The sequence below is a fragment of the Zingiber officinale genome, chromosome 2B (genome assembly GCF_018446385.1).
Source record: "Zingiber officinale cultivar Zhangliang chromosome 2B, Zo_v1.1, whole genome shotgun sequence".
NCBI lineage: Eukaryota > Viridiplantae > Streptophyta > Magnoliopsida > Zingiberales > Zingiberaceae > Zingiber > Zingiber officinale.
In genome coordinates, this window is record NC_055989.1 from 7827671 (window position 1) to 7899759 (window position 72089).

Here is a 72089-nt window from a genome sequence, read left to right on the forward strand (position 1 = left end):
TGCGGTTGCAAATCTTTTGGAAAAAAAAAAGGTAATATCGTCGTATATCCATAGTTAAAAAACGGACTGCAAATCTTGAAGCATCCAATTATAAGTTACTATAATATGATGTTATTTCTTGTAATTTTTATCCCCTCGTTCTACTTTTATTTATGTAAACATATAAATAGAAAATTATGTTTTTTTAGTAAAAAGTAAAAAAGTGATGGACAAGCCATATAACACTGCTACATTTTAGTTTTAACTTATAACTTGACTATTTTTAAGTTGCTTGTGCCGTGATAGATAAATTATTATGCGCTAATATATTTTATTTGTAGGTATTTGTTTAATGTTGATGTTAACTCATTTATATATATGCTCAATCATCTATCTATCTATCTATCTATCTATCTATATATATATATATATATATATATATATATATATATATATATATATATATATATATATATATATATATATATATATATATATATATATATATATATATATATATATATATATATATATATGATTGAGCATATTTAAAACTTGATTTTATTTTTTTTTAAAGTATAAACTAGGTCCACTTGTACACCTTATACAAATTTAACACTCATATAAATACATTAACATTTTACAAATTAAAGATCCACCCACCTCAAATATATCATTTAATAAATTTTATTTAAAATTTTAAGATAGTAATAACATTTATTAATTAATTTTTAAATGAAAAGTAATATTTTAAATGTTTAATTCAGAAAAAATTACTTTTATGTAATTTATGTATTTTTTAAATTTCAAATGAATATCTACATTGTTCATTTCATTATGTACCAACTTAGAAATAAAAATGAACTTAGAGCAAAAAAAAAATAAAACTCTAGAAGAGATAGATAATTATCAAATAGAACACTCAGAATTAGAATTAACACTACTTTTTCTCTTCCATCCATCAGGAGTACATAAATTATTTGAATTTAATGATAAATACAATCACTTGATTACAGGGCATCCTTCAATAACAACGTCCGACGCCGTGGAACATTTTGCCAACGGACAATGATCATAGTCCAACCCCCACCAATTCACTCCATATACGTCTTGAAATTGAAGAGAGACACTGAGTAGAACAACACAAAATGTAGAACCAACACCAAGTCCAGCTGATAAAACATAATTATATCTCGCCCACCATTTTTTATGTTTTTGAAAGATAAAGTAATTGAAGAATAACCCAACAGCAAACCAACCCCAATAACCTACAAGCCCGCCCAAGGGAAAAGCCGTAGCGGAACTAAATATAATTGGAAAATTGACGAGTGTAATCCATTTCTTTTCAGGATATTTGTGTGATAATAACCACAAGGGAATAGGTGCCACGAGTCCAATAAGAGCAAAGATGAAGATTGCCGAGTACATGCCATGAGGATAAAATATCTTACTTGGTCCGACAAGCCCCCATGTTACTCCACTGATGTAGGTTGCTCTCTCACTAGGACATGTCCAAGGACTTCCCTCCGGAAGCAAGTCTGGTTGACAAATATTCTTTATCGAGTGCAACATCCACCATGCTACTCCGAAATCAACAAAGCACGAACAAATTGTGCTTATAAACTGCACCGTCATCATCGTATTGAAAAACACAATTAATTAATTAAATTAATGGTGAAGACAATAATGTAACAAGTAATTAATGAGAGAAAATGAATTTGATTTTCCATGATAAAAAATATAATTTTGGGAGGAAGCTTCATGTAGTGTGACAATTTGAAGTTACCTATGACAGCTGCGGCCATTAGATGGGCCTCAGAACCGTATAATTTGAAAGCCATATTGCCTAAAGGTTTGCCTGGATTCAAGTATCCAATGATAACTTCCAATAACAAATCTAATGTAAATCCCTATATGCATGCCACACATAAAGTTACTAGTTAATTAGTCAAGATAATCAACGACAAATTGATTAAATTGATTGTATAGCTAGGTTAGTGCTCACGTACGTACCGAACCAGTAATTGCTTCGAGTGCACATTCCAATGGAAGGAAAAGAAGCACCAAAGCGCATGCCAACAGAACTTCCCAATAACGAAGTTGAATTTGACCTCCAAATCCTTCACACACCAAAATTGCCATTCCGATCATCAGAAGCGATATGGAGGAAAACCACCACTGAGGAACAGATTCATAGTTTTGCTTCATTAGCCTTGCATGCACATCTTGCTCGTCATCTTTATATGCCTTCTTAAATTGATGCCACACTGATCTGCAGGTAATCAATCCATATTATCAGTACTTGAACTTGTTGGAGATTAATTAAACTCTATTTTAATGTTGATAAAATTTGTGAAGATAGAAGGATGAGGTGGCAAGTTTGACCAAACTTTGTGATAGGATTGTTGAGTTGTTAAGATAGGATAAGAGTCTCGTAGAGATAGAATTTAAAAAAAAAAAAAAAATCTTAATTATTAGTGCTTATCCATTAAGCCTATAAATATGTACCTCTTTTCAATGAATGAAGTAAGTTGTGTGTTTTATTTTATTCTCCTCCTCTCCACATAGAGATTCTTCACCTCTTCCACATTTTTTCTTCTATAATCTTTTATTTCTTCTCCAATAATTCCTTTTTCCAACAGAACTGACTGATTGGGTGAATTGTTAAGACTACAAATTAAATAATTAATTCAGTAATTAACAAAATGAGTGCGAACCTCCCATAGAAGAGAGCGATATGAGAAATAGTTGACGTGTATAGAGCAAGACTAAACCCTACAGTATAAATCAACGATGTGCTGTAGTACACTTTTGAATAATTACTGTAGGCTTCGCTGTCAAATAAGAGAGTATTTGGATCTACAATTCTAGAGACGTTGTAGTTGTGGCCAGTAGAATCATAGATATTGGTCGAGAAGAGTGGAAATTTTCTGGCCTCGTATGCATTGCTCCAATAAGACCAGGGTAAAATGATGTAAGCGAGTATAATAAACCCGGCCAACATATTGAGTGTCACAAATGCAGGAAAAAGCAAAGGATCCCCTAAGAAGCTCGTGATCGTCAACCAATCGAATGAAAGTGATCCGATGGCGAGCCCATTAAACCCAGAGCCAATTTGCTGTGCAGTGATCGAGTCCTTCCATATCCAGCACACAACGGAGAGGCCCGTTATGGAAGGGAAGAAGTAAGAAGGAATGATGGTGTAAGCAAAAGCTGCAACGGAGACTAAAAAAAAGAATTGAAAAACTGATAATTCTCCCTTTGGCCTCTTATCCTTCTCGTGTAATGCTCTGAGAATTAAACAAGAGTAAAACAAACATTATATTTATATATATATATCAATAATTTCTTTTAATCAGGAATATAATAACAAGTTAAAATTAACCTACTTGTAAAATGAGATGCTGGGAATAACACCGGGCCACCACATGTACGGTGAATCCACTAAAAATTTTAAGAACAAACCGGCAAATCCAAACCCCAAGAACTACACGATCGAATGCATGCAAATGTTATGAAATTGTGTATATATATATTTTTAGAAATAAATTTGGCATGCACCTGAGTCCATATGACCAAGAATAAGGCTGGCCAAAATTGAATTTCTCTATGGTAGAAGATCTTGGCTATACTGATGTTTAAAAAGCCGGGACTCGAAATTGAGTTGACAAGGATGGAGGTGGTGACATGTTCTTTGATATTGAAGGGGCAAGGATTCAGCGAAAAGCTCCACCTTGTGCCCGGGATTCTCACTGATTTCTCCGGCAGAACCTTGGCTAACAGATTCCCCACTATGAGCAGGATGATGTCGATACAAACGGATGATATGCTAATCATCTGCCGCCGGAAAAGGCCAATTCGGAGCAACACCGTCTGCAGGATGCAGAGTGGCATGCCGACAAGCCATGTGCAAAAAGTTAGCACTTGCAGTGTCGGATCATCCGTCGGAGGAACTGTCAGTCGCACTTGCTCGATCGGCGAATCGTCGGCCATCTTATTATTACCTGAGAAAATAATTGATCGACATGAAAAATTAATTAGTGTATTATTACTAAGATAAAATTATTAAGATATGCGGCTTTGTTTATAGAATATTGGAAGCATAATACAAACGGGAAATAATAGGAAAGAGATTAGAGTGATTTCAATATATAAATAATACCCATAGAGTGTTTGTATATGTATATATCAAAAGTGTAGGAGAAATAGGAGGTAACGCAATGCACTGTTAATACTCATCACTCTAGGGAATTTAGAGAGATACAAGAAGATAATTTTCTAACAAGCTTAATCTCAAAATAAATCCGTCGCCCAACAATACAAAAGATGGCCTTTATAGGCCAGGCTTGGAACAACCCTCCAAGATGAGTCAAAGATGCATTAATGAGATTTATATTTTCTAAGGGCTCATTAAATGAGATTTATAGTTCTTAAGGATTTGTGAAGTACATCGAGTGACTAGTCCTAACTAAGGTTAATTAGGTAAATAAAAGTACTAGCTGGTCTAGAAAGTGAAGACCTAGTTGGAAACTAGGCAGTAGAAGTCCTAGCGGGGCTAGACAGTGAAGACCTATCTGGGAACTAGACAGTAAAAGTCCTAGCGAGGCTAGGCAATGAAAAACCTAGTTGGGCACTAGGCAATGGAAATTCTAGTGGGGCTAGGTAGTAAAGACCTAGTTGAGAATTAGAAAATGGAAGTCCTAGCGGGGCTAGGCAAGGAAAAAGTCTAAGTGGGTCAAAGGTTGACCAGACACTTGGTGATTGAAAGTCCAACAGGAAGTTGGCACAAGATGGAAAGTTCAAGTGGGTTAAGGGTTGACCGGATACTTGGTGAAGAAGCCCTAGCAGGTCAAGATTGACCATATGCTAGGCAACGAGAAGTCCCAATAAGTTAAGGTTGATCGGAGCTTGGACAAAGGAATCCTAAACTCGGATTAAGGGAGTTAGGGTTGGGAAATCAATTAGGGTAATTAATCGATCCATAGTAATCAATTAGGGTAATCGATTGAGAGCATTTTCGCGAGATAATAGAAGGTGCCGAAATCAATTGAGCAATTGATTCAGGCAATGTCAATCAATTAGGATAATCGATTAGGGTCTTTTCGTGAGAGAATAGGTAGTTTGGAAATTGATTAGGCAATTGATTATGAAGCTTTTCTCTCACGGACAGAAGCTTCGGAATTCATTGGCTTAATCGATTAGAAACTGGTAATCGATTGGTATAGCTCGCAAATCAGTTAGTCAACAAAATGAGACCTTATGTAGGATTTGAACAGTCGAGCTGACATGACAATCAATTAGAGATACACCAATCAAGTAGGAGACACTGAAGGAACCCTAGAAAAGAGGTTTCATGGACATTCGAAGACAACGATTCTTAGGAGTCTTGGAGCAAAATATTGTTGCATTTCCATCCACCTAAAGCAAGAAAAGAGCTAGTAACGTAAGGTTCCACAATGTAAACCCTAAAGTCATTCTTGATTATATTTTATGTTTGCGTTCTTGTTTTCTTGTTGTATTCTCATGGTTGAACTTGTACGAGACTTCTCTGTCTCGTGGACCCTTGGATTAGTCACTTCAAGGAGATGGATACCAAGTAAAATCAAAGGTGTTAGCGATTGAGAGTTTTGCTTCAAGTTTTCCACTATAAATTATCATCGAAGAAGCAAGCCGAGCTATTCATCCCCCTCACTCTAGCTAATACTTATAGGGTCCTATGATCAATTGTTATTAGATGCTTATTATTGTTGCTATCTTGATTTTTTTTTATTCTTAGTGACTGCAAGAGGGCTTCATTAAGGGTGTGAAAAAATATATTAAAAATTTGGTAGACCATACATATTGTATCAAAATATATTGAGTCATATCAATTTAATGGCATATCAAAAATTTTGGTATGGTATTATACCGTACCAAATTTTTCATTATGGTATTAGCATGAGATTTTAGCCGACCCCACATAGTGGGAAAAGACTTGGTTGTTGTTATTGTTGTGGTATCAGTATGAGATTTTATCAAAATTTTCAGTATACCGTACCGATACCAAAAATTTATAATAATCAATATGGAATTTATACCATATTGAAAATTCAGCATAGTATACCAAATTTTTAGTATACCAAAATTTTGGTATGGTAACCGTATGAAATTTTTTTATATCGAACTTTCTGATATAATATATATGATATGCAATTTAGAATTGGTATATCATATCGAATCACCCCTAAACTCCATAGTGTTTTCATGGAAACTGCATCTCGAGGGGATAGATGAGGATGATATTATATGTATAATATTTATCTATGCAATTTGTTTTTTTTTTAAAAAAAAATCTGTGATTATTGTGCAATGAAATAAAATTATCTTAACTAATATATATAAGGTTGACGGTCAAGAACAATAACTAAACCATTAATAATAGAAGTTGGATCGAAAAGTGTCAAAGAACAATAATGTAAGTTAAGTTTCAATATACTACAACAAGGAGTAACAATCAATAGATAAATACAAACATTAACTAGCATGTATAATTTGGTAGCAAATGAAGGAGATTTTAGATGTTTAGGAGACAAATGAGGAACAATGTGAAGTACTGTAACATACAAAAAATAAAGAAAACGAAACAACAAATTAACCTCTAATCGCTGGCTGGCTTACTGGATATTTTCTTGGTGCATCAATTTGATCCCTTCAGACAGAAAGTAGTCTTTGAACGGCTCTAAAAGTGTTGTATATATTTTTTACTTCACAATTCTTAGTCAAAATGCATCCAGCTTGAGCACCTTGGCAACCTCCTCCTCTTTAATCATCAATTAACGGCAAAATAAGGGTTATAAGCCTCAGTCCTAAACCTATACCCAGTAATCAAAGACATAGAAACCAAGGGTTGCTAACTAACTCACCAGCAAGCACGCTCGTCCAATATATATATTGAGGTAAGAATTAGAGATTGAACAGATGACAACGATGAAATATAATATTAGTAGACGACGGTGGGGAGCAGAGCTGGTCCTTGCTATTTAAAAGCCTTAATAAAATTATTAATTATTAGCCAATTTTATCCTTCTATCAACTTAAGTAATAATTATTTTAATCTATAAAATTTTGTTTCTAGAAATGAAATAAAGAACCTTTGTAGTTGTGAGATGATTTTTTATCTTAAGAGTTGCTGTTGCGGCCAACGTTAACTTTGATTTCTCAATACAACTGTTCTGATAAACTATTATTTCATATTTAATTCATGTAAATGAGATCATAACTGATAAATTCCCCAAATTACACTTTCACTGCCTATATAATAACCTGAAATTACAATTTCACTGCCTATATAATAACCTGAGATATGAAGTTAAAAATCTATAATTCACCCTCAATTATATTACATTACGAAATGGAATTATTCATTGTCGCTCCTTTATATTTTAATGGTAATCAGTTTACTTCTAATTGCTCTGTTAACAAAAGGACAAATTCTTCAATAGGTCATTGGTCATCTTGTTTGCTGTGGAGGTATAAGGCAAGACTATTATTGGAGTGTAACCAAGAACATTCAATTCTACCCCCACAATAAACAGGATGACCAATAACCTTTTAAAGAATTCTTCCTTCTATTGATGGAGTCATTAAAAGTAAATTGATAACCAGTAAAATAAAGAGAGCACTGATGAACAATTTCATTTTGTAATGTAATTGAAGGGGGCTTGTAGGTGTTTAACTTCACCTCTCCAGGTACTATATAAAGGAAGAAATCTGGGACAGAAAAACCATTGCAGCTTCCTGCTACAGATTGAAGCCCCGGACGCAATCATGATAAGGTTAGATCTCTCCTTTAACTCTGTTCCTTGATTTTTCTCCCATTTTCTTCATTGAAACAGATTTCCAGATATGATTTTACATATCATCAAAAGAAAAATCCTTGATTTTCTCTTCTCGATCCGTTTACCGTCTTATTTTCCTCAGATCTGCAAGAGAAGCCGACCAAAGATGGATATTGCTTCCGGATCCGGCAACAAGATGACATCTTTCTTCGAATCTGGCTTTCAGTTCCTTGTTTTCTACTGTTTGGCCTTTCTTTGATTCGGCGATGGGTTTTATCTACTTGGAAGCTACCCTAATGAGTATCCGGTTGGAGAGGTCCTACCAACTGCTGGTGAAGGTCAACTCACTTACCTCCATCGAGACTGAGCTTCCTTTCAGCTACTACAATCTTCCATTCTGCTGTCCTCAAGATGGAATTAAGGATAACACTGAGAATCTTGAGGAGCTCCTAATGAGAGACGGATCTAAGCAGGGCTGGACTGACAACCCTGTTCTGGATCCGTCTCTAGTTCCTTGTACGGACGATCTAACATTGCAAGTATTTGTGAGAAATAATCCTCTCCACGTCATTTTTTTTATGTTTTATTATCTTGATAATTAGTTATTACTTGGTCTAGATCCTATTTTTATGGATCTCATCTAGATCCTATTTTTATGGATCTTGTGTTCGTGCTCTTATCATTTGTGATGCTATATAAAGAGTCCTAGAGGCATGTAGAAGGCATCTCATTGTAAGGTTTCCTTTCATAAGTGAAGTTCCTATTTGTCCTATTCTTCTTGTTTCTTCTTGTGTGCTGTGTGCTTTGAGTGTGCTGTCCTATTCGATTCTAGGCCAACATCTGGTATCAGAGCATTGGTAGTATAAGACATCCAAGAATCTACAATTCCATAAAATGTCGAGCATCCCAGTAAAGGAGAACGGCGGAGTGTCATTTCCCTATCCGATGCTAAGTCCTCACAATTATACTGTGTGGGCAATAAAGACAGAGGCGATCCTTGATGCCCAGGGAGTCTGGGAGGCGGTGGAGCCAGCGGAAGGAGCCCAGGTGGATGCAAAGAAGGACAAAAAGGCACGTGCATACATCTTGCAGTGTGTCCCCGAAGACATCCTTCTCCAGATCGCAACAAAGAAGACGGCGAAGGAAGTCTGGGACAGCCTCAAGACGAGGTACCTTGGTAGTGATCGGGTGAAGAAGGCACGTGTACAAACATTGAAGAGCGAGTTCGACGCTCTCCGGATGAAAGAGACCGAAACGATTGATGAGTTTGCTGGCAAACTCAGCGCCCTAAGCAGCAAGTTCTCCACCCTTGGTGCCACGCTTGAAGATTCATCTTTGGTAAAGAAGTTACTCGATTTTGTCCCTGATAAGTTCTTCCCTATTGTTGCTGGTATTGAGCAGTTTTACGACCTTGAGACGATACCATTTGAGGAGACTATTGGGCGACTGAAGGCGTACGAGGAACGAACATTACGATTACGTGGCAACACCAACGGCACTGAAGGAGAGCTCCTACTTATTCATGTCGAATGACAAATGCGACAGAAGGGGAGCAATGTGGACACTTCGTCAGGAGGAAAGGGGCGTGGGTCCAGCAGCCCTAGTCGTGGCAAATGGCGTGGATGTGGGCGAGGGTGCGGTCGTGGTCGTGGTACGCAACGCCAAGACAGTGCAGGAGGGACTAGCGACAACAACAGTGACACTCAAGACAAGAGACATATAAAGTGTTTCAATTGCGAGAAAATGGGGCATTATGCGTCCGAATGCTACAACAAGCGGCGTGATGATGAGGCTCACCTCACTTGTGCCACCGATGAAGAGCCGACACTGATGATGACCGTGTCCCACGAGGAGTCTGACACTAGGCATGAGCGGCAGGATACCATTCTGCTCAGTGAAGATAGGTTGCTACCGGAGATGTACCGCGGCGTTAAGAAAGAAGATAAAGACGTCTGGTACCTTGACAACGGTGCCAGCAACCACATGACTGGCCATCGCGAGAAGTTTCAAGAACTAGATGAAACCATCACCAGGAGGGTGAGATTTGGCGATGCATCAACCATTGAGATCATGGGCAAGGGGACGGTTGTGTTCGAATGCAAGAATGGCGATCGGAAGGCTCTCCACGAGGTATACTACATTCCGAAACTTTGTAGTAATATCATAAGTCTCGGTCAATTGACAGAAACTGGGAACGAAGTGCACATGGAGAAAGATATCATGAAGGTGATTGATAGAAGCGGGAAGCTCTTGATGCGGGTAAAGCGAACACAAAATCGCTTGTACAAGGTAACCTTGAAGACATGCAAGCAAGTCTGTCTCCTAGCAAGCCTAGAAGACCCAACCTGGTTATGGCACACAAGGCTCGGACATGTCAATTTTCACGATTTGAAGCTGTTAGGGGAGAAGAAATTGGCAGTTGATGTACCTCCATTGCCCCAGCCGAACAAGCTTTGCGAGGTATGTGTGGTCGCTAAACATGCAAGGTCATCATTCCCGCACCAAGCAAACTTCAGAGCGACAAAGCCGTTGGAACTTCTCCATGCTGATATTTGCAGGCCAATTTCACCAAGTACACTGGCTGGTAACAAATATTTCTTTTTGATTGTTGATGATTGTACAAGATGGATGTGGGTATTTGTATTGGCAGCAAAGAAAGATGTATTCCAAGCATTCAAGAAATTCAAGTCCGTGACGGAGAACACGACTGAGTACAAGATCAAAACACTTCGGACAGACCGTGGCGGTGAGTTTCTATCCACAGAGTTCACTCGATTCTGTGAAAATGAAGGGATCGAGCGGCACTTTACGGCTCCCTACACACCCCAACAGAATGGCGTTGTAGAGCGCCGTAATCGCACTGTAATGGCCATGGCAAGATCTCTCCTCAAGGGTACACATATGCCGGCAAGGTTCTGGGGAGAGGCAGTTAGGCATGCTGTCTATCTGCTAAATCGTCTCCCAACTAAGGCGCTAGGAGACCGTACCCCATTTGAAGCCTGGATGGGGAGAAAGCCACATCTCTTCCACTTGAGAGTGTTCGGTTGTGTTGCATACGTGAAAAATACAACCCCTCACCTGAAGAAACTTGACGACAGAAGTTCACCCATGGTATACTTGGGTGTCGAGGAAGGTTGCAAAGCTCATCGTCTATTTGATCCAAGGCATGACAAGCTACAAGTAAGTAGAGATGTAGTATTTCAAGAAAATAGTGAATGGACATGGACTGCAGGTGCTAACCATGAAGAAAACTTACCGGAGTTTATGGTGGAGGATGCACTCGACACCGACGAGGTGATTGTTGTAGCAGACATTGAGGCAGGAACAGAAGATGTCGCACCACCGACAACAGCCGTGGTACCCATGACAAGAGCATCAAGTCCATTTACATCATCATCGAGCACCCATACAACTACCTCACCTGACTCTCATGAAGGGCCAGTTCGGTTTAGGTCCATTGCCGATATATATGCCAACACTGAGGAAGTGGTTGGTATTGATGAAGAAGAAAATGAGGTAATGCTGATGATGTCTGAAGAGCCGACCTGTTACCAAGAGGCTGCAACCGAGGCTTGCTGGTACGAAGCTATGGAGGAAGAACTGGAAACTATTAAGATGAACAAGACCTGGACCCTAACTGAGCTCCCATTAGGCCACAAACCTATTGGCCTAAAGTGGGTGTACAAACTGAAGAAAGATTCAGCGGGGAAAGTTGTTAAGTATAAAGCAAGATTAGTTGCTAAAGGCTATGTACAGAGACAAGGCATCGACTTTGAAGAGGTATTTGCACCGGTCGCTAGACTTGATACTATTCGAGTCATTCTTGCACTTGTAGGGAATCGAAGCTGGGAGGTACACCATCTAGATGTGAAGTCAGCATTCCTTAACGGAGAGTTAGAAGAAGAAATATACGTCTCTCAACCGGAAGGGTTTGAGGTACAAAATCAGAAACATAAGGTGTACAGGTTATTCAAGGCCCTCTATGGACTGCGGCAAGCTCCACGAGCTTGGAACATGCGGCAAGCTCCACGAGCTTGGAACATGCGGCTGAACAGGAGTCTGGTAGAGCTCGGCTTCAAAAAATGTATTCAAGAACATGCAGTATATACAAGAGGTGAAGGAGAAGCAAGTATACTTGTTGGAGTGTATGTCGACGATCTCATCGTGACAGGAGGTAGCACAGAGAAAATCAACAAGTTCAAACAACAAATGATGACAGAATTTGAGATGAGTGATTTGGGTCTTCTCTCCTACTACTTAGGGATTGAAGTGGAGCAACAGAAGAGCCGAATTTCACTTAGACAATCAGCTTATGCCAAGAAAATTCTATCTCAATTCAAGATGGCAGACTGCAATACCACAAAGCATCCAATGGAACGCAAGACACAGTTGCATAAGGACTTGGAAGGGACTCCAGTTGACGCCACGGAATACAGGCGCATTGTTGGTTGTCTGAGATATTTGCTTCACACACGGCCGGACCTGTCATATTCTGTTAGAATGGCGAGCAGATACATGGAGAGGCCTACAATCATGCATCACAGGGTGATCAAACAGATTCTCAAGTATTTAAAAGGTACAATTTATTTTGGACTTGTTTACATAAAGGGACCCTAAGAAATTGGTATATTCGGCTACTCGGACAGTGATTTAGCCGGCGATCTCGATGGAAGGAAAAGAACAAGTGGAATGACTTTCTATTTTAATGAAAGCTTGGTGTCCTGGAACTCACAGAAGCATAAGACAGTGGCGCTTTCATCTTGTGAGGCAGAGTTCATGGCAACCACAACTGCGGCCTGCCATGCTTTGTGGTTGAGGAGCCTTGCCAGTGAATTAGCAGGTGTAAAGCCAAAACCAGTAACTTTGTTTGTTGACAACAAATCCGCCATAGCTCTCATGAAGAATCCGGTATTCCATGGTCGAAGCAAGCATATAGATACAAGGTTTCATTTTATCAGAGAATGCATTGAGAAGGGACAGATTGTGGTGGAGTTCGTTAATACCGGAGAACAGTGAGCCGATGCGTTAACTAAAGCATTGCCAGGAGTGAAGTTAGCTGCCATGCGACAACTACTCGGCGTCCGTGATCTACAATCATGTCAGGATTAGGGGGAGTAATGTGAGAAATAATCCTCTCCACGTCATTTTTTTTATGTTTTATTATCTTGATAATTAGTTATTACTTGGTCTAGATCCTATTTTTATGGATCTCATCTAGATCCTATTTTTATGGATCTTGTGTTCGTGCTCTTATCATTTGTGATGCTATATAAAGAGTCCTAGAGGCATGTAGAAGGCATCTCATTGTAAGGTTTCCTTTCATAAGTGAAGTTCCTATTTGTCCTATTCTTCTTGTTTCTTCTTGTGTGTTGTGTGCTTTGAGTGTACTGTCCTATTCGATTCTAGGCCAACAGTGTTAACATTCTGCATATGGATTCTTGGTGTTCCACTGTGCATCGAATATTTTTTGTTTGATTCTAGATATTTTTTTGGTGATTTACTATGTTTACTGAAGACTAAAGTAAATCATTCAATAGGAAGGCTTAGCTAATAGAGACTTATTTATGGCTCTTGAGGACATTGACAATGGCTTCCTTCAAAGCATTGGTATTTATTTAGTGATACAACGCATCATCATAGAGGACGTCGCAGTCAGAAGTCAAGGGGATGTGGCAGTTAGAAGTCAAGAGGATGTGGTAGTCAACAGATGGGGTAGTACTGGTAGGTGGCATCAGCCATATAACGCCAGGCCTGGATTTACAGATCGGGATCTCAGGTCTGCGACATGAAGCACAATTAGGGAAAGTATTTCGCAGGACAGGACCTCCGATCGAGGCATCCATAACTGGAATGCGGGATGGGGCCCAGATAATGCCTGACCTGCTCTACCTGGTCAGGTTTTCGCAGCTCAATTATATCCAAGCCTAGTTCTTCAATTACCAATCATCTTGAACTTTGCATGTGCGTACATGGTCGGGAAGGCACTACCTGTCAGAGAATAACTGCTACATGATAGAGAATATGCCGATGGTCTGTGGTCCCCTGTCAGCAGAAGCCTCCTCTAGTCTATCAGAGAGTGTCATGCGTCATCCATCGCTAGACAGCGCCTGACACCCGACATTCCCTAGAACTTGTCAGATTTCGGAAGTACGCATTGTCATATAAAAAGGGAAGTTCTCTCCCTTACGGAGGTACGCACATCCTTTCGCACTTGTCTTTCACTTCTTTCCTGCTTCGTACATTGTTCTTCTGGGAAAAAAGTACCTGACTTGAGCGTTAGAGGGCCTGCTCCGAGGACTTTTTCCCTAGTTTCTGGCCTCTAACGTTCTGTGGGTTTGTCTGAGTGTGCACAGAATTCAAGTACCACCAGTTAGGTCATCCGCAGGAGGAGGGCCACGTGAGAGTCTGTACTTCCAGGTGAAGTCAAGAAACGCGTCCCAGTCACTCCTCCGTTAACCCCGTCAACAATTAGTCCGGTCTTCGTCTGACTCAGATTTCAGACTAGATCAATTTGGCGTCGTCTATGGGAACACATTTACCTGTTCTGGAATGTGAAAATGGAGGAGACCGGCAGAATCAACGTAACCATGACGGCAGGGGAGTACGAACTGTTTAAGGAGGCTAAGAAGCGAGCGACTTCCGAGAAACAAACCACCACTTCAAGACCCTATAACATGTCGGTCGTCTCCAAGGACCTGACCCATGCTTCTGATAGAGGGTCTAAGAGGAAGCAGCTTGAAGAATTTTCTTCAGCTTTCTTTCGAGAGCTGAGGCCAGACTATTTCCACAAGGGCCAAGGGGGATATCATAAAAAAGAGCAGCTGCAAGCTTCCATGGCGGAAAGCTCCCCGCCCAGGGAGTCGAAGAAGGGGAAGGTCATAGTCCTCAGGGAGGAACCCCGGGGAGAGTCAGATGAACGAGTGCCCTTTTCTCTAAGGGTACTTGAGGAGAAGGTGACGAAGGGGTACAAGCCCTGAGCTCAGAGAATATGATGGCAGCAAAGATCCGGAGGATCATCTTCGTAAGTTCAGGAACGCTGCTCTGTTACATCAGTATAGTGACGCCATAAAGTGCCAAGTATTCTTGAACACTCTATCTGGCTCAATACAGAAATGGTTTGATGGATTGTCGACATCACTTGTTTCCACGATTTCAAGAATGTCTTTCTATATCACTTCGCCAATAGCAGGAAGTATCAGAAGACAGACTACTGTCTTTTCGCCCTCAAGCAGGGGCCGACTGAGCCCTTGAGAAGCAATATTAAATGATTTAACCAGGTGGCTCAGGACGTCTGTTACGCTCCGCAAGTGTACGGAAATGTCGCAAGTAATATAAAAGATTATCGTATCCACAGGGACTGGAATAAGCACTAGAAATGTCTCAATGCGAATTAGCTAAACAACTATCCAATCGTTTCAAAAGCAAAGTAAAGGTAAGCAAATCTAATATTAAAGATCAACAAACAAGAGTTTAGTGTTTTGGGTTATGATAAAGGGAGATTCTAGGAGTTTCGGTTTCTTTGTAAGATTTCTTGAATGTAAATGGTTCACCAATTCTTATTCCTCAATTACCAAACATGTAGAAAGTTGTCGGTTCCCTCTTGCAATAGACAACCGGCTAAGGACTGAGAAATGTATCTAAATAGGATTAATGAGACATGAACCTACGTTGTCCTTACGCAGAAGCGCACCTATTACTATGCCTTCCTCGGATATCAACATAGAAGCCCACAACTTATTAATCTACAAAGATACAAGAAGCTAATCATAGAATCCATCCTACTCTCTTGAATATTCCTATTTCCCCTTCAAGATTATCTCTCAAACGTCCTTACACGGGCTTGCACCTGTCACATGGATCCCTCGGATGATCGAGTGAGAGTTTATCCTTACCAAGTCCATAAGAAATCCAAACAATCAATCAAGAATGAGGATTAAGCACAAACCACCATCAATCATTCAAGATCTAATTGATACAAGCAAGATAATGTCATTGAAAGAAGAAAATGGCAAATCCATAAGAGATTACATCAATCCATCTTACAAATACTCCCTTAATCCTAGAATACAAGATCTACTCCATGAATCGAGGAAGAAAATCTGAAGGAATAGAGATTACAAGCATTCTTTGAATCCCCAATCCAAGAAAACAAGAAGAGGGGGAAAAAGAAAGCTTATCTACGAAGAAGCCTTGTCTTGGGATCCAATCCTCGCTCCGGAGTCGAAATCGTCGAGATCTCCCTTAGAATCGCCCAGAAATCCTCCCAAGAATGGGAGGAAACCACCAAATCTTGCTTTCTCCCAAAGGGGGAGAGATCCCCTTCCAATTCATGAAGAAAGGTTTAAATAGAGGAGGGAATCGGGCGCCACACGGCCCCGTGACACGGCCGTGTGAGATTCACACGGCCATGTCCAGTTCCCTCTCCGCACTACTGCAGACTCCACACGCCGTAACCCTTCGCCTCGAATGCTACACGGCCGCAGTGGTGCACACGCCACACCGCTGGTCTCCTGGAATGCTACACTACTGCAGTGGTGCACACGCCACACCGCTGGTCTCTCGAAAGCCACACTACTGCGTAGATCCACACGCCATGTAAAGCTTCGCCTGTTGACTTCAATTTGACACGGCAGTGAGGTTCACACGGCCATGTCATCTTCTTCTTCTGCTGGTGCCAAACCCCACACGGCCCGAGCTCCATACCAATGCAGGGCCGTGTGAGGTACACGGCCTGGTGCTTTCTCCCTTTGTTTCCTCCAAGGCTTGCCCAAAGATATAAATTCTTCACCAAATCGACTCCTGCGTACAGTAAATGCACAAAAAGCATATCTCCGAACCAAAAGAGTAAATATGCTAAAAGGAAAGCTGGAAGTATACAAATGCATAGATCAAGCATGCTCAAAGTATGTAAATGTGCGTAAAAACATGCATAAAAGAGTATATAATCTACGCACATCAACGTCCCATCCGCTACCTTAGAAATATTGATGAGCACCTTCTCCCATGGTCTGGTAGAAGAGGAGTTCTTTCGAAACCTCATCCGAGATCCAGTAAAGAACTTCGATGAGATGCTGGGAAAGGCCGCTAGTTACATCAATGTAGAAGAGGCTCGAGGCTTGCAAAAAAACATACAAGGTGCTTACTTCTATTAATAAGACGGAGAAGAAACCATCCCAACCGCCAGCTCAGCCTCTTCCCCGCGCCCGGGATATTCGACCGCATTTCCCTCCCAGTCATGATGCAAGGCCAGCCCAACGTGTGGCCACTGTCCAAGCCCCCAGGCCTGGTCCGTGGGGTCCACGCTACTACACTTACCATCGATCTCACACTCATACCACCAACGATTGCTTCCAGTTCGCCCACGACTCCCGGTGCACAACAGAGCTAGGCCTCCCTCCGCCTGAGCTTGCTCCTCAGGTTCAGAGGCTGGTAGATGGCCAACGTGTCACAGCTGCTCAGGCAGGAAGACCCCAGCCAGACCAGGCTGGGCAAGGTATTCAGCAACATGGTCGCAGTCAGGAGCAAGGAGAAGCCCGAGAGGAGGAGAATCGGGACAACGCTGCCATCCGAGAGATTGGTTGGTATGATCTCCGAAGGACCCACCGATGGAGATTCTACTAGAGCCCGAAAATCTCATGGGCATCGATTGGAGGTGCATGCCGTAGGATGCAGCCAAGAGTAGGCTGCTGGGCCCATTATCAGTTTTGGGCCGCAAGATTTGGAAGGATTGGAGATTTCACATGATGATGCCCTCATCATTAAGGTCATTATAGCCAACAGCTACGTGGCCAGGATTTTCGTGGATACCGGAACCGCTGTCAATGTGATGTTCAGAAACGCATTCGAAAGCATACAAATTGAGGCCAGTGAGCTCCAACCTATGGCTACTTCATTGTATGTCTTTATCGGCAATGAAGTACGACCCTTGGGTCAGATCAAGCTGACCATATCTTTAAGAAACGAGCCCCTAGTAAGGACGCAGAGGAGCACCTTCATAGTGGTGGATTCGTCATCCTCATACAACATCTTCTTGGGAAGACCAGCACTATATGAGTTCAGAGCGGCATCTCTACTTTCCATCAAAAGATTAAGTTCTCTGTGGGAGACCAGGTCGGGGAAGTCAGGGGTGAGCAATTGGTCTTCCGCAGGTGTTACATAGACATGGTGAGGGTGGAGACCCGGAAAGCTTAAAGAACTCAGGATGGTGGGATACACGTCATTCAGGAGGAGCCTTTACCTACCACGGAGGAGCTCATCCCTTGGGAGGAGGTCCAACTCTATCCTGATCGACCAAAAAGCCATCAGATGGATTCAAAGGAAACCTAGAGGATCTATGTAGACGGGTCATCCACTTAGTAAGGCAGCGGGGTGGGCATCCTTTTGATATCTCCCCAAGAGGATATACTGCAACTGACCGTGCGATTGAATTTCAACGCCACAAATAATGAGACAGAATATGAAGCGCTGTTGGTGGGATTGCAGGCAGCTCGACATGTAGGTGTCGCTCGGGTAATTGTTTATTCAGACTCTCAATTGGTAGCGCAGCAGATAGCCGACAACTTCGAAGTCAACAGTGACAAGCTGCAATTATACCGGAAGGCCTATGAGAAAATGAAAGAAAGTTTCCAAGAGGTCACGGTAGCTAAAATTCCCCGGATATATAATCAAAGGGCTGATGAATTAGCCAAAATGGCTAGCTCTTTAACCACTTGGGTGCTGGATAAGTCTATAGCTCAGACCTTCCTAATATCTCAAGTAGATTTGCAGAACAATAGGGGGGAGCCGATTGATTGGAGGACACCGATGATTAGTTACCTTCGACAAGGCATCTTACCAGTTGACCCAGAAGAAGCCCGACTGGTCAAGAAGAAAGCTCATTCATATACCATGATCGGAGACCAATTGTACAAGCAAACATTCTCTAGGTCGTTGCTCAAATGTTTGGGGACGGAGGAGGTAGAGCATGCTTTACAAGAAATACATCGAGGGTGTTGTGGTAACCATGCTGGAGGAAGAACACTGGCTCGAAAAATATTGCCGACCGGGTATTTCTGGCCTACTTTGCAGAAGGATGTTCAACGACTGATAAACGTTTGCCTATCTTGCCAGAAGCATCGAAATCTGACTCACCGACCAACTGAAGCCTTAAAAACCTCCATAGTCTCATGCCCCTTCGATCAATAGGGCATGGATATTGTAGGACCCTTTCCGATGGCACCGGGTCAGAAGTGATTTTTACTCGTGGCAGTGGACTACTCCAAGTGGGTGGAAGCGGAAGCCCTGGCCAAGATTACTGAAGGGGCCGCTATTCAATTCTTGTGGAGAAATATCCTCTGTCGATTTGGAATACCACGTCGGGTAGTTTCAGATAATGGAAGGTAATTTCAAGGTCGCAGGATCTGAGCTTGGTGTCAAGGATTCAGAATAATTCGTGCCTTCACATCCGTGACATATCCTAAGAGCAATGGGCAGGCGGAGGTCACCAACAGAGAGATAGTTCGAGAGTTGAAAGTCAAACTAGATTATGTAGGAGGCGATTAAGCAGAAGAGCTTCCCAACATCCTCTGGGCTTATCGCACAACTCCTCGGGAAAGCACGGGACTTACTCCATTTCATCTGGTCTATAGAAATAAAGCAGTGGTGCCTATAGAGGTTGGGGTACCCTCCATCAGAAGGATGTTGTACGATGAAGGAAATGTCGAGCGACGACTTGTGGAGCTGGATTTTATAAGCAAAATTCATGAGCAAGCAGCGGCCAGGTTAGAGGCTTACCGGCAGAGGATGCGTCAGAACTATGATAGGCGAGTGATCTCGTGGTTCTTTGGAGAAGGGGACTTAGTATGGAAGTGGACGAAGCCTATAGGAGAGGTAACCAAACTAGCTCCTTAGTGGGACGGGCCGTATAAAATTATTAAGAAGTTAGCGTCAGGTGCCTATTACTTGCAGGATGCCCGAGGTAGGAGGCTAAATCGTCCCTGGAGTGCTAACTACCCTCGGCCTTATCGTACTTAAGGATTTGCTCCTTTGTAAGACCTGAGATTAGAAAAGCATGACTGGGTGGGCATGAACCTCCCAAATAGGAAAATTTGACCTAGAGTATTAGCAAATATTCCTGGAGACTTGATCAAACCCCGTGCTCGGAATAGGCCGCTCGGGTTCTGTTAAGATAAAATTTAGGGAGGCACAAAACCCAAATAACAGCAACCACAATAAAAATTAATATAGAACAACAGGAGGATATTCAGATACACTAATAAGGGCTATTTGAATTCGGTAAAAACATCATCGGGCATCTCCCGAAGGATCCAATGGTGATCCAAGAAGTCCTCAGGAGGAGCAGACAGTAGATACCCCTGCTCGTGCAGCTGCCTGAGTATCCCTACTGCTCCGTAGACCACTGAAGTAACGAATCGATCCCCTACCTGGGCGCCAAACTCCGGAGAATGTAAATACTCCTCCCGGCTCACCCTTAAGCGCTCACTCTCTCCGGCTTTGTAAGTCTCCAGGGTGGTAACAGCATTAGATAGAGCAGACTGAACCTGAGATAGCTTGGCCTACATAGTCCGAAGTTCTGTGGCCTGAGATTCCAAGTTTATGTTCTGGTCCATAAGAAGCAAGTCTTTGGAATGTAACTCTTGGGTCCGTTGGTCCAGCTTTTGTTTATGAAAAACCTCCAGCTTGCCTTTTACGTCGCGAAGGCGGACGATCTCCTGTTGAGCCTCCCTCAGGGATTATTCTCGGGCAGCGTTCACCTTCTTCAAAGCTAAGACCTCTGCTCTTAATTGATACCCAATCGAGGCAGGATTAGATTGTTGGGATTCCAATTCGGCCACTTTGTCCTTCAAAGCTTTGTTTTCCTGAGGAAGAAGGGAGAGTGTCTAACTCAACACCATGGACTCGGCAAAAATCTGTACGGGGAAACAAATAATTATGGGGACGAAAAAAGAAGAAGCAATAAGGGACAGTAAGGACTTACAGGGGTAGATCCTTCAGCAAACCGATCTAGCTGAGCAGTCACAGGGAGAGCCTGCATCTGCCGTAGGCTTTCCTCCCAACGAGTCGATAATTGACCTTTCAGAGTGAGGCAGCTAGTAGGGACATCTGACTGAACGCTTAAGCCCTGCTCTAATGGCTTAGTAGCCCGATAATGGCCATAAGAGGAATGCCGCCAATGGGAGGGCCCAGCAACAGCTCCGCTTGGGTCAGGAGGCTCAGAGGTAGATGGGTGCGACGAAGAAGATCCAGCCTGAGTGGTAGTAGTGCTTGGAGAAGCTGGTATAGGAGCTTGTTCGGGAGAGGAAGCTGGGTTGGTTGAAGCATTCGAGGTATTTCACTATCGGGGCCTTCCCTCATGACCATGTTCCCGAGGCCACTCGGGCAAGGGGTGGCTCTGTAATAACTTCTTCTTTTAGCATCGGGGTCTTCCATCGGGACCATGTTCCCTAGGCAGGCGGGGGTGGCTTTGTAATAACTTCTTCTTTTACCATCGGGGCCTACCCTCGCTCAACTCCAGCTCAGGCTCCAAGATTATTCGGGTCTAGTGGCTCCCGGATAGAGGAAGAAGCTGGTCGGGATGTGGAAGTAGCGGCCTGAGTCTCAGACACCAAGCCCAATCTCATGGGGGTGCGCCGGGATCTATGTGACAGGGGTTGGTCGTCAGAATCTGATTCCCCTATTGAAATCCAGGGTCGGTGGGCAGGAGTTACGGGATTATGCTAGGTAGGCTCCGGGGGCGAAGTGCACGCGAGTGGTTGAGTGTGCAGCCGACCGAGAAGCAGTTGGAGCAGGCGTTCATGACGGAAGGGAAGCAAGGTGCGCCAGGCCCCTCCTAGCTAATATTATGCGTCCTCGGCGTTGTAGTTCCATATTACTCGGGGGGAGGGGCTAGATATCGGAGGTACGAGTCAGGGTGTTGGCTGCAGAAAAAGCACCAGAATTAGAGCTAGAAAAGCAAGTCAAGGTAGGGTGAGCCTTACCTAGGGAGTGGGGCAGGATGAAAGGGAAAATGGAGACCCGCGACAATTTGTTCTTTGAAAAAGGTCACGTACCCCGCGTCACGGGGGAGGGGGGACTCAGTGAATTTCAGAAGGAATAATGATGTGCATGGACCGGGGGATTCCGTATGAGTAATGAAGATCATCCAGGTCCACGGCTGTGAAAGTTGAGACCCCTGGAGCATAGACTGGGGTAGGGGAACCCATGAGGAAGTTAGAAGCAAAGCGCAAGAGGTCGAGCACAGCGGGCAATGGAAGGGAAGAGAAGGTTGGAGAGGCGAAAAGTTCAATTGAAAGGAAAGGGGAGAGTATTTATAATCATCGATTAAAGAGGGGAGCTAGGGTGGCCTCGTTCTTAGCGCCCATCGGACGGTTCACGTTTAAGGCTGATGACATCATATATAAGCTCAAGGGCAGCGGGGATCGTTAGATGGTCCCCAAAAACTGTGCCGAGGGAAGATGTTAGAGAAAGTTACGGTGGAAGATACGAGGAGATGAGAATTTATTGCAGCCTCGGGAATAGGAGGGGCCATGGGGGTTCCCTCTGGAGATTGTCGATCAGCTTTCTGAGTGCCCTGGCTCTTGGCCAGGGGAACATCCTAAACCAAACAAAGCACCCTAAAGTATCCCGGCCAAGCAAAGGCGTTGAGCAAGTAGAAAATATGCTATGCCTGGCCGAGACATTAGCAAATTGATCATAGCCAATACCTGGTCGGGTAAAGGAGCTTGGCTGGTTACGACGGATAAACACTTAATAGCTCATTCGGGCACACTAACAAAGTAGGCAATACCTGAGAAAGCATGCTAAATAAATAGGACACATATGACATAGAAATAGTGAGACCAGGTGCTTGCTTCCCCAATATTGAGGACAGTTTACAGGCTTGGAAAAGAAGAGGGTAAGAAAAGCATAAGCTTAATCATCGAAAGAAGGGAAAGCATCATTAGGGAGCTCCTGGAGAAGGCGCGTCCAATCCAGGAAGTCCTCTGGGGGGCTGCTCGAAGAAGATCCTGCTCATGGAATTGGCGTACAGCACCCACGCCGCCACAGCAGATCATCCGGTCGATGAAGTTGCCTATCTTCCTGTCGAATGCGGGGGAAGAGACATAGGCGGCCTTATATCCTTTCAGGCGATCAGTCTCACCCGTCTGATACTCGATCAGCTCGCCCTTGGCCTTGTTTGCATCGGGCCGAACTAAGGCTAGCTCTTAATGGGCGGTAGTAGACTCTTCCTTGAACTTGGATAGGTTTGTCTGCAGCGATTTGATGGAAGCTTTGCCAACCTCCCATTGTTTTTGAAGGTCCATCTCCCGATCAGTGCTAGCGGCCAGGTCTGCTTTAATGGCTGCCAGATCCCTCTCCAGAGCCGCGTAGGACTCTTGGAGATCCTTCAGTTTCGTGGAAAGGGTGGCCACTTCTGATTCCTTCTCGTCCAGATCGGCTAGGATCTGTACACGGCGCAGCCCCTCTGACTTCAATTTAGATTCGCTTGTTTTCAGGGTAGCCTTCAGAATCTTCACCCTCCAGGACTCTGCCTAAGCCATGTCCCTAGCAGTTTGAACAGAATCCCCGATGGCTTGAAGGTAGGATTATATCAGGTCATCAAAAGCACTCGGATCCAAAATATGTCTAGGGGTCATAGGCAACTCTAGCCCTTGAAGACGTGCTCTCAAGGACTCATTTTCACGTTACAGACTGGCCACAAAGTGAGATAGGCCCAGTCCCATGGACAGGCCTGTCAAGAGTAGAAAAGGGTTAGAGTTATCTAGAGAAATCTGAACAGGAGACAGAACGGACTCACCGATAATAGATGTTGGGAAAATAAATCAATCCCCTCCAACAAGGAACCTTCCAAGATCTGATCTGCGGCCATTTGCCAAGAGCTGGTTAAGGCCCCATGAAGCTGTATCTGGCCGCATAGGGGAGGAGTGCTGGCTGATGGAGGGGAACCCAATCCTGCCATGGATGGGAGGTGGACGGAGGATGTGAAGGCGTACTTGCTCTTACAACGCTCCTTGGCACGAGAAGGAGCAGGAGCTGTAGTAGCTGCATAAGGCAGGACGGGGGGAGTTGAGGAATCCCTAGTCTGGGCTCCTGCCCGAGAACTAGACTACTCTGGAACCAAAACTGGGGCTGGAGAAGAGGCCGCAACCTCTATTGCAGGAGGAGGAGACGTCCGAGCGGGAGTCTTGGCCTTTGCTTTGGAGGAGGCTTGCACAACCGAAGGCCTAGAGAGGGATGCTTGGACTGAAGGGGTGACGCATTTTCTTTTACGCTGTAGGCGTAAACGCTTTTCGGGAGGCGGAGAAGGGTCCCTCTCATCCCCGGTTGCTGCTGCCAATGGTGATTCAGTTTCCAAGGTCCCAGGCTCCTCAGCTAGTTGAGCGGATGTTCCCGTGGACGCACTTGCTTGAGCAGCTGAAGGAACCTCCAAACTCCTCAACAGCTCTCCCCTACCTTCTTCAGAACATCACTAGGTAGCTTGGAGGAGTCAAGTGAATACGCGCGGAACATGGCGGCTTCTACAAAGCAAAAAGAAAATACCTTAGTTAGCGAAGATATGGAAAAGCAAATACGGGATCTTACCAAAAGGTGCACCTATTAACGCCTAAATGGGGTTGAGCCCAAAAATGTGTAATAGGCTTTCTCGTAATATCACCGAAAGCCGAAGCCGCACTCCCTCCAATTTTTTGAAAGTTATGAGGCAGCCCGCCTGATGTTGATGCTCTCGCAGCTCAGAAGTAGGAGGAAGAGTACAACGCGACTGGGTAGGTCAAGCCATAGACTCAGGCAACCGGACAAAGAAGAAGCGGGACTTCCATCCTCAAAATATTTATATCCTACCTAGGACTGCACCATGAAAACACCGGGTTCTGAACGCTTGAGAGCATAAAAATGAGAAAAAAGTTGGGGGGTCAAGGGGATCTGATATATGTTGGTTCAGCGGAGGCCGGCAAGAGGGGGTGAATTGCCTGCAATAAAAATAAACTTTCCTCAAGGCTTTCAACTCGAAAATAAAAATAACAAGAATAATAAAAATGAATGGCAGAAACAAACAGAAAGAATAGACTCAGCTATTTGACTTGGTTACAACCGAAACGGTTGTTAATCCAAGGCGGTTGAAAGGGCGCGATAAAAGAGTCTCCTTCTTTGAAGGCGGAGAAGCCTTTTACACTTTGAGAGCACAGAGGTTGCTTTAGAAATGAATTACACTGATGATTACATGAGTTGATTGAATGAAATGATTGTACGAACCAGTGCTATATTTATAGTACTGGTCGGGGCGCCCTGAACGGGTTCTGGGCGCCCTGGGGGATAAAATTTTATCCCCCAACGATCAGATCGCGTTTGACGCGATCTTGGTCAAAATCCGAGAAAGTCAACTGGGTTGACTTTTCGTCCAGATCTTCTGCTCCGTTTCAGCTCGTCTTGGTCCGGGTCTCTTCTGCTCCGACTCCGTTTGCTTGGGTGATTTCAGCCAACCGGAATAGGGCTCACCTGAACCCAATTCCCGGCCTTCTCCTCGAGTAGCCTTCCTTCCCGGCTTTACGTCCCTCGAATGCCGCGCACGTTTTTCACGCCCACCGGTGCACTCTTCCGTATCTTTCTCGTCCTTCGAACGCACCGAGCTCGTCAGTTCCCTTCCCGTGTCGTCCTTCTCGCTAGCTGCATCTTCCGCTCGACTTCCTGCGCTCCTAAGCTCCTGCACACTTAGACACAAGGATCAGACAAAACAGGACCTAACCTAAACTTGGTTGATCACATCAAAACAACCACGGGGTCCAACAATCTCCCCCTTTTTGATGTGCATCAACCCAAGTTTAAGTTAGGGTAAAACAAACAAATAGTAATTTACTAAACTAACATTTTTGGCACAAAAATTGCAATAATAAAATTTGCAACATAAGTTAAAAAAAAAATTTAATTATCCTAACTCCCCCTAAACTTGTTACTTAATTTTCCCCCTTTGATCACAGCAAAAACGGGGTAAAAACAGTTCTTCAAGTCATTTCAAAAATCCAAAGATTTTCTAAGTCATTTTTTTTTAAATAGTTTTAAAGATTTTTCAAGTGTAAATAAAATAATTTTTAATTTCCTGAATCGATTTTAAAAAAAAAATCCTAAGTATTTTTCAAAATTCATGTGCAAAAAAAAATATTTAAGTAACCTTTTAAAACATTGTTTTATTCTAATTTTAATGCTTTTATCAGAAAGTTAATTAAACATTTTATTTCGATATTTCGGCTTCCAGGTCGTGGCGAGGCACTAGGCCTTCTTGGTTATTGGAGCAACAACCACTTCCTTAAACAAAACTTCATAAGGAAATTCATTGTTTAATTTACTCGCTGTAAGATCTAACTTATATAGTTCTAATTTAGTAAAGATTTTGGAATACAGTATAGATTCCTTCCTACTGGGTTACTTAAAAATTTAGGGGGAACATAATTTCTGAGAACTTTCCTAAGTTGTCTCTGATGTTTTCTAATATACCAGTTTAATTTTCCATAAATTCTTAATTTTGATTTTGAAAATTTATTTATGCATGCATCATGATTTTTCAATTTCTCAATTTTAACTTTTAATTTTTCATTTTCTAATTTTAAATTATCATACATTTCTAGTGGGCATGCTTTTGCTAAGTTCAATTTCAATTCAGTATTTTCTTTTTCTAATTTAGCTAAGTCTTTAGAAAGAGCTATAATAAATTGAAATGACTGTTTAGGATTTAGTGCACGTACCTCACTTACCTTATTTGGTGAGGCCCCCCCTTCATCGTAACTTTTCTCTTCTGATGATCCTCCCCCTTCATCTATGCTCATCTCTGTGTCCGAGTCATCTTCAAAGAGATAGTTGGCCACCAGTGCTAGTCCCGAGAAAGCTTCGGCTTCCGACTCGGAGGATGAAGAATCGTCCCATGTAGCCTTCAGGCTCTTGCGTGTAGAGGACGTCGATTTTTTAGGCTTCTCCTTATTCTTTTTCTTCAGTTTGGGGCAGTCATCCTTGATGTGTCCTTCCTCATTACAATTATAACATCGAACTGTCCTTCTGTTGTATTGATGCTTCCTCGACTGCGATTTAAATTTGTTAGTTTTAAGAAATTTACTGAAACACTTTACCAATAGCGCCGCTTCGGTTTCGTTAATCAATGCTTCGGAGTCGAGATCGTCCTTTTAGATTTGTAGGGCAATGTTGAGGTTCGACTTCTCTACTGGTTTCACTGCAAGTCGAGACTCGTGAAGTTCGAAAGTTGAAAATAGATTTTCTAAACTACTTATCTCAAAGTCCTTAGAGATGTAGTACACATCTACTAAGGACGCCCATTCAGGGGTTCTAGGGAAGGCGTTGAGCGCGTATCGGATGGAATCTCGGTTTGTTACCGATTCGCCGAGATTCGTCAGTTGCGTAATTAGCTCCTTGATTCTCGCTTGGAGTTGCGCTACCTTCTCGCCAGTGTTCATCCGGAGATTCATTAGTTATGTCTGAAGGATGTCGCGCCTCGCTAGCTTTGCTTCCGAGGTACCTTCGTGGAGCTCTAAGAATTTTTCTCAAAGGTCTTTTGAGGAGTCGTAGCTTCCGATCCGGCTTACCTCCTAGGGCGGCAGAACGCTGAGCAGGTGGAATTCTGCTTTTCCGTTGGTTACGAAATCGGCCTGCTCCCTCTTCGTCCAGTTGTACTCTTCTTTGTCTTTTGGCTCTTCATATCCATATTTCATTATTAATAATATATCAAATTCAGTTTTGAAGAATACCTCCATTTTTCGCTTCCATGTAGTGAAATCTCCATCGAACTTTGGGGGATGAATATTTGCTCCGGCCATCGTTTTGATCGTCATGCTTCAGTCGGCGGTTAGTCCTTCTGAGGCTGTTGGGCTCTGATACCACTTGTTGGTTCAGCGGAGGTCGACAAGAGGGGGGTGAATTGCCTGCAATAAAAATAAACCCTCCTCAAGGCTTTCAACTCGAAAATAAAAGCAACAAGAATAATAAAAATGAATAGCAGAAACAAACAGAAAGAATAGACTCAGCTATTTGAATTGGTTACAACCGAGACGGTTGTTAATCCAAGGCGGTTGAAAGGGCGCGCTAAAAGAGTCTCCTTCTTTGAAGTCGGAGAAGCCTTTTACACTTTGAGAGCACAGAGGTTGCTTTAGAAATGAATTACACTGATGATTGCTTGAGTTGATTGAATGAAATGATTGTACGGACTAGTGCTATATTTATAGTACTGGTCGGGGCGCCCCGAAGGGGTTCCGGGCGCCCCGAAGGGATAAAATTTTATCCCCCAACGATCAGATTGCGTTTGACGCGATCTTGGTCAAAATCTGGGTCCGAGCGCCCGGAATGGTTCCGGGCGCCCGGACCAGGAAAGTCAACTGGGTTGACTTTTCGTCCAGGTCTTCTGCTCCGTTTCAGCTCGTCTCGGTCCGGGTCTCTTCTGCTCCTGCTCCGTTTGCTGGGGTGATTTCGGCCAACCGGAATAGGGCTTACCCGAACCCAATTCCCGGCCTTCTCCTCGAGCAGCCTTCCTTCCCGGCTTTACGTTCCTCGAACGCCGCGTACGTTCTTCACGCCCACCGGTGTACTCTTCCGCAGCTTTCTCGTCCTTCGGACGCACCGAGCTCGTCAGTTCTCTTCCCGTGTCATCCTTCTCGCTAGCTGCATCTTCCGCTCAACTTCCTGCGCTCCTAAGCTCCTGCACACTTAGACACAGGGATCAGACAAAACAGGACCTAACCTAAACTTGGTTGATCACATCAAAACAACCATGGGGTCCAACAATATAAGCTGCAGAGGATCACCATTCCGCACATAGTGCGGAATGCATTAGGAGCAAATTGGGAAAGCAGAATGTCGAAGTATTGACTTAGGGAGGAAAAGAAGGGGTGGATGGGAAAGCGAAAACCGCCGAGAAGCTGATTCTTAAAAAAGGTCACAAATCCGACAAGAGGCGAGGACGAGTGTTCATCGGGCTTCGGAGGTCTAAGCTCATAATCATCGGAAAGGTGTAGGCTAGCCTGGATGGATTGAAGGTCCCTTCTATCCAAGTCGGAAATAAAGTATGAATACCAGGGCCTCTCCATTTCACTAGTCATTAAAAGAAGGGAAACGAAGATGGGAGATGAAGAAGAGAAAGTACTTACAGAAGAAGGGCACAAAGAAGAGGATGAACAGGCGAAACCAAAAAGGGCAAGAAAGGTCGAAGGAAGATGAAGCGGTGAAGAGCAACGGCGGACTGCCTTTAGGATTTATAAATCAAAACCCCTAAAAAACATCGAAAAATCAGTCAGGTGTCTCGAACGGCAAAACCACGTCAGTCGTCAGATCAAGAGGAAGCTATCTAGGGACGCGTGCAAAAAGTGTGCATCAGGCATTATGAGTAAAGTTTGGAGGGCACGTGTCGCCCCCCTATGAAAGGTATTTATGATGGAAGTGATAGGAAAATCATGAGGTGATATGGGGACACTAGCACCATGCCTCAAGACCAAGAATTTCAGGCGGTACCTTGGGAAAGGAAGAAGAAGGCGGGAAGCTTAATCACTTTTTCTCGCAGCATCGTAATCAAAGTAAGATTTAAATTTGGCTAGAAAACCATATGTAAATGTACTTTTTGACTGCAGGAACATTAGGCTGAGTCTATTGGCCTTTTCCCATCTGGGCATCAAGTACTACGTCCAGTTGGCTTCCTGGGTGGGTTTTCTAGACCAGATACCAATCAAACCTCCCGAGCATTCCCTGGACAAACCTCCAAATTATCTCCTAGGCAGGTTCCCAAATTATCTCCTGAACAAATTTCCAGATTATCTCCTGGGCATATTTTTTATATTCTGGTCAGATTTCCAGATTATGCTGTGGTCAAGCCTCCAGAGCACTTCCTGAGCAGGTCCCTAAATTATATCTTGGTCGGATCTCTGGATCCTAGCCTGTCAGAAATCCAGTTAACCCCAAGCGGGATTCCAGACTCTCATCCTAGTGTGAGTTATAAGTGAGCATACTTTCATGCCCAACGACCTCTCGGTCGGGATTCCAGACTCTCGTCCTAGTACGAGTTATAAGTGAGCTTACTCTCACGCCCAACGACCTGTCGGTCGGGATTCCAGACTCTCGCCTCAGTGCGAGTTATAAGTGAGCATGCTCTCACGCTTCCAGACTCTTGCCCTAGTGAGAGAAATAAGTGAGCATTCTCAGGCTTTCAGACTCTCGCCCTAGTGTGAGTTATAAGTGAGCATTCTCAGGCTTTCAGACTCTCACCCTAGTGTGAGTTATAAGTGAGCATGCTCTCACGCTTCCAGACTTGTTAGGATGTATACTAAAAGCCTAACTTTTTGTAAACATTTATTTTGAAATAAGAATCACATTGGTCAAATATCTGTGTTTATAAATTAAATACAGTTGTCCATTTAATTTATATTGTAGATAACATGATGTGTAGTGTCACACAGAAGATCATGTTATCAAATCCTTATAAATTATAAACAGTAAGCTCACGACTAAGATGGAGAGGGGCAAACCATCGGAATGGTCGTAATGCAATTTGGTATTAGTTTATCTTGACTATAGAATTACACTAGTACACTATGAGTGTATTGAGTAGGATCATTTGAGGTAGTTTCTTTTTATACTGACTGCATAAAAGAACAAACCTCTGTTATTATGGAAATGCATACTATATAATAACAAGCACATATACTTAGTATTTATCTCTTTAATTTATCAATGAGTAAGATTTAGTTCGATAAATCAATAGGCTCGATAAGTTGGGAGTTAATACCATTTATATGGTGTGTTGTTGATTATAGAAGGAAACTGTGTCCTAGTGATCTAGGTTGATGATGTTCCCAAGAGGAGCTCATAAGGATTGTTATGTAAACCCTGCAGGTGGACTTAGTCCGACATGACAATAAGGTTGAGTGGTAGTACTCTTGGAGCTAGATATTAATTAAGTGAGTTGTAAATAACTCATTTTATTAGTGGGCATTCGATATCTTAAACACAGGGAGAATAATGCACTCATAATAAGAAGGAGCCCATAATGTAATATCAGATTGGTGCGGTAGTTCAATAGTAGCTTTTTAGTAGTATGAGTTATTATTGATGAACTTGAATTGGGTGTTCGGGGCGAACACGGGAAGCTCAAGTTCATCAGGAGACTAAAATCAATTCCTCCTCTCGATCCCTATTGTAGCCTCTTATATAAAGTCTTATATCCACCCAAAGCCTAGCTTCTTAAGCCTAAGACTAGGGCCAGCCAAGCCTTGCTTGGTGCCCAGCAAGGGGTCGGCCAAGCTCTCTTAAAGCCCAAGTAAGAGGGCCGGCCAAACCATGCTTGGTGACCAAGCATGGGGCCGACCTTAATAAAAGGAAAAGATAAATTTTATTTAAAATAAAATTTTGGTAAAATCTTTCCTTATTTGTTGTCATCCTTAAGGTTTTAAAAGATAGTTTTAAATTTAAAATTTTTCCTTTTATAAAGTTTCTACAAAGGATTAAAAGAGATATTTGAAATCTTTCCTTATTTGTAGTTATCTATATTGTGAAAGAAAGATTTTAATTTTGGATAAAACTTTTCTTTTTTGTAATCATGATTTAAAAGAGAAGTTTTATTTTTAAAATCTTATCTTTTATAGATATCCATAAAAGGATTTAAAAGAGAGAGAGATTTTAATTTATAAAACATATCTTTTATAGCTATTCATAAAAGGGATTTTAAAAGAGAATATTTTAATTTTTTAATTGAAATATTTCCTTGATTGGTGCTTGATGGGGTGGCCGACCATATCATGAATAAAAGGGAATTTTATTAAACTTTCCCTTTAGCCATGATTAGAGAAATAAAAGGAAGTTTTATTTTATAAAACTTTCTTTTTTTAGATTCACCAAGGATTATAAAAGAGAGGTAGAGGGTGCCTTCATGAGACACACAACCTAATCTCTTGTTCCTCTCTTCCATCCTTGATGGCCGGCCCTTTCTTCCCTTTTTCTTCTTCTTTGTGGCCGGCGGCATCAAATCTCTTGGAGCTTTTGGTGGTCGGTTGCTTGGAGGTGAAGAAGTAAAGAAAGGAGGCATTGTTTTCTAGCAACCCTTAGAGCTTAGTGGTGGTGGCCAAAACTTGGAAGTTAAGGAAGGCTTTGGTGGATTTCTTCTTGGTAGATCGTCGCACACACGACGTCCAAGAGAAGGAGAGGAATACGATAAAAGATCAAGAGGTTGTTAAACTACAAATAAAGGTATAACTAGTTGTTTGTTTCCGCATCATAACTAGTGCATATTCTTTGTATAGATTTTGAAATACCAAACACAAGAGACTATCATTTTAGGAAATCGTTTTTAGTTTTCAATTTTGTGTTCTTTTGCTTTTCTATCTTGTGATTCGATTGTTCTTAGTGGTTAAACCTAATGTTACTATGGGGAGATTAAATATTGAATTTCTTTAGAAGACTTTGTCTAGGAAGTGGTGGATGATCCCATACCCAAGAAGGCATAGTGTCTCGCCATGTTTAACCTGGAAGCCAATTTTAGAAATAAATATTTAATCAACTTTGTAACATGGGTCGAACTTGGATTAATAGTGTTAAGTTCCGCTTGCAATCCAAGTCTAACCTCTAAGAACAGATAAGTTGAACTTGGAATTAATAATGTTAAGTTCCGTTTGCGATTCCAAGTTTAACTTCTAAAGAACACATGGGTAGCTAGGAAGGTTTAGTACTTGTATAAATTTTTGTACAGGGGAACTAGTACGGTATTCCAAGTAGCAACCAACAAGACTCTCGTCCGAGTGCGAGTTATAAGTAAGCATGCTCTCACGCTTCCAGACTCTCGCCCTAGTGCGAGTTATAAGTGAGCATACTCTCACGCTTCCAAACTCTCACCCCAGTGCGAATTATAAGTGAGCTTGCTCTCACACCCAACGACCTCTCGATCGGGATTCCAGACTCTCGCCCCAGTACGAATTATAAGCAAGCAAGCTCTCGCAATCAATGACCTTCCGATTGGGATATCATATTCTTACCAGCTCCAACACACTCTCACATCTAACAACTCATCTGTAAGGAAGGTCTAAGGATAAAGGAAACAAGAAGCATGAATAGAGACCGGAACCCAACTAGATTTGCATTATTCGACAGGATACAAATCGCCCCTTTTACAATAAAAACACTTGAGTAAGTCAAAGAGCTCTCCCAATATCAGCAGCTTGGACACACCTCGGGCAGAAGTGCTCCGTCTGACCTGCTTGTCCTAAGTTGGCTTGTGCCTAAGTTAGTTTCGCTTAGGTTAGTTGAATAATGCGACATTGCTGAGCAATGGTTCTGTCCTTAATCTGGTTTTCTTCTTGAAGAAGGGTTACAGAAGCAACATGTTTATCCTTTAAATAGATCAGGAATTGGGCTTGGCTCTCCAAATCTGAGTAAGCCTTTTGTTTTAACGTTACTTCAGCTCAAACTCGGGATTTGGCAGTTAACCAAAGTTCTTCGATTTCCCGACGAAGGGAAATCTGAAGGTCCCGATCTTGCGTCATCTCGGTTAAAACAGTATCCTTCTAGGCAAGTAAGCGAGTTAGATGGGTCAGTCATTGGCGTACAAGTAGTACCTCATCAGCCCCGAGCTAGAATCCATAGTCAGAAGAAGTCAGTAAGGAAAGTGTAGAGGCATAAGGGGAGTCAACCCCCCTTTTATAATGGAAGAATGCGAAGGGTCGGTCGCGGTGGAGGGAATATGATGCCCTTCCACCAAGGTTGATTGAGTGATTAAATGGGTTACGCAACTGAGGAGCTAGGAAAAGAGAGCAGCATTTAAGGATATAGAGGCAGCATGGCTGAATAAATGAAACCTGAGCCTAAGTCTAGTTAGTCGGACTTGGGCCTCCTTCGACTAGACTTGGGAGGGAGGCTTGTGATATGGGGCATCATGGTAGAGGATGTGACAATCAGAAATCAAGGGGGCGTGGCAGTCAGAAGTCAAGAGGACGTGGCAGTCAGAAGTCAAGAGAAAGTGACAGTCAAAAGTCAAGGAGATGTGTCAGTTAGAAGTCAAGAGGGCGTGACAGTCAGGGTAGTACTGCTGGGTGGCATCAGTCATATAACGCCAGGTCAGGATTTACAGATCGAGATCTCAGGTCTACAGCATGAAGCACAATTAGGGAAAGTATTTCACAGGACAAGACCTCCAATCAAGGCACCCATAACTGGAACGCGGGATGGAGCCCAGATAACGCCTGACCTGCTCTACCTGGTCGGGTTTTCGCAGCTCAACTATATCCAAGCCTAGTTCTTCAATTGCCGATCATCTTGAACTTTGCATGTACGTACACGGTCGGGAAGGCGCTACACGATAATAAGACTAAGGAATCTTAACCACCTGTCAGAGAATAACTGCTGCATAATAGAGAATATGCCGATAGTTTGTGGTCCCCTGTCAGCAGAAGCCTCCTCTAGTCTATCAGAGAGTGCCACGCGTCATCCATCGTCAAACAGCGCCTGACACCCGACATTCCCTAGCACTCGTCAGATTCCGGAAGTACGCACTGTCATATAAAAAGGGAAGTTCTCTCCTTTACAAAGGTACGCGCACTCATCCTTTTGCACTTGTCTGTTATTTCTTTCCTGCTTCATACACTGTTCTTCTGGGGAAAAAGTATCGGACTTAAGCGTCGGAGGGCCTGCTCCGGGGACTTTTTCCCTGGTTTCTGGCCTCTAACGTTCTGTGGGTTTGTCTGAATGTGCGCAGAGTTCAAGTACCACCAGTTAGGTCATCCACAGGAAGAGGGCCACGTGAGAGTTCGTACTTCCAGGTGAAGTCAAGAAAGGCGTCCCAGTCACCCCTCCGTCAACCCCATCAACAATTAGTCCGACTTTCGTCTTACTCAGATTCCGGACAGGATCATTTAGTACGACGAAGAATGTTTCAATTACATTGGTTTGGTTTAAACAGGTTTCTTCTGTTGTCTTCACCGAAGACCTTAAAAGAATATATATGTAACCATGAAAGAATTAAGGCTTTCCTCTAGAGTATATTGTAAGTCAGGCTGAATGCTTTCTTAATCTTAATGCATAATTAGATGATGTAACCAGTACTTTATTATTATATGTTTGGCAGCCAAATTTATTCTCAGTGAATATTTATTTTGGGTAGGTTGATATTCCACTTGATTCATACTTTGTCTCAGAGCATCTCTAGCTCGGGTGTCGAAGTTGTTCTCCATCAAAAGCAACAAAGCTATTATTTCTTCATAGTAGTTTTTGCATTACTACCAGGGTTACTTATTTTGTATCTTATTAGAGAATCTGTTTTGCTTTGGCATGTTACAAATAAAGGATTTCTACATAAGAAGTATAACCAACATATTGACAGGAATATGCAGAAAACTTCATACTGGTGAGCTTTTTGATTATATGTTAGATCTTCACTTATAGTCTTTTTAACTATAATGTTGTTTCTCAAATGGTCATCTAGTAATTCTCATGCACATATAATAGCCAGTAGTAAATTTCACGATACCAGATCAATGTACAAAGAAGTCGTTTTAGGTGGTGATGTTTGGGATCTTTTTAGACGAGATAATGATTTACATGAACAATCCAATGGAATATTATGAAAAACTAGTTGCATTTGTTCAGGTAATCTATGTATAATACACTCTTTTGTCTATTATGAATTTAAGTTTTTCTTGCACATTTTACATAATGATTTGTTAGTTTTGTGATTCTAATATTTCAAAATATGTGCTTGCTTAGTGTATACATTTTTCAGGATCTCCTAGGGCTGGTAAAACACTTTTTGCAAGAACCCTCTCAAAAGAGCGTGTAATGTCTTTTGTATTTGCCTCTGATGTTGAATTAACTGATACCCCTTTGCAAGGTAGGAAATCACCTCGAATATTATATACTGATCCTAGAATTAATTGAGATACAGATCTTAAGCTGTGCAAACGCACAAAGGAAATTTTTAAAAAGCAAATTGCATAGATCAATATTATAACACACTGTCATCCTCATACATTTCATCAAGACTCATACATGCCAAATAAAAATAAAAGGAACAGTACACATAGTTAATAGATAAAGATAAACATGTTAATAGATAATCCAAGTAAACTTTCTAAAGTTTACGATAACTACCACCTACTTTAATTGATAATTAAAATAAGGATGTAGAATGACATCATATTACCTTGGTTTGTTCATAGTTTGAAACCAAAAACATAACAACATCTTTTAATCCTAATGTTGCAACAGTGAGGATCACTAAGCAGCTCACTTGCGCCTGCGGATTGAGTTGCTGCCAAAAACCACAGGAGAAAAGTGAAAAGTGTCAATAGTAGCATCTTCATATTTATCGTGCAAGTTGGATAGTGTGTTTTCCGATCAATACAAATAAACTGGTTATATAGAGTCATACATAGTTATATAAATTAATTTTTTATTTACTTTTTTAAGTCCATCTAAGGACTGACATCCTTTAATTAATTGCCTTGGTTTGTTCCTAGTTTGAAACCATGAACATCTTTTAATTCTGATGTTGCAACAGTGAGGATCACTAAGCAGCTCTCTTACGTCTGCGGATTGAGTTGCTGCCAAAAACTACGGAGAAAAGTGAAAAGCATCAATAGTAGTATCTTCATCTTTATCGTGCAAGTTGGATGGTGCGTTTTCCGATCAATGTAAATAAACTGGTTATATAGAGTCACACATAGTTATATACAATTTTAATTAATTAATTAATTATTTTTTTTAAGTCCATCTAAGGACTAACATCCTTTAATTAATTGTTTGTTACTTCATCTAACGAATGACACAATTCAACTACATTTAATTGAATTCGACAAAAGCGTATTAATTATATTAACCATGTTATTTTTGTTCTAAATTAGTTTTTAATTAATTAATTTTTTAATAATCTAAATTTTATCTATTAAATATTTTATTTTTGTAAAAATAAGTTTAAAAAAAAATTATTAAACTAATTTCATCTACAGCATATCATAGCTCTCTCTATATAATCATCATACCTGCTTGACCAATTCCAAGCGCCTCGAGTACTTGTAGTGTACAAGCACGGACAAAAAGTTGGCACGGACACAAAGTTGCACAGGTATGATGATTATATATAGAGAGAGCGCGCTATGATCTGCTTATGAATTAGTTTAATAAATATTTTTTAAAGTTATTTTTATAAAAATAAAATATTTAATAGATAAAATTTAGATTATTAAAAAAATTAATTATTTAAAAACTACTTCAGAAAAAAATAACATAGTTGATATAATTAATAAGCTTTGGTTGGATTCAACTAAATGCAATTAAATTATGTCATTCCTTAGATGGAGTAAGGAACAATTAATTAAAGGATGTTAGTCTTTAGATGAACATAAAAAAAAGTAAATAAAAAATTAATTAAAATTTTATACAACTATGTATGACTATATAACAAGTTTATTTACATTGATCGGAAAGCACACCATCGAACTTGCACGATGAAGATGCTACTGTTGATGCTTTTCACTTTTCTCATGTAATTTTTGACAACAACTCAATCCGCAAACGCAAGAGAGCTGCTTAGTGATCCTCGCTGTTGCAACATCAAGATTAAAAGATGTTATGTTCATGGTTTCAAACGATGAACAAACTAAGGTAATATGATGTCATTCTACATCCTTATTTTAATTATCAATTAAAGTAGGTAATAGCTATGGTAAACTTTAGAAAGTTTACTTGGATTATCTATTAACATGCTTATCTTTATCTATTAACCGTGTGTACTGTTCCTTTTGTTTTTATTTGGCATGTATTAGTCATGATGAGATGTATGAGGATGACAGTATGTTATAATATTGATCTATGCAATTTGCTTTTTAAAAATTTCCTTTGTGCGTTTGCACAGCTCAAGATCCGCATCTCAATTAATTCTGGGATCAGTATATAATATTCAAGGTGATTTCCTACCTTGCAAACGGGGTATCAGTGAATTCGACACAAGAGGCAAATACAAAAAGGTATTGCACTCTCCTTTAAGAGGGTTCTTACAAAAAATGTTTTACCCGTCCTAGGAGGTCCTGAAAAATGTATACCCTACGCAAACACATATTATGAAGTATTAGAATCACAAGTAGAAATCACAAAACTAACAAATCATTATGTAAAATGTGTAAGAAAAATTTAAATTCATAATAGACAAAAGAGTGTATTCTACATAACTTACCCGAACAAATGCAACTTGTTTTTTATAATATTCCATTGGATTGTTCATGTAAACCCAGAGGGAAACCAATAACGAGTTGACACATCAGTGATAACAAATCGACATAGACACATTCAGATTTGACTCAAATAAATCAATTTAGTAATTTCCTATTTTATCCCAAATTCAATAATATTAATGTGCAGTCTGACACATACTTCTTTGGCTACATGACACGGCAACTCATATCCTAACCATGGTCTGCATAAACTGAGCCCACATAACTCACAATCTAAATTTAAAATTTTTAATTTTTTATTTTTTTTATGAACTCGTCAGTTGGCCCGCCTATCCAATCTTGGGATGGATTGGATTGAGGATTTGCCAGTCAGTCAGGATGGCAGGTCGTCTCGTCTCGGCCCACTAAATGATGAGTTTTTAATGGACCAACCCACCATGGACCGTCTAACAACTCTAAATCCACCCCTATCAGAGATGCAAAATCAAATTCACATGCAATAATATGCTTAGTGCACAAGTTATTATAATGTAAAAATTTGTGCACATTTTTACTTCATTTAGAGGGGCGACCATCGTGGACGCCCCTCAGAATGAAAATGATTCGGGCGAAGTGATCTGGTGGGTGCCTTAGCTTGTGAGGGTCGTGCGCACTAACAAGCCTCTATATACATATATAGTAAATACAATGCTAATAGATTGTTGTCCTTAAATTAATAATATGCTAATAGATGGGGTTGCTAAAAGCTTAAAGAATCAACGAGTTACTATAATCTATGAAATCTAGAATATTGATGGGGTTGCAAACTGGAAGCTTAACATATTAATAAGGAGTTGCTAGAATCTAGCAAAATCTGAAACTTGAGACATGAAGGAGTTGTGTGTTGGATTCTTGAATCTTGATCTAGTTATTGAAATCATGATGGAGTTGTTGGATGAAGACAAGACATCAAAGACGACGATAAAGGAATATTTTGGTATTAATTTGTAAATTGAACCCCTCCTAGTTATTTTGTCAACGGATTGTAGTCATTTTTCCTTCTTTTTGATATAGGAGTTGAAAAATACTAATCTTTTGCTAGCCTTTATGACATCAATAAAAATCTAGCATGAATACATGGTAAATGGAGTACATTATCATCCCTGCATAGCATAATTTTATTCTATATGTTTGCCACAAGAATAGAAGGGAGAAATCTACTAAAACATAATTAATTGTAATGATATAATGATAAGAAGACAAAAAACATAACTAGTAAAAAAATGAGAAAAGTCGGAAGTGAATTGGGTGTACTATGGCAGAGACAAGCAGGGAGGGGAGCTTGGTGCCGCAGCCCTGAGGGGTGGAAGATTGGCTAGTGAGCATGACAAGATCTAGTCATACACTCAATACCATGCCAGCTTTTGGTGCTGACACTCAATGCTACCTACTGAATAGATCTAGTCATACAAGAAAACTTAATTGTTTGAAACTTTAGTGAGCATGAAGGGAGCCATCGTAGTTAAATTTTAGCATCAAATTTGTAATCTAGAGAGAACTGCAAATCATGCGATACCAAGAAACTGCACAACCAGCTTTCAGAAATGAGCATAAAGTGACATCTTTGAACAAGTACCTACCAATAGCACTAATATATGGAAAAAATTGATCATAATATTAGACTACGGCAATCTCACGGTAAATAATTGGCTGAATCAAATCATACATTATAAGATCTTATGCAACATTGAAAGAATGGTATAAATTGTGAAATCCAATGGCTCAAACCTGCATGCAGCAATATGGCTGCTAAGCAGCCATTTGTTGTGGCAGCAAACAGTTGTAGTGCTTCAACCAGTTTGTTTTTTGGAAAATCACAAAATTATTTGGTGTGACCTCCTATAATATTGATATTCAGAATCCAAAATTTCCCATAAAATCAAGAACTGTCAAGGATAGAGGAGATGCTCAGACCTGGAAACATATGAAATTAGGTGCATATTGTTCGATGAGATTACCAAGAGCTTTCATTCGCCCATGGAGTTCCAAATCCTCATGGAACCAGACATAGTAGCTTGATATTTTGATCAAGCTCCTACTTGTGTTCATAGTGATATTTCCCGTAGTAAGAGCATTAGCAGTATCCGACTCAAATAATCATAGCTATTGAAAACAAAGTGACTAAGAATGAAGAACTTAGTAGCGAGAGTGATGATCTGAAGACATTTGTCTCCTAGGTAAAAAATTGAACACATGCTACTAAGGTAGATTCTAAAAATATACTTTAAAAACTCACTGCATATTTTAGGAAACCTAAGCAACTTTAAAAATTTAATTTAATCCTTAAAGTCTTCTTCCCACACAATCTACCCAATCTCCAAATTACAAAATCACAAGCATCCACCAAAAAATTCACTTAGAAAGAAAACACAATATTCATTGTGAATATTATTGACTATGATTCGGAAGATATCTTCGTCTGAATCCTTCTTTCTACTCCAACTAGAAACATGCCAAGAACATAAATAACAACTTATCCAACTTACGAGGTCGACGTTGCACAAAAAAGATGCGGAGTACCCAAATAATTCAATCGACTACGCACCGACTAGACCGAAGCAAAAATCAAGACTTTCCAAGAATAAAGAAAAACAAACCTAAGGATAGGGTCACGGTTTGCTGTTCTTGCTGATCTCCGACCACTCTAGGTAGCTTCTGTATGCAGCATCGGAGTAGATTTGGACAGAGCCAGGCGAGGCAGGGCGCTGGGTGTCGCAGCACCGGAGGGGGCGGAAGATGCAGTCAATGGCGGGATCGGCGATCCCGCTGTAGGGTTCGGGCTACAACTAAGCGAGGCAAGGCGAGAAGCCCTGGAAGAGGGCAAGATGTAGGATCTTGAATCAGTTGTAGGCAAATGCGTACTGTGCTGCTAAGCGAGGGTCATCCACCGGTACAAGTATTTAGCCCCGGTGACTCTGGACTGGGCCGAGTTCTTCCTCCTCCGCCTCTTGCCGGAGATCTGCTTCCTCAACTCGGTGGAGCAGAGCTTGAGGGTCAGCCACTAGAACGAAGCGCTACGGACTTAGCTCCCTTCTCCCTCGTGCGCCATCCAGTTCACCGAGTGGCGGTCGAACATCGTCAGTAGTTTCTTGTAGGAGCGGAACGGGTAGGTTTGGACGAGCAGTCTGAAGGCGGAGCCTCGGTTGAAGGTGAACACCAGATCGTCTTCGTTGTCGGGGATGTTGAGGTAGCCGATGATCTTGGTCTTGATGTCGTACACTGCCGTGCCTTTCTCGGCGCCGCCGCTCCGTACAGAGTATGGTTGCTCAGGTTGGCGGTGATCTCGGAGAGGTTGAATGCGGAGCGCTCTCACGCCTGGAAGATCTGGAGGTGGTAGGAGAACAAGGCAAAGCTGCAGTGCCAGTAGGCGAGGCAGATCCGGGCTCCGGCGTCGGAAAGAGAGTCGTTGCAAGCTCAAAATGAAGAAGATTAATTGACTTTTTGACCGTGCAGTGAACGTTAGAGTTCTACTGTGTCATTAATATGCCGTTGGTAATCTACGGACGAGGCCATCTAATATCTTTAAGAAGATATTGAATATGATGATTAACGCTACCTAACAACATTAAAACTATTGTTTCAAAAAAAAAACTCATTTATTTCATTTAATTAGTCATTAAAATATTTTAACATTACAAATAATATATGATTCTATATATTAATTTTATTTTTTTTAAGTTGACATCCTATATCCAATGATCCGATTTGAAAATTACAAAAAATGACATGCTTGATACGGTAACTTGGTGATTGATTGGTAGAAGACTTTTTACTCTACGGAAAAATTTTCTTTCGATTATGTACATACGAAGATAAGTCAACAAAATGTTAGCACCTATAAACTAGGGCGAGTCCTTAGCGAAAACTCTTTGATGTTTAAATTAGTACAAATCCGGACGGGTGCATGAAAAACAGTAAAGAACATGCGTGTAAGAATATATTACAGATATTCAGAGAATGTACCTTCACCATAGAGAGGACTCCCCCTTTATATATCACCTCATATAACCTTCACAATCATGAGGTGGCAAAGTGTGTCAAAGTTTGTTAGGTAAAGGAAAATGTACAACTTAGGTAATGTACAATAATTATTCGAAAAACCTTCCCTTTACCTACATATATATCTCTTTTATCTTTTATAATGTATGCTCTTGCTGAGGTTGTTGAGAGAATATGTTATTATAAATGGTTTGTTGATGAGAGATAAGATGGTTTCTAAAGAAGGTTTCATAATAATATTCTTCCACACATAATTGTTATTCTGACAGGTCATTAGGATTCTCTACTCCTACTGTCAGCTGAGTATATACCGGCCGGCTTATAAGGCCGGACATCTTTATGCATGTCCTCACATTAATCTACTTTGTTATATATTTAGGCATTCATTCGGGAAGTAATGTGATGCCCCGAGTATATTGGAAATCCATCTGAGAAGCAGTATGATAACCTATGTGTTCTAGAAATCCATCTGATAACCTGTGCGTGTTATCAATCCGTCCGGTAGCAATATGAAGATAAGCGTCTTAGGTTCGGTCGGTCTTTTGTCCGTTCAGGCATATAATGGGCTTTTGGAGAAATGAAATTGTATTCTGAAAGGTTCAGTCAATATTTTGAGCCAAAGTGCTTTAGGCCGAGTCAACCCTTTGTTTGACCAAGCGTATAATAACTTGTAGGTAAAGTGCACTTGGAATTCCAACTGGATCTATAAAGCTATCTTATATTTATACATATAAGAGACGGATACGGAGCCATATAAACCTATTTGGTTCTATTATGGAACGAGTCTTGGAGTAAGAGTCACCGAAGGCTCCTAACCAAGTAAAATCGATCACGTCTTTTGGTGTTCTTTTCAGTTTTTCTTTCCGCTGTAATTTTATTTCAAGTTTTAAAAAATTGCTCTGGTTTAAAAAACTCATGATTCACCCCTCCTCCTCCTCCTCCTCTCACGATCCAACATGAACAACCTCTGAACTTTTTAAAATATGTCTGATTTTATCAATTATTCGAACATTAGTCGATTGATGTAACGACTGTTCGACTAATGCCATTAGTCGAATCGAATCAAACGAATCCAAATTGCTTTTATTCAATTTCTTATGTCATCAATTGATTGATATCAACCATCAATCGATTGATATCATCGGTTGAGTCGAATAATCAAATCAAACTTTCTTTCAACTGATTCCATTAGTTGAGTCTAACAATCTAATTGACTTACTTTTGTTCAGTTTCTAAAGCCATTAGTTGACTGATATCTAAGTTTTATAAATATAGATCTCTGAACAAGCTCCATTTCACAATGAAAATTGCCTCATTCTGATATCCAAGTAAAAAAGTTACAACCTTCAGAAATTTACTCTATCGGGACTTCAGGACTCATCACTAAGTATCGGGTCACTCATGACCCACTTAGACCTTTCGTCTCATGCCTAGTGTCGGGTTCTCCATGACCCACTAAAATTTTCCTCTTGTCAACTCCCCGTTAAACTTTCGATCACCAAATATCCGATCAACCTTAACCCATATGGACTTTCCTTTTGTCAACTTTCCATTAGACTTTCGATTATCAAATATTAGATCAACCTAATCCACTTGGACTTTTCTCTTGCCAACATCTTATTAGATTTCCGATCACCATGTATCCAAGTGTCTAATCAATCTTAACCCACTTAGATTTTTCTTCTTCTCTTGCCAACTCTCTATTGGACTTCTAACATCATGAATTACCCAATCAATTTTGACATACTTGACATCTTACTAATATATAGACTAAAAATCGAAACTCAAACTCAAGTCAACCCGAGCTTAGTTAACATGGTCAACGTGATCAACCTTAATTTGAGATTGCTTGCACCACAATTTATTACTTTTTGCATATTGTTATAGGTTTTAATGATTTTGCATTTATTGCTCTATGCATATTTAAGTCTATGGAGAAGGAAGAAGTTCTTGGTAGAAGCTGCGAGTGAGGAGTGAGTTCTTGAATTGATCATCACAAGAAGGTTGATATTAAGTAAAATTAAAATATAGTGTACGTGGAGAGCCTTATATAGTACTTGAGTTCCTATAGCTGATCATCAGTTGTCTAAAAATGATGTATTTAGGATCGTTTATATCTTTTTGACTTGTATGTGTTTTTCGATGATTTATTTATTTATTCACTAAAAAAAAAAAAGATACCGTGTACGTGGAGTTAAAGATGAATCAAGGCATATGCATTCACGATAATGATGAGATGAAAAGAAGTGATTGTCACTATTCACATCTCTCCTCCACTAACTCATATGAGTTCTAACAAGATTATCATAAAATGGAAAAATATAATTATAAACAAATAAAGTTAATAGAGAAACCTAAAATCTCAACTAAATTCTAGTAAAAATTAAGAGTTGAAATCAATTTATAAATTTATAATGCCACAACGGTAGGAATCGCAGAAGGATATCATGTGGTCCCTACCATTGTCGTATTAATATTTTTAATTAAAAAACATTAGGATAAATGGATGCGCTCCCCGTTTAGAAATTAAAGACGAATGATTGTAATAATGTAGTGACTAAAGCTGCTGTTCTCTAGCTAAAAAAATAAATATATATTTATTTTAAGTATTAGTTATTATTATAAAAATTAATAATGATCTGTAATTTATCTTCTTCGTATTGATCTTGTGATGAATTGACGAAAGTACTTGGTGAATGTATTCATCTTTTGACTATAAAAATAAATATATATCGCTAAATCTGAACCTCATGCCTTAGGATAAGGTGTCATAATTAGATCTATTAGGATTGTGAAATTATAAATATAATTTTATATTAAAAATATATGAGAAAGATTATTAATTTATATGAAAAAAATATTTTTATTGGTATAAAATCTTTTAGGTAGACTCTAAAAATAAAATTATGAAGATTTAGATTTAAAGTAGATAATATTCATCATGAGAATGGGCCTCCATACATTTTTCTTATAAAAAATATAGGAGGATGTAAAATATTTATCTATGAATTATTTCTTTAAATCCATAAATTTATTATGCCCGTAAATAAAATGTGTCTTAATGAAAAAAATAATATATAAATTAAGATCACTGAAATGAAAATTTTATGGAAATACTTGCTCTAAAGGAAACAAAAGCGACGACAATTATCAAATTAATACCAAAGTAATAAAATTTAAAATATATCCCTCTTATTCAATCTTCCCATAAGCACATTGAAATATTTGAATTTAATAACAAAGATGAACATCTTCTGGGACAACCTTCAACAATAAAATTTAAGGCTTTTTGAACCCAATTGACTGCTTTTTCAACCTCATTGACTCTTATTTGATTTATCTCAAGCCATGTTAGTTCATTCCTGACTCAGATAGATCGTGATAATTATTTTATATGATTTTTAATTTCTCTATTGTTGATTTCCCTAGCAGCGTCAGAGGTATGGAGGCTGATACACATGTGGTGAAATTGAAGGGTGACCAAGGGAACCATTCTATTTGCTGCTATAGTTTTTTTTAATCAACTGCTCAATAAATTTGGATCTATTTAATGTTATAAAAAATTATCAATTTATAATTAAGTAAAAATTTTAGAAATAAATAAAAGTATAATTTATATTTATAGTATAATTAGTTTAATTACATCATAAATATGTATATAAAGTTAATTAGTTAAATTAAATATTTTTAAAAATAAAGTGGCATTTGTTTTATTAAACCATTTTTGTAAGTAAGAACAGAATATGACATATGAAGTGTTTACCAGTTATTAATACATAAATATTTATTATTTTTCTATCTTTCATAATTATTTCACGACGTTAATGTATCTATTAATTAGCATTACTTATTCTTTGGCTCTCAATAATTTATTAGCATTATTACTTTTTATTATTATTTTCACTTTAATTATTTCTTATAGTCAAATAGAAATATATATATATATATATATAATTATAAACAAATAAAATCAATTGAGAAATGATATTTTCCTAAAATCTTAAGTTAGTTCTAGTAGCAATTAAGTGTTGAAATCAATTTATGAATTTGTAATGTATCTTAATACACAAGTTAGATTATCCTCATCCAAAACAGTGGGAATTATATGGTCCCTACCACTGCCCCATCAAAATTTTTAATTTAAAAAATACCGTTGCGAGAAATTTAGAGCAGCCCCAATTTAGAAATTAAGGCAAAATTTTTTATAAATAAAGAATACAAAATTTTTAAAAAAATGATTGGTAAATATTATTATTATTATTTTAATATAATTAATTATAAACATTATATAATTTTTTAATTTATTGGAGTCATTTATTACTTTTGCAATATTGTTGTAGGTTTTATTAATGGTTGATATTTATTGTTCTATACATATTGCAAACTCTAAGTTATTGTAGTTATTTTATTTTATTTTTAAATTTTATATATATATATATTAATTCAAATAAGATCATCCAATTAAGTTGGTACAAAACTTGATGTACGCAAGATCTATGATTCATAATTACTAATAAAAATAAGCTAAATAAAATAACATAGAAAAAGATAATCCGTTTTATCCCTTATTCAGATTTTATGATACCACAAAGTTAACTGTTATCTTATCTTTAATTTTTTATAAAAAAATATTTATAATTAATATATATTATAAATTAATTTTAATTTTAATTAATTGATATCATCTTAAACAAAATTGAAAATATCTATAGATAAAATTAATTTTAAATTTAATTTATTCACATGTAGACCATGAGTATAGATAGTCAAAGTCAGTTCGACACCTAGTATAGTGCACTAGGGGCACAGTTTACATGCGGACCCTCCCTGCATGGTATCACCATTAATTTCACCAATGATGTATTAAAAAAAATAAAAAGGTCAGGGCAAAGAGGCAGAAGAGTGAGTAATTAGTTATACTTTCTGGGAGAGCTGAAGCTAAAATTAAAAAAAAATAATAATAAAAAAAAATTATCATTTACTTTATTAAAATTTTAAAAGGAAAAAGAAACGTGATCTATCATTAGATAGTTTTGAAGTCAAAATTAATCATATCAAAATCAAACGGATAGAAAAAAAATGACATATGTACGTCTTTTCATTCATAAAATTATACCATATATCCCAAAATTGACGCATGTATTCTTTTTAATTCACAAAATTACGCTATATACTCAAAAAATGATACATGTATCCTTTTTCAGTTATAAAAATTACACTGCATATACCCACCTTCTTCAATCAAGGTAAACAAACATGCAAAATAAGAAATTTCTTTCTCTTTCCATTCTCTTCTCATGCCCCTAGATTTGTTTCATCCATCCATCGTCTACTCCTTTAGGTAGGACTGTAAATGAACTAAGCATTCATGAACAAGCATGATGTTCGACTTGATAAGAGCTTGTTATGTTCGTTCAATATACACAAGATCAATTAAATAAACAAGTTTAAACAGCTTATTAAACTAAACAAACAAATGTAGATCCGCTACATTAACGGCCCCCTAGTACTGACCCTATGGATATGGAGGAAGGTACATGCAGGTACACATGCATCAGCCACATGGTGGGGTAAACCCAGGTAGTCAGTTACTGAGAATCGACCCCTGACCATTACGCAGACATGTTTATGCACCCCACCGTCCGTGCTACACCCTGGGTGCATGTGTTCAACTCGTTAACATTCATAAATAATGTTTATGAATCATATTCATTAATAAAACTCTTATCAATATGCTAAATAAATAATAAAATAAAATAAACAAATAAGTTTGAATTATCAAACTCAATAACTAATCAAACAACTAAAAGTTTCAAACAATCAAATAAGTTTGAATTGAGAGCTTGATAACATCTAAACAAATTAAGCTCGAACCAAGCTCAAGCTAAGTTTGAATTGAAAGTTCGATAACATCTAAAGGAATCAAACTTCAAACAAACTCAAACTCATAAAAATAAACTAAGCCAAGTTTGAACAATCATTTCAAAGGCTTGGTTCATTTTAAGTTTGGCTCAGCTTAGATTAGTTACCTTATCAAACAAACTTCAAAACTCTAAAACTTGATTCGACTCGGCTCATTACAACCATACCTTTAGGTAAATAGTGTTAGTATCCCAAGGTAGTTTTGATATGATCAACTAAGTCAAGTTAGGTCCTGTTGGTGTTTAACCCCTGTGTCTAAGCGTGTAGGAACTTAGGAGCACAAGAAGTCGAGCAAAAGACATGGCTATCGAGAAGGACGGCACGGGAGAGAGCCGACGGGCTCGGTGCATCCTAGGGACGAGGTGTTGCGGAAGAGTACGCGGGCGGATGAGAAGGAGGCGCATGACATTTCCGAGGGACGAGAAGTTGGAGCGGAAGGTTGCTCGAGAAGGCCGAAAATTGGGTTCAGGTGAGCCCTTTTCCAGATGGTCAAAATCACCCAAGCGAGTGGAACTGGAGTGGAAGACCCGAACTAAAAAATCAACTTCCGGGCACTTGGACCAGAATTTTTATCCAAATGCAATGCAGCGGGATTCTTTGCGACCAGGATAAAAATCTATCCACCTCTAGGCGCCTCAGCGCCTGGAACCCCTCCAGACACCCCGTTCAGGGTTATAAATACAGTCTTGATCCCAGAAGCTAAAAACAACACTTATAATCATTTCTAATTCAGTTTAGCTTTGTAGTTGTGAGATTTGACTATTATAAGAGGCTTCTCCGTTTAGAGAAGGTTTTAGTGAGCTTTTAACTTCCTTGGATTAATAATTCCCTGATTGTAAACCAAGTAACTCTTATTGTGCCTCGTCTTTTTGTAATTAGCTTTCTAATTCTTTTATGCAAGTGTTAGTTTAATCAAACTGTAAATATCAAGAAAGGTGTTTTATTTTTATAGGGCTATTCACCCCCCTCTAGCCGACCGCCAAGGGACCAACAAGTGGTATCAGAGCCCAACTGCTTCAGGAGGACTAACCGCCGAATGAAGCACAAGAGATTGCTGGACTGAGCATCTACTTATCGAAGTTCGATGGGGAATTCACGAGCTGGAAGAAAAAGATGGAGGTATTCTTTAAGATATATTTCAATTTATTACTAATCATGAAGTTTGGTTTTGTAGCACCAGAGGACAAAGAAAAATACCAATGGACGAAAAAAGAGTAAGCCAACTTCGTGGCAAATGGAAAAGTAGAGTTTCATCTATTTAGCGTTTTACCACCTCAAGAAGTCAACTGGATTAGAGCCTACGAGTCAGCTAAGGTCTAAGGAGCTCTGGGAAAAATTTCTGGAACTATGCGAAGGGACCTCGGAGGCAAAACTCGTGAGACGAGATCTGCTCCGGAACCAGAACAACAACCTCAAATTAGAAGAAGGCAAAACCATTGCACACCTTCACTCAAGGATCAAGGAACTTATCACCGGACTCATGAATTTCAGAGAAAAGGTAACCAATCGAAATTCGCTAAGGTACGCACTTAACATATTTCCTAGGACTACTGAATGGGCATCATTGGTATATGCTTATTATATCTCCAAGGATTTAGAAGTAAGTACTTTAGAAGAGTTGTTTTCAACTTTTGAAGTTCATGAAATGAGATGTGCAGATCTGAAGAAGGAGCCCAAGCACAACATTGCCTTAAAGGTAAAAGTGGACGAACTAGATTCTGAAACCTCTCTCAATGATGATGAAACAACGTTCATGGTAAAGAAATTTAAAAAGTTATTTAAAACTAACAAATTCAATCAAGTGTAGGGTAAAAGAAGGAAAAGAAAGGTAAGATGCTACCACTGTAATAAAGAAGGACACGTGAAAGATAACTGTCCAAAATTGAAGAGCAAGAACAGGGACAATGAGAAGAATAAGAAGCTAGCCTAGACCAAGTATAGAAATCTAAAGGCGACATAGGATGAAACGTCGTCCGAATTAGAGATCGAAGCCCTCGCCGGACTTGTGCTAGTGGCAAGTCACTAAGAAGATAAAAATCAAACAAGCTCGCCCGAAATAAGCATCGAGAGCATCGATGAAAGGAGAGCAGCAACATTATAAAAAAGCAGCACTTCAGGAGGAGTTTCAGATTATGAGATCAACAATGTAAGTCAGGTACGGTCTCTACCTCCTGATAAATTATGTCAATTTATAAAAATATTGTCAAAAAATTCCTGTAGGTTAGAAAAGGAAAATGATGAATTGGAAGGAATTCTATCAATATCTTTTCCGTTAGAAGATTTTGACAAGATGAAAATAGAAAACGAAAAATTAAAAGTAGAAATAGAAGAGTTAAAAAAATTATACATACTCACATATTCAACAAGTTAGAAGATATAATGAAAAAAATTAGTATTTTAAATACCATAAGGACCAAATTAGAAAAATATCATAGAAATATGTTTCTAAAATTTTTTTAATTAATCATATAGGAAGGAATCTATTTTGAATTCTAAAATCATATTTAGGTTTTTTTTTTTTTTTTTTTTTGCATGCCTTGTGTTTTTTTTGAAAGTTAGACATAAGACTTTCAAAGAAAATTAAATCTTTGATTTCTTTAAAAGGTTTTGTTTAGAAGTGATTGTTGTTCCAATAACCAAGAAGGCCTAGTGTCTCACCACAACTTGGAAGCTAATTACCAAAATGAATATTAACTGTTAAGTATTTAATTAAAAATTATCTAATACTTTCAAACAAATTGTTTATCAAAATTTTTATTAGAAATTATTTGAAAGTTAATTTTTTTATAAAGAAAATTTCACTTAGTTGTATAAAAATTTAAAAATGTTGTCTATTAAATTTTTATTTTTTTACAAAGTTGTTTTTAAACTTTATTTTTCTGTGAAAATTTATCATTTTTCTATAAAAGGTATTCTTTGTGAAAATTTTATATCTATTCAACCCTTATTTAAATTTTAGATTTATTTATCAAATTAAATATTTTTCAAAATTAGTTATAAGAATCCAGTTTTTTCAAAAAAAAATCCATAATTGTTTGAAAAATAGTATTTTCCCTTAGACTTTATTTTAAATTTTTTTAAAAATTATTTTAAAGTACCTATTTTTAATGTGGTTAAAGAAAAAGAAGTGACGATTAAGTCTAGGGAGAGTGCATCATTAATTTTTGTACATTATTATTTGTGAAATTTATCTTGTTATTATTGGTTTATGTTTTTTTCTCTAACCTAACGTGGGTTGTTCATATCAAAAAGGGAGAGATTGTTAATACTCAAAGGTAGTTTTGATGTGATCAACTAAGTCAAGTTAGGCTCTATTGGTATTTAATCTCTGTGTTTAAGTGTGCAGAAACTTAGGAGCACAGGAAGTCGAGCGAAAGACGCAGCTATCAAGAAGGACGACACGGGAGAGAGTCGACGAGCTCGGTGCGTCCAAGGGACAAGGTGTTGCGGAAGAGTACACTAGCGGACGTGAAGGAGGCGCGTGACATTTCCGAGGGACGAAAAGCCAGAGCAGAAAGTTGCTCGAGAAGGTTGGAAAATGAGTTTGGGTGAGCCCTATTTCGGATGATCGAAATCACTCAAGCGAGCGGAATCGGAGTGGAAGACCCGGACCCAAGCGAGTGAAACCGGAGCGGAAGACCCGGACCAAAATTTTTATCCAAATGCAACGTGGCACGATCCATTGCGACCAAAATAAAAATCTATCCACATCTAGGTGCCTAGAACCCCTGCAGACGCCTCAATTAGGGTTATAAATACAACCCTGACTCTAGAATCTAAAAACAACATTTGTAATCGTTTATAATTCATTTTAACTTTTAGTTGTAAGATTTAACTGCTGTAAAAGGTTTCTCCGTCGAGAGGAGATTTTAATGAGCTTTAAAGAATTAACAATGCTAAGTAATTTTTTTAATTAATTTTTTATTTTTTTATTCAAGTATTAGTTTAATTAAATTATAAAATTTAAAAAAGATATTTTATTATCATAGAAGTGTTCATTCTCCCCTGATCGGTCAATCAAATCAAAAGACCAACAACAGAGCATTAGTGCCTAACATAAGAATAGCTAGTTTTGAAGCAGAGAGACGTGGAATATGTTGTTCCAGTGCTTGTCATGGAGGAAGGCGATGAACTTGATGAGGAAGAAGCTAGAGAAGCAGACACAGTACCATAGGGATGTGATGGCAGTTAGGATTTCTTGAGGCCAAAAAGGTAGAGTTGGGAGGCGGCGAAAATTTAAAAAAAAAAATAGTATAAATTTTATGAAAACATACAAAATTTAATATAGATCATAAAAATAAAAATATTGATAGTTGAGCTTAATTAAAAGCTCGAATGAATATTTAAGTTCAATTCGAGTTGGAAAAAAAATAAATAAATTTGAATATATTTAAGATGAAGTTTATAAATCTTACCTAATATATAATATAATTCAAAAGGTATATGGACATGGCAACGGCAACACAAAGTTAGCCTACTTTCTTTATCCTTTTCCCTATTAAAATCCCATAGCTCCCTTTGAATGGAATCGTATCCAAGTACATTATTGCTCAGTCTAATCCACACCATGGCCATCTCAAGTTCAAACTCACATAACTATGCTTTTGACATGAAGCAATTTGTGACTCCGAGAACAGCCAAAGTCAGATAAAAATTTAAGAGATTCAAGTTCGGATGATTAAAAGGAAATATTAATTGAATTGGAAATCTATTTCTCCTTGAAGTAATGCAGTGCAAGGGAATTAAAAGAGATATAACAGAATTATCCAAATTGACCGGATTAAATTACCAAATCAAATCATATTAGCATTTGGATTATTCTTATAATTCTGTTATAATTATTCTCAGAATTATTCTTAGAATAATTCTGTTATTTATTAATTAGTTATTTGACCAAGTACTTTTGAATATTATATATTGTATTGTCCTTAGAGTAAATATCAATGAACAATAGATTTTATTATTCTCATCTTATTCCTTCCTCTCTCCCTATTCTTCTTCTTACATGGTATCAGAGTCATCTCTCTCTCTCTCTTTCTCTTTTTTTTTATCTTCCCTCAATTTCTTGAGGCGGAGATCGTATAAACGGCGAATTTTAAATTTTTCCCTCAAACCTCTTATTTTCTCCTACGTGTTTTAATTTTCTTATTCTTCTCTATTTTTCAGAACAAACGAAAAATACTTATTTTTCTTCCGCTGCCAACCCCTTTGCTTCTCTTTTCTCTTCCGTAATCTCTATTTTTTTTTCCCACTACCACCGAACAAGTTATTTTTTTTTTACTTTAGATGTCAAATACTCGACGACATCAAAGAAGACAAAAGAAAAGTCCAGACCGATGTCAAATTTGTCACATCGTTGGTCATACTGGAAATATATGCCCTAAAAGACTTGATTGTGTTGGAACCCCAAGGTGTTTTGATGTGATCAAACAAGCTAAGTTAGGTCCTGCGTTTGTTTAACCCTTGTGTCTAAGTGTGCAGGAGCTTAGGAACACAGGAAGTCGAGCGGAAGACGTGGCTAGCGAGAAGGACGGCACGGGAGAGAGCCGACGGGCTCGGTGCGTCCGAGGGACGAGGTGTCCACGGAAGAGTACACCGGTGGACGAGAAGAGCGTGCGCGGCGCTCGAGGGACGAGAAACCGGGGAGGAAGGCTGCTCGAGGAGAAGGCCGGAACATGGGTTCGGGTGAGCCCTATTCCGGAAGGCCGAGATCACCCAAGCTAGCGGAGCCGGAGCGAATAGACCCGGACCGAGACTAGGACTTAACGGAGAAGTGATCCCGGACAAAAAGTCAACCATAGTTGACTTTTTGCTCCAGGGCGCCCGGAACCATTCCGGAGCTGTCTGGGGCGCCCAGAGCTGTCCGGGGCGCCCGGAATGCTTCCGGGCGCCCGGAACATGATTTTGACCAGGATCGCGATTTTCGCAATCTGATCGTTGGGGGATAAAATTTATCCCCCCGGGGGCGCCCGGAACCACTTCCAGGCGCCCGGACCAGTACTATAAATAAAGTACTGATCCGTACATTGAAAGCAACGAACTTGTAATCAATTCTTTCTGTGCTTCCAATTCTGTTCTTTTCATTTGTGCTGTCAACGTTGTAAAGAGGCTACTCCGCCCAGAGGAGAATCAGATAGTGCGCTTACATTCCTTGGATTAGCAATCCCCTGATTGCAAACCAAGTAAAACTCTGGTGTCTGTTTTTCTTTACTTAGTCTCTTTTATTTATTTATTACAAGTGTTGATTATATAGTTGAAATCCGAGAAAGGTTCGAGTTTTTTTTGTAGGGCAATTCACTCCTCCCCTCTTGCCAGCCTCCAAATGGACCAACAAGTGGTATCAGAGCAAGGCGCGCTTCAGGAGGACTAACCGCCGATTGAAGCAACAAGATGGCCGGACCAAGCATCGTCCCACCAAAATTCGAGGGGAACTTCGCAGACTGGAAGCGTCGTATGGAGGTATTCCTAAAAACAGATTTTGAAATTCGGTTTATTATGAAATATGGCTTTTTAGTTCCAATAGATAAAGATGGAAAAGAAAAAGAAGAGAGCGATTGGACAAAGAAGGAGCAGAATGAGTCGGTAGCAAACCACCTGCTGAGCGTATTACCGCCTCAAGAGGTCAACCGCATCGGAAACTATTTATCTGCTAAAGAACTTTGGGAGAAGTTCTTGGAACTCCACGAAGGCACGTCCGAAGCAAAGCTCGCTAGAAGGGACATCCTCCGCAACAAACTGATAAACATCCGTCTGGAGAAAGGTGAGAAAGTAGCCGGTCTTCATGCAAAGGTAAAAGAACTAGTTACTGGTCTCGAAAACCTTGGTGAAACGGTAACAAACCGGGACACTATACGCTACGCGCTCAACGCGTTTCCAAGGACTCCGGAGTGGACATCAATCGTCGATGCTTACTACATCTCAAAAGACCTGGAGGTAAGTACTTTAGAAGAGTTGTTTTCTACCCTTGAATTACACGAAACTAGATATGCAGAGATATCAAAGGACACAACCCAGACTATGGCGCTGAACGCAACCAACAAGGATGAACCCGAGTCAGACTCCGAAGACGATCAAGAAGTGTACATGGTAAGAAATTTTAAAAAGTTTTTTAGATCTAATAAATTTAAAATGCAGAATAAAAAGAATCAAAAAGGTAGAAGAAAGGTACGGTGCTACCAGTGTCAGAAGGAGGGACACCTAAGGGAAGACTGCCCAGAACTCAAGAAGGTCAAAATGAAGACACCCAAGAAACACAACCTAAAAGCAACTTGGGATGACACTTCTTCATCTGAATCAGAAGCTCAAGAATATGCGGGGATTGCACTGATGGCAAGCCACGAAGGACAAAGTACATCAGAACCCAGCATCGATGAAGGGGGAGCGACCTCAGATGGAAGTAGCGAAGCAGGGGGAGATTCAGGCTTTAAGTCTGATATGGTAAGTGAGGTATGCCTCTTACCCCCTGATGAACTTTACTTTGGTATTAAGGCAATGACTAAATCCATGTATAAATTAGAAAATAAAAATGCCAAATTAGAAAATGAAATTTTAGAAACAAAGAGAATGTTGGCAAAATCATGTCTTATAGAGGATTTTGAAAAATTGAAAATTGAAAATGAAAAACTAAAAAAGAAATAGAAAGATTGAAAAAAATCTAATGGTTCAAATATTTCTACTGTTAGAAATTATAGAGGTTTAAATTGGTATTATAGATTTCATCAAAGTCAAATTATAAATATATCAAAAATCTATATACCTAGGAAATACTTGGTTAATCTTGTAGGTAGGAACCTCTACTGGGTTCCAAAAACCTGTTTAAATTAATATTAAAGTCAGACTTAGCATTTTCAGCAAGGAAATTAAATAACTAATTTCTTTATGAGACTTTGTCTAAGGAATTGGTTGTTGCTCTAATAACCAAGAAGGCCTAGTGCCTCGCCACGACCTGGAGCCAAGTATCGAAATGGAAAGTTTATTTACTAACTGAAAAAGCATTCATTTTAATTACTTAATGCTTTAAAAGAGTTATTCAATTTGTGTTAGAAAAAATTTAAAGAAAAAAAAATTCTTAGAATTTTTTTTAAAATTTTTAATTGAGTTAGAAATTTTTTTTTATGAAAGTTATCTTAGAATTTTTTTTGATAATATTTCCTTATAATTTTTTCTTACAATTGAATTAGAATTATTTCTTATGAATATTAACTTAGAATTTTTTTAATTATTTTTGGAATGTTAAGATAAGTTTCAAACTTAAATTTTTTTTTAAAACACTAATGATTGTTTAAAATTCTGAAGAGCGTCTTTACTTAGACATTTTTTTAACACTCAAAAGTTTTGTTTGAATTTACCTTAGACTTGTTTATAACCCCAATTTTTATGTGATCAAAGGGGGAGAAGTATGTTAAGTCTAGGGGGAGGTAATATAATTTTTCATTTGAAAAATACTTGGACTTATTTGAATATAAATTGTTTTTATTTCATATGTTTACCCTAACTTAACTTGGGTTGCTCACATCAAAAAGGGAGAGATTGTTGGAACCCCAAGGTGTTTTGATGTGATCAAACAAGCTAAGTTAGGTCCTGCGTTTGTTTAACCCTTGTGTCTAAGTGTGCAGGAGCTTAGGAACATAGGAAGTCGAGCAGAAGACGTGGCTAGCGAGAAGGACGGCACGGGAGAGAGCCGACGGGCTCGGTGCGTCCGAGGGACGAGGTGCCCACGGAAGAGTACACCGGTGGACGAGAAGAGCGTGCGCGGCGCTCGAGGGACGAGAAACCGGGAAGGAAGGCTGCTCGAGGAGAAGGCCGGAACATGGGTTCGGGTGAGCCCTATTCCGGAAGGCCGAGATCACCCAAGCTAGCGAAGCCGGAGCGAACAGACCCGGACCGAGACTGGGACTTAACGAAGAAGTGATCCCGGACAAAAAGTCAACCGCAGTTGACTTTTTGCTCCGGGCGCCCGGAGCTGTCCGGGGCGCCCGGAATGTTTCCGGGTGCCCGAAACATGATTTTGACCTGGATCACGATTTTCGCAATCTGATCGTTGGGGGATAAAATTTATCCCCCCGGGGGCGCCCGGAACCACTTCCAGGCGCCCGGACTAGTACTATAAATAAAGTACTGATCCGTACATTGAAAGCAACGAACTTGTAATCAATTCTTTCTGTGCTTCCAATTCTGTTCTTTTCATTTGTGCTGTCAACGTTGTAAAGAGGCTACTCCGCTCAGAGGAGAATCAGATAGTGCGCTTACATTCCTTGGATTAGCAATTCCCTGATTGCAAACCAAGTAAAACTCTGGTGTCTGTTTTTTTTTACTTAGTCTCTTTTATTTATTTATTACAAGTGTTGATTATATAGTTGAAATCCGAGAAAGGTTCGAGTTTTTTTTGTAGGGCAATTCACCCCTCCCCTCTTGTCGGCCTCCAAAGGGACCAACAGATTGGTCTAGGGTAAAATGTCAAATTTGTCTTGGAATTGGACATTTTGGTATTCAATGTCCTAGTCCATTTGATTCAAATTTCATTGGTGGTCCTACAGCCTCAAGACAACCATCTATTTCACAAGTATATCCTAAAGTTCTTTCGTCTGTGCCTATTTGTGGTAAAAACCCAGAGTTCTCATCTACTGATTGGTATATTGACACTGGAGCAACTCATCATGTCACATCAGATTATAATATCCTTACAGACGTAATGTCATATTATGGCTCAGATACGGTGCAAGTAGGCGATGGTTCAGGTTTGCAAATTGCTAATCTTGGAAACACATATGTTCATTTATCTAATCGAACTTTTCACATGCGCAATGTCTTTCATGTTCCATCTATCACTAAAAATTTACTTTCTACACGCCAGTTTTGTCTTGATAATAATGTCATTTTTGAATTTCATCATAATCATTATCTTATAAAGGATAGAGAAACAAATGCTATTATGTTTTATGGGAGAATAAAAAATGGCCTCTATTGTCTTCAGAGTTCTTCAATCAAAGCTTTTGTTGGTGAACGCACAAATAAACCAGCTTGGCATGCTCGACTTGATCATCCTTCCCTTCGTATTGTTCAGTCAATCATCAATAGGTATGGTTTACCTACTTCTATTACCTCCTCTCCATCTTATTCATGTAGGGCCTGCATGGAATCTAAAAGTCATAAGCTACCTTTCTCTTTATCTGATCATGTTTCTAATTTTCCACTTGAAATAATCCATTCTGATGTTTGGGGCCCTGCACCTATTTTGTCTAATCAAGGTTTCCAATATTATGTTACATTCATTGATCATTTTAGTAAATATACTTGGCTTTATCCTATGAGAAGGAAATATGATTTATTTGATATATTTTGTAATTTTCAAATTCAAGTTGAACGATCTTTTAGTCGTAAAATACTCTCTTTTCATTCTGATTGGGGAGGTGAATATCAAGCTCTCCATCGTCATTTTGTCTCTTGTGGAATTGTTTATCGAGTTTCTTGTCCTCACACTCCAGAACAAAATGGCTCTGCTGAGAGAAAACATAGACATATAATTGAAACTGCCTTAGCTCTTCTTCATCATGCATCAGTTCCGCGCAAATTTTGGGATGAAGCTGTTAGCACTGCAGTATATCTCATAAATCGACTTCCTACACCATTGCTGAATCATAAATGTCCTTTTGAAAAACTTTATAATCAAACCCCTGATTACACTTTCCTTCGAATTTTTGGTTGCGCATGTTATCCATGGTTACGCCCCTATTCTAAACACAAACTTGACTCTCGTTCACTACAATGTGTTTTTCTTGGTTATAGCAATTTGCACCATGGTTATCGTTGCTTGCATATACCAACAGGACGAATTTATATTTCACGACATGTTACTTTTGATGAGTCTTTATTCCCTTTTTCGGTAGCTTCTTCAATCTCTCCTTCAGATACAAGTGACACCTTCTTAATGCCACCTAATATTATCAGAAGTGATGGAATTCTAGGTCCTGCTCCGGAGCTCTCTAATAACTCTCCTATACCATCAGAATCACCTCCGGTTGCTGCTCCAATCTTAGAAGTCTCGCCGATCGAAGATAATATGCTCTCTAGTTCCTCGGATAATGCAAGTCCGTCATCTACATCACCATGTCAGCCTACTTCCTCGTCGTCATCAACAAGTGATTCAGATGATAATGCTCCTCGTCACATGCTTCCCATTAGTGATATTTATGAGCGTTGCCCACCAAATGCAACTCGATATCCCCTTCCACGAGCTCTAGTGGTTTCTTCCAAATCTATTGAACCAACCTGTTTTACACAAGCAAACAAGGATCCAAACTGGCGTAGTGCAATGGCTACAGAATTTGATGCACTTCTTCGCAATGGAACATGGACTCTAGTTCCGCGCACTCCCTCAATGAATGTTGTGGGCTCTAAATGGGTATTCCGTCTTAAGCATCGAGCTGATGGTTCTCTTGAAAGATACAAAGCTCGACTTGTAACTAAAGGATTTAGTCAACAGTCAGGTATTGACTTTAATGACACTTTCAGCCCAGTCATCAAAATTACATCTGTCAGACTATTATTATCAATAGCTGTTAGTTCTAATTGGCTTGTACGACAATTGGATATTTCAAATACATTTCTTCATGGTCATCTTGAGAAAACTATATTTATGGAGCAACCACCTGGTTTCATTCATCCACAATTTCCATCTCATGTTTGCCAACTCAAGAAATCCTTATATGGTCTTCGACAAGCTCCTCGTGCATGGTTTCATCGACTATCTAATTGGTTACAAGCTCAAGGATTTTCTGGATCAAAGACTGACTCGTCTCTATTTCACAAATATAATGATGAAAATATGATATTTTTTCTTATTTATGTGGATGACATTATGATAACCGGCAATGATCACAAGGGTATCACAACTTTATTAAGTCTTCTCAATCAAGAATTTCCTACTAGAGATTTGGGTATTGCTCGTTTTTTTCTTGGTATTGAGCTTATTCCACATGAGGATGACTATCTTCTCTCTCAGAGCAAATACATTACTGGACTTCTTCAAAAAGCCAAAATGGATGGAGCACGTCCGGTCTCTACGCCAATTGTAATAAACAACTCTCCAACTTCATCCTCTCCTGCTCTATCTGATCCACAAATTTATCGAAGTATTGTTGGGGCCTTACAATATGTCACTATCACACGTCCTGATATTACTTTTGCGGTAAATCGTGCTTGCCAATTCATGCATGCTCCAACCGAACAAAATTGGGATAATGTAAAAAGAATACTTCGCTATCTCAAAGGCACTATTCTACATGGTCTTCTTTTATATCGCCAATCATCTCGAGATTTACATGCATATAGTGATGCGGATTGGGCAAGTTCTCCTGAAGATAGACGCTCTACTAGTGGATATGCAATATTTCTTGGACGAAATCTTATCTCATGGAATTCGAAAAAGCAACCTACGGTATCTCGTTCAAGCACTGAGGCAGAATATAAAGCTATAGCAAATACAACGTCAGAAATTATTTGGCTTCAATCACTTCTCTCTGAACTTCATCTTGCATCAAATATGCACCCAAAATTTGGTGCGACAATATTGGAGCAACATATCTTACAGCAAATCCAATCTTTCATGCTCGTACAAAACATGTGGAAATTGATTTTCATTTTGTTCGTGAACGTGTGGCAACTCAGCAGTTATCCGTCTCTTATATTTCTGCTGAAAATCAAATCGCTGACATCTTTACTAAGTCACTATATAGACAACGTTTCAACAAGTTAGCAAGCAAACTCAACGTCAGAGATCTCCCGCTGAGTTTGTTGGGGGGTAAAAGAGATATAACAGAATTATCCAAATTGACCGGATCAAATTACCAAATCAAATCATATTAGTATTTGGATTATTCTTATAAATTTGTTATAATTATTCTCAGAATTATTCTTAGAATAATTCTGTTATTTATTAATTAGTTATTTGACCAAGTACTTTTGAACATTATATATTGTATTGTCCTTAGAGCAAATATCAATGAACAATAGATTTTATTATTCTCATCTTATTCCTTCCTCTCTCCCTATTCTTCTTCTTACAGGAATGGGGCCAATGAGCGTGAGAGAAATGTTTCTGTATGAAATGACAAGACGAATGAAGAAAGAAGGCAAGAGCAGAGACGAAGTAGATAGTATTATTGCCAGGAGGAAAGAACATGCGCAAGCCACTTGTGCCTGCTTGTCATTCATCACATGATTTAAAATAACGGCACAAGTAATCACATCACCTGCCTCCCATTCATCTTGATGACAAATGATCCGTCTCCTCAAATGGATCTAATGATTAGCATATGAAATGTTATTATCATAAAATCTGGATTTAAATCTTAGTAAAACTGAGTAAATGACTCCCTTATATGTTAGTCATTATTCCAAATACTAGTAGTCGCTCGTGATTTACTTTCTCTATGTTGATCTTGGGACGAATTGATAGAAGCACTAGGACGAACGTATTCACTTTTTGCCATCTTGATGACAAGTGATCCGATTTTTACTAAGCTCAAACCTTTATTTTTAATCCCCCAGGATAATGCAGACGTATTTAAGATTTGATATTTTTCTTTGTTTTTTAAATATATTTACATTAATACTTTCTCAAATTAAATCTCACATACAATAAATATTTGATTTATTAAATTAAATTTTAATGGATAAATAGTAATGTTATTTATGAAGATTGAATTAATATTCCGAAACAGTATGTTTAATTTTGTTATTTAAAGTAAATATTTTTTTTATAAATTAGTAATTTTGTGTATGCATTGTTTACTTGTTTGAAAGCTAAGAAGGAGCTAGCATTGGTAAATCATGTGTGGTTAAACACTAAGAGGGTTGTGTACTTGTGTGTGAGCTCTCGACGAGGATGAAGTTAGACGGGCAGGGCAAGTGGCTATGATCATTGATGAGTAGGAAACATCAAATGATGAAATACAAAACTGACACCTGCCTGTCTATCACATGATGCAATCAACATTAAAATTATTTTATTTATGACAACAGGGCCACACATTGAGTTGTCTTCCTCATTAAAATTATACCTATTAATGTCATCATATAAATTGTCACGATGTTAGTGGATAGACACTATATTTTAATGTCATCACATGTTACAGAAAGTTTTGATCTCAAAATAATATATGGACTAATAAAATGAACACTCTCTTTCAATTTTAAATTTAAACAATCCTTTGTTTTTTCAAAAAAAAATATTAAACGGAATCACTGTTTTGTTTTTTTTATTTGAGTTTTATTAATTAATGACTTTCAATTTAATTTTGCTAAAGTACAAAAATAATAATGGATGGAAACTCGACAACATAATCGGTATTAATTAAGGTTGACGGATAAATCATAAATAATCAATTTATAAATGAGTAAAAAATCATCATTTAATTGAACAGATTAAAGGTGATAAAGAAGTAAGCCAGATAAAAAATTAACATATTAAATAACACAAAATAATTAAATGAACAGCGGGCCGGGACTAAATTTTCTTTAGCTCATTAATCTTGGACGACCTCTCTCTTCAGGAATGCTCTGTCACACAGGCCGCCACCTCCGTCCTCTTCGCGTGCTGCCCCGCCGCAAAACATCCACTAGTAGCTCCACGTTGGCCGGCATTGACCCGACCGCCGCCGGCTACTGATTCAACGGCGCCACGATCGAGCTGCCACACTTGCTTTTTGGTCAGCACAATCTTGACGGGGTTGGCAGCGGCGTCGTTAGCTCGGCCGAGGGCTTCGGCGGCGGCGGCCTTGAGAGAATATTTGGGGATCTGCCCCCACAGCCGCGATCGAGTACGTGCGAACACACAGAAAACACACAGAAATTTGTTTCTGTTTTAGTTTTCTAATCAATTTTTTTCTGCCGCACAGCAAACACATAGAAATTTTTTCTAAAACGCAAATTGCATATATGTTAATATGATAATACAGAATGCCATCCACTCAGATCCACCCATCTCCTAACTCAAGATACATAGAACACACTACTAAATAACAACAGCGCACACTACTAGTAAGTAACAAGTAGTTCTTACCTCTAAACTTTCTAAAGTTTAGATTAAAGTCGACAGTGAATGACATCCTCTATATTACCTTTCATGGTTTCAAACCATGAACAGGGCAACATCTTCTCACAAATTTACTGCAGCAATCTTCATGAGAAACGTTACGGAACTCTCTAGCAGTCGCTGAGAGCGCAAGAAGAAGAAGAAGAATGACAGCAACGATGAGCACCATCTTCATGGTCTTCATTCTGTCGAGCACAGGACACAACCTTACAGATAACGTCTTTATATAGATTTTTACTAGTATATTTTAAATTAAAAATTTATTTATTTTTTACTTTTTTAAGGACTGACACGGTTGAAGCTGCTTTATACCAAAGCTGTGATAGACCAATTAATTGTTCCAATTAGAGTACCTTACAACAGCTGACGACTTTAGTTGAAGCAGGGTAAAAAAATAAAGATAGGTGGTCCAATTTACAATATATATTTACAAAAATTAAAAATATATATTAAATTTTAAATGGGAGTCAGTTGGATCATTGCTTCCGTATTAATGTCATTAGATTGCAGCACTGTCCAATTTATAAATATGTAAATATTTATTTATTTATTTTTAGTCAATATATATAAAGTATGAATATATAATTTTATAATTATATTATATAATCTTATATTAATATTATAATATAAAATTATATATTCGATTTTAGATTTTGTAGGATTTAAAATAATTAACGTATACTGTTGTATTTAAATTTTATTTAATCTTTTTAAATTGAAGTGTAAAATTATTCATAGTTCATTTAATCAATTTAATTAAACGATGACAAATGAATAAACTTATTTATAAATAAATTATTTGTGAGTTAAGATTTTGAACTCATTTAAAAATGGATTATACAACCGTACCTTACGCCAATTGTGTAAGCTGAATGGTAATTTTTTTTTTGTTGAAAAAAAATATATGTTCGCTTTGAAAAAAATTATATGTTTGCTTTTTGATTCCTCTGCGGACGATTCGTCCCAAATCGCCTTGAAGACTTTCTTCTTCTTGAGATTCGGGCAGTCGTTCTTGTAATACCCCTTCTTGTTGCATCCAAAGTACGTGACGTTTGTCTTGTTGTTGTTGGGAGTAGAATTGATCTTCTGCAAATCCCTTTTGGTGAAATCTTTCTTTCTCCTAGTGAATATCTTTCTTACTATATTCACTAATTAGTGTTCTTCATCGTTTGAGTCTGGGTCAGACTCATCTCTTGTTTCTGGTTTAGGTCTGGATTTTTCTTTTGATGATCCTATAACAAGAGAAATATCTTTCTCGGATTTGACGTTAGTCTGTTTGTATAGTTCTAATTCACAGAAAAATTCATTTAATTTTAATTTAGATAAATTCCTCGAGATTTTGTAGGCATCCATGATGGATACCTACAGTGTATTTTGAGGAAATACATTTAAAGCATACCTTATTTGATCTTGGTTCTCCATCTAATGTCTGATTGTGTGGAGCCATTGAGGATGCCCTTTATACTCGTGTGCAACTGACTGACTGACTCTCCTTCCTACATTTTGATGTTAAATAATCTATTTAAAAACAAATCCCTTTTTGTTACCTTTGCGTCGTTGGTTCCCTCGTGTAGTTTTATGAGCTTATCCCATAGCTCCTTTACATTTTTCGTGTGGTCCAACGATGTTCAGTTCTTCCTTCGTTAGTCCGTATTGGATTGTGTTGAGAGCCTTGAAGTCAATCTGGGTCTTCTTCTTCTTCTCCAGATTCTAATTTTATAGGTCTATTGAAATTCTAGGGATATGGTCTACTGGCACCTTATATCCTTTGGTGACGTTGAATCACTGGTCGAAGTCGGTCTTCAGGTATACTTTCATTCGTCTCTTCCAGTAGGGGAAGTCATCTCCTTTGAAGAGAGGAGGACGAGCAATGTTGTATCCCTTAAGTTGGATCATTTATCACTGAAATAGAGAACTAAAAAGAGGTACTAAAACTTGGTCTTGGATTGGCAGAGTTTGAGGAACAAAATTATCGAAAACTCGAATGGTGTTGCACTAACTTCGAGTTAAAATCGAACGAGAAATAATTATCTGAAGAGGTAAGGTTTACCAATTCGGATAAGATATGAAAGACAAAAAAATGATTCTCCCAGCTTGATTGGTGGTTATACACCAATTCAAAGCAGAACCTGCTCTGATACTACTTATTGAATCGAGACACATGTGGGAGGGGGGGGGGGGGATGAATCACGTGGTTTTCAAAAATCTTATTTTTCGGTTTTGAAATCAAAGTACGCGGTGGAAAACTAAGTTATAAGGTGAAGTAGAAAAATAAGCAAACGAACATGCAAACTCGGTCTGTTTACTTTGTTTGGAGTCTTCGACGACTCCTACAATAAGACCTAGGTCCCGTGGACTTATCGACAAGTAATTCACTAACAGTCTCTTCAGAACTATCGGAAGAGGGGATTGAATACAAAAGGATAGGAGAAGTATAACACACTACACTTCCCGTTTGTAAAAACTAAGTACAATAATTTATATTACCAAATACTTTTGTAGATGATCTGCTTGAGCTCGGTGTTTGGACAACTTCTCGTGACAGTCGGGCATAGTAAAGTCGTGGCAGGGCAACAACAACAACCCGGAACAGTCAGAAAGCCAATTGAACAAATAGAAACTCATATGGAAGTTCTGTCTTGAATGCACCTCGAGATATCCTTTAAAGGGTGTAGAAGGTGTCTTTAATGGTCAAAACTTTATCTCGAACAGCTTGCTCCCTATCTACGACGAAGTCTGGATTTTATCCCTTTGAAGGTGCCTTCCATAGCACCAAAGACGTCTTCCAATACTTGAAGGTACCTTCCATGAAGGCGCCTTCTATTTCCTGGAAGGCGTCTCGGGTATTGTTCACCCGAGGCTTTTGTACTCTTCTTACCTTGCAAAATGTGTTAGTCCAATAAATCAAATAATAACCTGCAAGATAGTATTAGCACAATAATAAACAGTAATAATTAGTTTCTGTCCTCTCAGGACCAGGAAGTAGTCAAAGTCGCAGTTTAGGAATCTAAAATGGATCTAGACTAAATCAACGACTATTGTCCCTCAACTGGGATACATCCTTACCGAGTCATTTTCCTCTAATGACTTACCTTCACTTACCAACTTGTAGTCGGTTGGCTAGCCTCTTGACTCACCAGATTTTCCTGCCAGTTGTCAAGTTCTCATACCCAACTAGATTTTGGCCTGCTGTCAGGCCCCGCGGATCCAATCGGACTTCTTGCCAGATATTAGGTCGGCTATTTGACCTATCTGGGATTCGTACTAACTATCGGGTATTCAGACCTAGTTGGGTTTCATCTTGGTGTCAAGTCCTCTAGATCTGTCAACTCCTGCATACTTGGTAAAGTAATTAGACCATAACAGTAGTTAATTTAACTCACTTGTTATTTATCAAAATATGAGTTAGATCGTTAATATAAATTGTATCAATAAATAGGTGGCATTTAGATTTATTTTATGGTTTTAAAAATCTATTAGATGGACCAATATATTTCAAATCAACAATAAGATTCACTAGGCAAAGTAAGTACTTCAAAATAGATAATTATCAAATAAAAAACAAAGTAATAAAACTAAAACTTTATTCTTTATCTACCATCATTCAATGACATGGGAAATATTTGAAGTTATAATAAACATAGTCACTTGATTACGGAGCTTTCGTCACTAGCAATATATGCCACTATGATTTTTTTTGCCAACAAATATAATGATCATGATTTAATTTCCATCAGTCCCTCGGGGTGGTGCGATGGTTAAAATATAGAGTGTTATCACATGAGATCTTGGGGTCGAAACTCGGCGTGACCGAGCAAAACCTTCTTCATGTCTTAGTCATTTGCACTAATGGCTAGTAGTCATCCGTGATTTACCTCCTCCGTGTTGGCCTAGGGATGGGTTGGCGGGGGCGCTGAGGCGAGCGAATCACCTTTTGCCACATGATTTAATTTCCATCAAATTCATACAAAATCATATTTCAATAGGCGAGTCTAATTTATATTTCAAAAGATAAAATCATATTTTAAATATGCTTAAACCTTTAATTTTGATAAAACTTTAATACTAAACTCAATTTAATTATAAGAAAAGAACCATCTTAGTATAAAATCTTAGTGAATAATAAATGAGTTAATGTGAATGTTTTAATAAAAAAATCTATAAAAAAAAATATTAGCACACTGTACAATCTTTCTAACAATACAATCTCATTTTAACTTTTTTTTTAAAAAAAATTAATTATGGTATTCAAATGATATATTATATTATTTGGTAAAATGATATAATATTTTGTTGTAAAAAATATATATAGCCCCAATTTAAAGAAATATAATTTTCTATGATCAATCACTAAAAACGATATGTTTATTCAATTTTAGATTTCTATTATTTTTATGATAAATTCGGTATTTTCAAAATCTAGTGGATTAAAATATTACAAATAAAAGACTATGTTAGATTTGAATTTCTAAATTTCTTTGAAAGAGCCAATATTATTTATTTTATATTTTAAAATTAAAATAAGTTTTTGATCTATTTAGTATTTTAAACTAAAATTATTAAATAAATTAAAATATTTTGAAATAAAATATAAGACATGAATATTTTCTAAAATTGAAAAACTTTCTTTGTAAAGACCCTGCATGAGGTATTGTCAATTTAAAGTCTAGAGTTCGAATTTAGATATAATCGAGATAATATCTTCCTCGCACATCAGTCATTATTTCAAGAATTAATAGTCATCCGTTTATATTAAACGATGAGTCAATCATCTTTTATCAACTTAAAAATATAATTAATTATTAATATATAGAGATAATTTAAAAAAATTTAATATAAAAATAGAAAAGAAAGGATATCATAAAATATGACAGTAATTTAGCACGTCCAAACAAGGATGTTAAAAAAAAAAAAAAAATCCTTTTATCAATTAGTCATGTAATCCTTGTAACATAATTAAAGTTTTTCTTAATGTATCATATATGCAACACCCCACTTGACTCTAGTCTCATCGTTAGACCTTATCACAGTACAAAACTAACGATTCGACGATTTAAAATCGTCGGTTCGATAGTTCCAAATAGGTCGACCTTTAACTTTAGCCATCCAAGACGGTTACGATTCACGGTTTAGAACTGCCAGTTCACGATTCACCATGGTTCACTACGGTTCAAGATTATTATGTTAAAAAAATTAAAAATTAAAAATTAAAAATTAAAATTTATTGTAAAAAGAAGGCTTGCACTTATTTAAATTATCTACGTATCCCTTAGGGTATAGAGGAATCAAAGTCCACGTATTCCTTTTACAATTTTATCTTTACATTGTCATTCACTTCCATTTCCCATTTCTGTCGTATTCGTTCATCCAGTATCAAAATCTTCAACTTCATCATCTAAAAGTTACATTCCTTGGATTTTTTTTCTCCGCTCTGGTTCAATTGTCCAATAATACTTAGGATTCAATGAGTCGGGAGATAAAGTTGATCGTTATTCATCTAATATGTTACCGTCGACACTGAATGTCTGCTCCACAGCAACAGTTGACATTGGACAAGCTAAAATTTCTTTGGCAATCACGGAGATGACGAGAAAGTTTTGAGCCTTCTGTGACCACCACTTTAAGATATCGAAATTTTTACTATCTACTTCATTAAAATAAAAAAAAATCGTAAAATAATTCTCAAGTTCTTATGTGGAACTTAAGGATCCTCATGGACGTTTTTTCCGTTCTTTTAATAAAAGTTATACTTTGTAAGTTTTAAATTACTACTAGTAATTTGTTGTATTTTAAAAACATTAATTTGTGTTCCATATTTTATATAATATTGATTATAAATATCATATAAATAAATTCTAACATTATATATAATATTAACTTCTAATTAGAATTAAAGCGTCATAATATAAAGTTAACATTTCTTGTAAAACTTCTAATTTAAATTTAGTATCTAAAGTAAATGTAATTAAATAAATTTCAGAAATAAAATAAAAATATTTTTACCATTTAGTTTTCATAGCTAAGATGCAAGGAGATAAGATTCATTATTAATATGTTCATTTAGAATTAATACTATATTAGAATTTTTTTTAAAACTAATTGAGCAGTGAGATAATAAACACCAGAAAGACTTTGTTTGGTTGTATCATTGAATACTTTTAAATTTTCACAAATACTACTACAAATATTCCATTTTTGTAAAAATAAATATATATTAGTATTAGTATTTTGTGAAAAAATGAACATAATAATTATTTATATTAAAATGAATCTTGTAATAATTGGTATGTTGAATTTCAATCGCGTTGGTACATCACATGGAAGTTTTTTATGTCTCATTCCATTTGTTTTAAAAAATCTATCCCATTGTTTCATTATAGAGGGATGAGACCATAAATAAGAAATTACAATTCTAATTAGTTGAATATAACTTTCTAAAATTTTTAATTTAACACATAAATTTGTAAACATGTCATACACAACGAATATGAAAAAATAAATCGTCAATAATAGGTTGACAAATAAATTTTAGACCATTTTAGAACTAGCATTATCTAATGATATTGAACATATTTTATGAGTTAAGTTATATTTTTCTAAAATTAAACATAATAATTGTGTGATGTTATGAGCATTATGTGATTCATCAAAAACTTTATAAGTTAACAATCTTTTTTGGAGTTCCAAGAGTTATCGATCCAATGGTAAGTCAACACATATATGAATGTGTTTGCCAATGATCACTCCAAATATCGGAACACAAAGAACTTTATTATCTATTTACTAAATTCATCAATTAAATTCTTTTTTCCTTGTTTTACTAATTTTTTTAATTATACGAGTAAGTGTAGTCCTATGAACGCGTTTAGCACATGGATTGAGAGATTCTTTAAAAAAATCTTCAAATATACATTTAGATCTAAAACTAAAAGAAAGATGTTCTACGAAAACAAATTTAGCTAATGATTCTCTTAATTTATTATCTGAATATAGCTAGTTGAAGAAAATTTTGATAATTATGTTTGAGAACGGTCGAGTCCATATTCCATCGGGTGTTTCGTTTCTATATATCGTTTCAACGACCCATAGCCACCACCGACTTAGAATTTGTAGGAAACATTGCGGTGCTTACATTTTGTACGTATTTCTCTCGACGGTAGAGTGACCTTCTCAAAACGTTTAGTAAAAATATAAGACTTTAGAGGAGGAAGTTACCGAACCTTAGAAGTAATTGTATCGGTACTTCCTTGTGTTTTTGGTGTCAGATTCGGAAGGTGTTTGATTTCATCATCGATGGATTGAATGTTGGAGTCATCCTCCGGCGGATTCATTATTTCCTTTCCCTTCCGAGCTCGAGATGATATATCTCCACAACCTCCTTTCATTGTAATTGAAAATTAGAAATGAAAGCATATAAAGAATACGAAATTGAGATTAAGAGTAGAGAAGATGTGTGTGAAAATGATGAAATGAACTCTCTATTTATAGAGTTTGATAGTAACGGCACTAAATCATAGCCATTGATCAAAAAATAATCAAATGATCTTAACGGTTGAAAAAAAAATACCCAAACTCCCCCACCCTACCCAATGGCTAGGAACTGCTGGTTAACCGACGATTCCAACGACTAGGAACTACCGGTTAACCGGCGGTTCAAATCATAAAAAAAAAAATTGGTTGAACCGACGGGCCCGTCGGTTCGTCCGATTTTCACCAAAGAAATTTGCCGGCCCGGTTCCTGTTCGATGCGATGAACCGGATCAATGGACAACTGGCCCGTTAACCCGATTATGTGCCCAGGTTAGGTCCGGGCCAGACCCGGCCTGGGGTGGGGTCTAGTCACTGTTGATGAGGGTGGCAGGCTCCTCTGGGTGATATATTGAATTTAGTTTATGGTGTAGTTCGTCGCGGATCAATAATTTATTTTTAAATTTTATGTCAGCGGATTAATTAATGTTGAGATTTTCATATATTGAAATCATTATATGGAGGCATATGTGATAGTTAGCTAAATGGGTGTCAATTTGGATGGGTCGGATCGGATTGAGTCGGGTTGAGTTTTTTTTTTAACCCAATCCAAACCCGACCCGAATTCGAGTTCAACCCAAAACACCTTAACCCGAATCTGACCAACCCGATCAACCCGAACCCGACCCATATAACCCGAAAATCAGATCCAAAACGACTTTTTTTGGACTATTTTCCCTATAATTCTTCACTTTTATCTCAATATTCCGTCATTATCATACAAACATGATATTAATATACATAAAAACATCTAAATTTTAAAATAAAATTTGATTTAACCCCAAAAAAATCCACAAAATTTTATATTTAAGTCAACTTGGGTCAATTCGAACCCGACCCGACCTAATACGGAATTTTTTAATTTTCCAACCCGAATCTAATCTGAATCCGACCCGAACCTAAAAATACCTAATCCGATCCTAATTTTTTTCGGATCGATTTGGATTGAATCGTTAATCAGATTCATTTTTTACCCTACAGCGAATATACTATGCTGTGACGTAGCTGACATCTTTATCGAGATATTTTTAATCAAGTTAATAATATAAATATCAAAGAACATCTTGCCTTATACATGACTATCATATACATTTTGACTTAACCTTTCAACTTCGAAATGCAATAAACTCCATCAAATATATATAGTAATTATAACTTATAATTTAAATAGTTAATATCTTTCATCGATGATTTGGAGTCGTGGAATTTTAATTCATGCAAATTTATAATGCAAAAAAACTTTAAACTTTAATTATAGAATTATGCAAACCGTCTATTAAATTTTGTCTTTTTTTTAAAATTGACCACATTAATTATTTTTTTATAAAACAATATTAACTTATGAAAAGTAAATATTTTTTTATAAATTAATAGTTTATATAAACAAGGAATTAAGAAGTTGTGCGTGACAGCGTAAGAACTTCGAGTTCATATTTTAACGTCCGTAATTTCTAGTCTTTTTCGTAATTCAGTACATTAGGGTGTGATCGGAATTCGATTAAAATTAGATATGATTTTCTTTAG

The 72089-nt window shown here is 38.3% G+C and overlaps 1 protein-coding gene and 1 long non-coding RNA gene across 5 annotated transcripts; one reads left to right on the forward strand and one right to left on the reverse strand.

Moving 5' to 3' along the window:
* Window positions 1–907: 907 nt before the first annotated feature.
* Window positions 908–40747, reverse strand: LOC122045196 (oligopeptide transporter 1-like). Of its 4 annotated transcripts, none has more exons than XM_042605310.1 (7): window positions 39752–40231; window positions 3541–3983; window positions 3369–3466; window positions 2697–3269; window positions 1993–2251; window positions 1766–1889; window positions 908–1602 (listed from the first exon to the last, which is right to left on the reverse strand). In XM_042605310.1, the coding sequence occupies exons 2-7, from the start codon at window positions 3970–3972 to the stop codon at window positions 1571–1573; spliced, it is 1518 nt and encodes a 505-aa protein (XP_042461244.1). In that variant the 5' UTR covers window positions 3973–3983; window positions 39752–40231; the 3' UTR covers window positions 908–1570. The 4 variants fall into 4 exon arrangements, with proteins under 4 accessions (XP_042461244.1, XP_042461242.1, XP_042461241.1 ...); XM_042605308.1 differs by lacking the exon at window positions 908–1602 and adding an exon at window positions 40621–40747 and having other exon boundaries at window positions 1611–1889; window positions 39752–39862; XM_042605307.1 differs by lacking the exon at window positions 908–1602 and having other exon boundaries at window positions 1611–1889; window positions 39752–39862; window positions 39938–40231.
* Window positions 7317–8566, forward strand: LOC122045197. Its single transcript, XR_006129929.1, has 2 exons — window positions 7317–7793; window positions 7939–8566. It is a non-coding gene; the product is annotated as an uncharacterized LOC122045197 (long non-coding RNA).
* Window positions 40748–72089: the final 31342 nt, after the last annotated feature.

What these genes read in the sequence shown, in the direction of transcription:
- LOC122045196 (XM_042605308.1), bottom strand. Translation starts at nt 3,972, where the DNA reads ATGGCCGACGATTCGCCGATCGAGCAAGTGCGACTGACAGTTCCTCCG. An exon ending in ATCGCTCTCTTCTATGGGAG is followed by an intron (nt 2,252 to 2,696) that starts GTTCGCACTCAT and finishes GATTACCTGCAG; the next exon opens with ATCAGTGTGGCATCAATTTA. An exon ending in TCGAAGCAATTACTGGTTCG is followed by an intron (nt 1,890 to 1,992) that starts GTACGTACGTGA and finishes GCATGCATATAG; the next exon opens with GGATTTACATTAGATTTGTT.